Raw genomic sequence first — 72,089 nt, forward strand, 5'->3', positions numbered from 1 at the left:
GAGCAGTTTTTATCTCACTGTGTCCACCCAAGTTGAAAGAGTAGGTGATGAATACAAATCATAAATCAGCCATGGAGGACAGCAACATTGCAGATGCTTACATGGCTAACATAGAAAAAGAAAAGAGAAGGGGACAACACACTAAAAATTACAGACTTCCTATTTTAGCTCTAAGTCCATATAGCGAAAAATCACAGAGTCTAGCATCATGATAAATAACTGCCTTCACTGATATAGAATCAAGAAAATATCCCAAACATGCAATGTTTCAGGCCCACATGGCTTGTCATCAGGTTAATGTTCAACAAATGTAAAGCAAAGATTCTGGATTCAGCCAATAACTTGCACACTCTGAGTTAGCAAACAGTCTTAGAGGTGTAATCAAAAAAGGGTTTTTTACTTTGCTTCGGTTATGTTCTCAGTTACAGCTTGCACAGCATACAACAGGAAAACTCTCCAAAAACCCGGGGAAGTCCCAATCCGTCTAGTCTGATCCTGAGAGAGTGAGAGAATTCTTATCCAGGGCACCTGATGGTCCATGGAGAAACTGCCGGTACTATCCTCAGCCTTGGCTCTAATTTATAAAAAAAAGTGTTAGGCTTCCTCCAATCAGTGCTGTTGTGCAGTGAGTGTTATAGCAAATGCATACTTAAACTGAGTCACACTTCCTTTGTAGTAAACAACTCTATATATGGTAAACATGTGACAGAGAGAGAGAGCCCTGCTTACCCAAAGCACATGCCATGGCACACTTAAGCTGTTTAGTGGTACTTTCCCATTAATTAAAAGAAGCAGTGCAGGCACTCAGTAATAGGTTAGTGCGGGGTACTTAGCTGCCAGTGCTCTGTGTCCAGGGCGTTCCATTGTCCCAGAAGTAGCCAATATGCAAAAAGGAGACAGGCACATAGACTTAAGCAAAAGTTAATTTAATGGGCCATAAAACCGACGTTTCGGCAGTGAGATGCTGCCTTTTGATGCCTGTGGCGTCAAAGAACCTCGTACAAAACTACAAATCCCATGAACATTCTCTCCTTCAACCTGAAAGAGAGGCATAGTGACGTCAAGGCATAGTGAAAATATGCCGATGTCACCACCGCCATCCTTAAAGTATCAGAGAGCACTATAATCTCTAGGCAAATTAAATATAAAAATATTTATAATTGAAGTGATTAGTGACAATGTACAAATATACCAGAGAGTCAACCTAATCTGGTCAAGGTATCATCAAATGGACCATTATAAAAATTCCTAGGTCCTCTCATCTGGCCAGCAGATAAAAAGTAACAGAAAGCACACCGTCCATTTCTTTACAGATTTAAAAACATTTTGATAATTCAAATCTAGCACAAACTTCAATACAAATAATATATAGATTTGTGACAAACTGAAATACATGGTTATATTGATAGTACATATTGTAGAGTGTTTATGTTGTGTATCTCAGATATTTGTTACCCATCAGAATTAGACTTCACTTTAGCAAAAATGATACCTACTGTACGCCTTCTGCAAAATCATCCAAATGCAATGATGAGTGTAGCTTTAATCAGGTCAAGAGTTATAGGTTATTTTATATTCTCAGATTAATTTGAGTTTAAAATCATTCACTCTCCAAGCCATAAATATCACGAAAGACTGATGAGTAGCAGTAAGAGAAACCCAAAAAAAGGTTAGCATTTACTTGTCAGAGTCAATGTTTTAACCTGAAAATGAATGAGTTTGAGTTAAAAAAAAAAAAAAAAAATCAGGATCCATATAAGAGGGGTGTTATATCAATCAATAAAAAGGGAATTCTCATATTTCAATCTCACGACCTCTTGTGGAGGTAACATATGTGGTAACATATTAGTTATTCTGTTTTTATTATTTTATTTTACGAAACTGTCTGGAGATATATTTTGTATGTTTCTGTAAAATTCCTTTTCTGTAAAAAAGCACTGTACAATTTTGTATATTAATTCTAAAATGTACTAAGTACTATTTTTGGGCTCTAATTGAACCTAGTACCTGTACAAAGAGATTAACCACATTTTCTGACACATTTTTCTACATTGGCTTTGTGTGTTATTTTTTTTTAACTAGAAAACAGGGGACCAAAAACTACTGCAGGTAAGACCTTACATTATTATTGGTGGTGGCAGCATAATTGATGGGTAGTGTAATGGTTTGGGGGTGTTATTGCTCATTTTGTCACATGCACATAAATTATATTTAAAAAATGTTAACAAATGCATTCATTTTGTTGACACTATTACCATACATTGTTTCACCTGTCATACTACACTTTTAACACAATTGCCAGTGATTGTAATATTAAAGATATGCTTCGAACAAGAATGTCTTTGTGGATATGGCTTATGGGCTGGATACAATTTCAAAAGATTTAGCATTAATTATGTAGCCATGGCTGGTCTAGACAATACTTTCTGCCTCCTGTCACATAAGTTCCAGTAGTTATAGGTAGTGGCAGGCTGTCCTGTGGGGTTTAACCCCTTCGTGCTCCCTCCTTGAGTGACAGGGGTGGAGGTGAACTGAGTCTGTGTACAGCCAATCATGGTGCAGACTCTGTGCCCTCCCCCTCTGTGCCTTAGGGAGGAAGTATCCTAAATAATAATCAGTCTAGTTATGAGTCTGGTCTGAGGAGGAGTGGAGCTGATTCCCTCACGGCCGGGAGGAGACATGCTCTCAGCCCCTTTAAGGGGTTGAGGGTAGGAGATCTACTAGATTCAAAGGCCTCAAGATTGCAAGAAGGCAAGTACCATCCAGAGAGCAAAAAAACGAATATCAGCTCGAGAAGCAAAAAGGTAAGTGAAATCAAATAACAGACTTTTAAATTGATAATAGCAATGTCCGGTACATATAAGTATAGATGCAGGGAGAGGGGAGAAAAACCTTATGGAAGAGGCGACCCCTGTGGGGCACACTGCTAAAATATCTATTGAAAGTGTGAGTGTTTCACTTTATATATTTTAACCATCACATTCCTTCTTTTTTTGCATTGTTGCACTATGCATATGTAACGGGTATTCCCCCCCCCACCCAATCGCATATAGTGTGTGTGTGTGCGGGGAACCTAATGTTACCTGGTGTGGTGCGTTATACCTGTCAGGCTCACAGGAGGCCTGAGCCTCCGCTAGTGAGAGCCTGGGGTGAATCTCTGGAACGTTCTCGTCGGTCAGCGCCTCCACCTATGTAGGATTCTATAGGAATATAGAATGGGCCTAGCATAGGAACCCACCCAGAAACCACATACATCAGGGTTATGGCTGAAAGGTTTACTGAAAGAACAAATAACACAATAACATCACATCACAGCATATTGTATAGCAACACAACACAGAGTATCATACTTTCACAGTGCAACATCATCAGTATGCACAACGATATATATGCCACCCTCTGCCACTAGCTGGCAGCTATAACCTTGCCCCTAACTGGGCTATAACCTCCTTACACAGTATCCCCAAAGTCCTTGTACCCAAAGTCCAAGAGTCCCACAACCCCACCCACATGTGGAACAGCGCTGCCCACTAAGATGAAGTGTATAGGTGGTGCACTTGGTGACTTGGATAATACCTGCCCAGTGCTCCTGCTACCGGGTGCGCAGATGACCTTTGCTTTGAATCCCTTGGTCCAGGAGATGATCCAAGATGCCTCCGCCTCAACAGTGGGTGGCTCCAGCATGGAGTGATCCACCTTTATAATGTCTCTTATCTCTGCTAACGCAGAGGATGTATTACCTTCACAACAATTGCCAGGATAGTCACGGTTCATGGCTGGACCCTCACTTGTCTAGGTTCTACAGGGCACTGTCCCTAGTCTAAGGGGAGTCCCTGTAGTAACCACAAGCTGAGGTGAGTAGGGCCTAGCTGGGGGCTAAGGGGAGACTTCTGGCCTAGTGCAGGAGGCTACTTTCCTCCCTGCACAAACACACCCTCCCCTCTCTGTGTCCCAGCTACTAACTGACAATCCCTGTCTTCAAACAACATTGTTGCAACTTTGCAGCATGAGAATCTGTCAGCCTTATTGGCGGTCTGGCTGCCTGTGACCAGGGTGAAAGTGCAGTCCCCAGAGGCTGCTGGGAATTGTAGTCCTTGGTGGCTCTCTTTAACATTGGGGCCTCGTGCGCGCTGTGTAATGGCCGCCGCCGCTGCTAACTGCGCATGTGCGTACTGGGGGATGTCCCTGACTATGGAGCGCCTCTTCTCACTACCTGTAATGGCTGCCATATTGCATCTGGGGCTATACTGCGCGTGCGCGAGCTTCTGCCTGTGCGCAAACGCACACAAGATGGCGGCGCCCTGTAGCTGATGTCGCCGGAAGCCCCCGGTGACGCGATCACCCCTGCAACTGCCCTCACGCTGTCGCAGGTGAGAGAGAGAGAACCGAATGTCTGGGGAGCCAGAGGGGACCTGGCTAAATTCTCCCCCTGGTGGAATTACCAACATCCCCGCTTGGAGGGCATCACAACATAAAGTTACACAATCAAAATGCAGTGCATAATAGGTATAACTTAACATATGTACTCTAACATCACTGATACATGGCATATCACACACAGTAATACCCAAGGCCAGCTGAGTGAGTGAGACGAATTGTGGGGTGCCCCTAACTGATAATGTGGGGGTACCTCACTTTGACTTTTGTGAGCCTCCGCAAACTCATGGTCAGGTGCAACAGTCACTGGTTCCATACTGCTTCCTCCCCCTGGTGAAAGGGATAGCACAGTGTCTCTTGGCCAGACCTTTACCCGGCCATCTGCAGCATGGATGCAGTAGGCCAGGAGATCTTGACCTTTTCCACGGTCCACCACATGGTGAATGGAGCGCTCCTTTTTGTGCTTAAAGGAGGCAATTTTCACTTAATCACTCACAACACAGTCCTTGTCCCTAAGAACTTGGGAGGCTTCCACTGGGAAGCGAGCAATTAACAAAGTCTCTGTACTCAATGTCTTTACCACATCCTGCAGGGTGTAAAGGGTTGATACCTTACCACTGCGGTGATTCATGGTGGCCAGCAGGTCCTCGTGGACGCTGTCAGTTCCCACCTCGGCTGTCTTGGGACCTGATCCCGGCACCTCTGGGGCAGTCCACTCACTGTCTTGAAACTCGGGAGCTTTGGATCCCAGTCCTGGGACCATTTGGGATGGAGCGCACGGGCTCACACTCAGGTCATGAGCCTTAGTTGGGGCCTTTTCCACGGCCGCCTTCTTTGGAGCCTGTGGGTAGTAAGGAGGTTCCTCACCACTCCACCGGCTTGCGATGGGTTCCTCTTCCTCCAGTTCCATCTCCGGATGTCTCTCCGACACACTGGGAGTCGCCTCGGCTGTGGGACTCTTCCGCGGCTCCGGCCGTGCCAGCGCTTGCTGCCGAGGGATGTTGATGTGCAGCGGGCCCAAGTCACAGGTAAGCGCCTCTGCCGCACCGCTGTAGTGGCCCACCGGTAGGCGCATCACCACTGATGGTTGGCTGCTGTCATCAGTAGACAAGGAGGGGGGTAGGGACACCTCTGCAGGGGAACAGCGTCAGGGCGCCTCGCATTCACTGGCGGCAATCGGCATGAAGCGGTCCTGCTCCAGCGGTACCAGTGGTAGCGATCCCCATTCTCCCTGGGCAGTCACCTTACCCTTCGTTGATTCCGTCATCTGTGGTTCTGTCATCTGTGGTTCCATCATCTGGGATTCTGGTTGTGGAACCGAGTCTGGAACCGGATCTGGAACCGGATCTGGAGCCGTCTCTGTCATCACGGCTTGGTACTCCTCAAGCGTAGGCAGAAAAGGACTAGACACAAGATGGTTTGCTCCATTCACAAAGAAAATAGCTCCCCAAACAAGTTCTTTTCCCAGGAATACACAATCAGGGCCCAAACACCTCAAGCTGGTGATCCCGTCAGTGGATACTTCCCAGAACCCTCTAGGCAATGAATAATAGGCAAAGTCCATATCGCCCTTCCTCACTTTATGCAGACAGGGGCACAAAGGAAATGGTTGACTTACTTTTCTCGCTCGCCATGCCCCTGTGAGCTGAAGTTGTGGTTTGCTGCATCCTGTATCTTTCTTAGGGGGAACAGAAGTTGCTACTGGCAGTTCACTGTGCTCACTCCCCCTGGTGGAATTTAGAGGAGGGGCGGCACACTCTTTCAAGGGGTATTTCTGGCTCTGCGCTGAGTCACTCACATCACAGAGGAGGGGCTCTGATTTTCGCGCCAAACCCGGACAGATTTTTGCAACATTTTTCTGTGCAGGCTAGCAGTCAGCAGCACGTGCGCTCTCCTGATTTGGCGGGAGACGCCATTTTAGGTGTGATTCACTTTTGGCATTCCCTGATGAGAAAACCTCCATTTTGTGCACAGTCCCGTTAACTACGCTAGGGCTTTCTGCATATAGAAGGGGATAGCCTTCTGGTGGGGCACCTGGGGCTGATAAAGTCCAAGGGCCATTTTCCCTGCATAATTCCTGACCCGCCGCTATCCATAGGCTACTCCACTGGACAGTGATGTCAAACCTTTGCTCCATCTGCTTCCACTCTTGGTCTAGGCCCAGGAGTTTCTTTAGGGCCTCCCAAATTTCAATCCCATCCACATGACTGGGAACGTTCCCTACTACCACCACGTGACTAGGCAGTGCTTTACACCAGTAGGCCCAAGAATGAAACTCATGGATTGAGGGTATGAACATGGTGGACAATTTGACACAAAAATAAAATAGGGCACCCCAGGTCTGCTCTCAGCAGCGCCTCCAAATGTAACGGGTATTCCCCCCTCCACCCAATCGCATATAGTGTGTGTGTATGCGGGGAACCTAATGTTACCTGGTGTGGTGCGTTATACCTGTCAGGCTCACAGGAGGCCTGAGCCTCCGCTAGTGAGAGCCTGGGGTGAATCTCTGGAACGTTCTCGTTGGTCAGCGCCTCCACCTATGTAGGATTCTATAGGAATATAGAATGGACCTAGCATAGGAACCCACCCAGAAACCACATACACCAGGGTTATGGCTAAAAGGTTTACTGAACGAGCAAATAACACAATAACATCACATCACATCATATTGTATAGCAACACAACACAGAGTATCATACTTTCACAGTGCAACATAATCAGTATGCACAACGATATATATGCCACCTTCTGCCACTAGCTGGCAGCTATAACCTTGCCCCTAACTGGGCTATAACCTCCTTACACAGTATCCCCAAAGTCCTTGTACCCAAAGTCCCAAGAGTCCCACAACCCCACCCACGTGTGTAACAGTGCTGCCCACTAAGATGAAGTTTATAGGTGGTGCACTTGGTGACTTGGATAATACCTGCCCAGTGCTCCTGCTACTGGGTGCGCAGATGACCTTTGCTTGGAATCCCTTGCTCCAGGAGATGATCCAAGATGCCTCCGCTTCAATGGTGGGTGGCTCCAGCATGGAGTGATCCACCTTTATAATGTCTCTTATCTCTGCTAACGCAGAGGATGTATTACAGTACCTTCACAGCAATTGCCAGGATAGTCATGGTTCCTGGCTGGACCCTCACTTGTCTAGGTTCTTCAGGACCCTGTCCCTAGTCTAAGGGAAGTCCCTGCAGTAACCACAAGCTGAGGTGAGTAGGGCCTAGCTGGGGGCTAAGTGGATACTTCTGGCCTAGTGCAGGAGGCTACTTTCCTCCCTGCACAAACACACCCTCCCCTCTCTGTGTCCCAGCTACTAACTGACAATCCCTGTCTTCACACAACATTGTGGCGAATTTGCAGCATGAGAATCTGTCAGCTTTATTGGCGGTCTGGCTGCCTGTGACCAGGGTGAAAGTGCAGTCCCCAGAGGCTGCTGGGAATTGTAGTCCTTGGTGGCTCTCTTTAACATTGGGGCCTCGTGCGCACTGTGTAATAGCCGCCGCCGCTGCTAACTGCACATGTGCGAACTGGGGGATGTCCCTGACTATGGAGCACCTCTTCTCACTCCCTGTAATGGCTGCTGTATCGCATCTAGGGCTATACTGCGCGTGCGCGAGCTTCCGCCTATGCGCAAACACACACAAGATGGCGGTGCCCTGTAGCTGATGTCGCTATAAGTCCCCGGTGACATGATCATCCCAGCAACTGCCCTCACGCTGTCGAAGATGAGAGAGAGAGAGAACCGAATGTCTGGGGAACCAGAGGGGACCTGGCTACACATATAATACAGGCCTCGCACGGCCTTACTCCCACAAAGTGCCCCACTGTCCAACCACCTTGTCCACACCCTGGTGAGGTCTCCCCCAAAGTTCTTAGGTGCCCTGGGCACCTAACAACACAGTGTCCACAGGAGCCACAACCTACAACCAAGGTGTGCGGTAGCGCTACCAACAGAATGTTTGTTAATCGTTGGAGCACTTAGATGTTACCTGCCGGGTGCTCAAGCACCCGGATACTGCTGGCTGAGGATAGGATCAGTCTGGTCCCACGTTATCTTCGTCCGCGACGGCTTCCACATCTGCGTGGGATGGACTCCCGTTGGAGTGTCCCACCTGAAGAGAGTCTCTGTCTTGCAGTGGTGGTCTGGTGCCAGACCACAGGCCGCAAGTACTGTGGTGTCTTGACTGTGTTCCTGACACTAAAGATATAAAGGGCAATGTTCCTTTCTAAGGGCTTGTCCCTGAAGCACCCACAAGCTGATTGGGGACTCAGGGCCTACCTGGGGTCTAAAGGGGCAAATTAGGGGCAAACCTTGACAAAGCGCCATAGTGGGCGTGAAACATGTGGGAGGAGTTTTGTCATTTTATGTAGTTTTCATTAAAGATTTTTTTAACTTTCAATTCTGATGAGTTCCCCAACTTCTTTTCATAGCAAGCGGTAGTCCACTCGATCATTTTTTGTTCAAGTACCATCCAGAGGCCTGGGACTGATACTGAAAATCCATGCATACGCTGTAATGACAACTGCAGTGGCTGCCTCAATAAAGGATCCTGTTTTATATACCTCTGCCAAATTAACAGTCTATTGAGTAGAGGTATGCTTGAAAGAATGCTGTCATGGTAGGGACTGTCTCCAGTACACCCGGAGCTGTAGCAAAGCAAGATTATCCAGAGGGGAGGGGAGGGGGGGAAGTGGGGGGGAAGCAGTGCTACAATTATGTAGTATAAAAAAGGAACTATGTTATTGAGTACACTCATTTCTTAGTAACTCAAAAATATTCTCTTTTAAAAAGGGATTATTCTACTAATATTACTATACAAGTATTATATCACATTGGTTTTCATTGTTATTTTGTTGAAAATAATGAATAATATATTTATTTATTTATTTTCAAGGACATAAAGCAATATTTGTACATTCTGGTACTTGTTAAAAGCTAAGTTCCGATTCTTTAAAGGGGTTTATGATGCCTTTGTGTTGTAATTATGCTATTTAAAGGCTTTGCTTGTAATGACTTTTAAACCATTGATTTAATTGATTAACTATTTGTCTTAGTGGAATTTGTATCTAAATTGACGTTACATTTTATGGTTTGCTGCTGACTGCAAACCAGGATATTGGCATAGCACTATATCAATGTAAGGTACTAGTCAGAAGCCAGTTACAATTCATATAGATAATAAGGGACAGTACAAAATTGATAGTTTGCGTAGAAATCAAAGGGATTATCTAAGCAATACCCTCACATCATAGTGTGCTTTCAAATTACAAATATTGCTTATTAAGATGTACATTTGTAACACTTATTAACCAAAATAAACTCAGAGCATAACATTATTGATGGAGTACAGTATGCCATAAAATTAATCCTTGATAAATTGACATGTTTCCTTTTTTGTGACATCCTTGCTATATGTACAGAACATTTTTTTTAATATATATGTACTGCGTACAAGGAACTTTTCAAAATTGCAATACAGGGAGAAAAAACTATAAACAATGTATATCAGTTTGAATGGGACTGCAGGGATCCCCCACTGTGTTAATCCGATGGACCATTAGGAATCTCACAGAAATGTTGAGGTATTTACTGTGAGATTGCCCCAGATTATCCAAGGCAAGTGATCGGATACTGGTGGCTGCATCTGTACATATTTTTTTTAATTAAATTGTATTATATATTGATATGAATAAGATATGATTCAACCACTAGATGGAGTTTTTTTTTTTTTTTTAATTATCAGCCCTGTCCCTCCCCTCAAAGGAATGCAGTGAAGGCAAGGTTTGAGTGATTAAGGCCGCGGTAATAGTCCTTGCTATGGTGATGGTGACGCGACAGCACAACGTCATCTGTCGCCGATGTAGCAGCATTTTTGCTTATCGTGTTAGAAACAAGAGACAAGAGACGGCGACGGGGGCCATGGCAGGGGCGTGGCCATGAGCGATTCGCCCTCATTGGATGAACCGCTCACTTGGCTGCTGACGTCACGCTGCGGTCACTGAAAAATCCATTTTCATTGACTTCCAGTAGTCGCGACCAAGCTGTCGCTCCGTCGCGTCACTCCTACTATAGGCACACGTGACGGATTCAATACATTTGTTTTGACGCGACGTTGCATCGCCGTCGCCTGGAATATAAGCGCGGCCTAAAGCAGCAATACTAAATTCCACCCTTTGTCCTCTTTTTTGTATATGTAAAGCATGTGGCAATGTATAATTTTACATTCTTACCTAAGCTGGCAATCATAGGGTGCTCCTGTTATAAATCTGTAACAATCCTGACAATGTGTGTAAAGAAATGGTCACCTTCTGACTCTATGCCGCAGTCAGTGAAATGCTACACCTGATACAGTATGTAGCAAAGTAAAGTCCAAAAAATAGACAGATATGTTATTTTGATCTTTCATCCTTTCGCTAATTTCGCTTTCTATGCCGTAACCTGATACTGTTGGTCTCACTATGTTTATACACACTGATGTATGGCTACTAGCCTGTGGTTTAGGTATATTAACTTAGCCCCCGGCATACCTTCCCAAGTTAACCGATTAGCCGTCTCAGCTCTGGGGATTTTATTTATTATTTATTTATTGTTGTTTTCACTCTATATATCATCATGTTTTTCGGCGTTCGTGTTTAATATAATAACATTTTATTATTTTATTTTAATATGGTACCAGTGTTGATCAAAAGATTGATCAGAAAGAATCCCCTTATTCTTAGAATAAAGTTGGTCGCCACTGTACCTAATTTGACCCATACATATCAGCCACAATAGTATAGGGATTTTTAACAATGTATATGTGTTTTTAAATATCTATGTAGAATTAATAAAGTTTTATTATTTTTGATATCCTTGGTGATTCTGGGAACTTGTCAGACTTGCAGTACTTCACTGCAGGACCAATTGTGTCCACTTTAAATTATATGTATGACATTTGAGTGCTATATATAAGGGGATTCTTTCTGATCAATCTTTTGATCAACACTGGTACTATTGTATAAATACCCTTGTAGCACCTGTCATTTACTCCTGTGCATATATCAACAATGGTGATTGCGGTCTCATTCACGTATCTAATGTTTATTTTAATATGGTATGGAATGCCTTGTGCTACTTACCCTAGATTCAGTATATGGACTAGATGTTATGCTCTGTCCACTTTGGGGATGTTAGTACCCTAGCATCTCTATTATCCCTTTAATTTTGACTTTGGGTGCATTAAATAAGGATTACTGTGACCTTTTGGTCACTTTCAACGTGTTTCTATTTATAGCAGATATAACAAGAATCACAGATGATCACCTTTGGGAGACATTACTGTACTGTATATCCTCCTTTGCTATGTCTGTTGGATGAATAATTTTAACTGCAAATCATGTACAATATGTTGCAGACTTTATTTTTCTACAATCTCTAGTCACTCATGGACATTATCTACAGCTGCATAGGCTCGCCCTTCCCTTGCTAGCTAAATAGACCTATTTTATTTTAGCTCATTGTTTCGTAGAGACATTTATTAACCCTGTTGAATTTGCAACCTGGAATTTCACTCAAAATCTATTGATTTTTATACTAGGGAGAAGTATAATAATCTTTAGGCCATGATCGATTTATATCATTGACTTGACCTGAGTACGCAGCAATAGCCTTTTATTCAGTCAACGATTTGCAAGTGAGGATGTGTTTGAGACAGAAGTGAATCCAATATAAGGACATTTCATGTAAAGTAATAACAGCTATTATCTCACAATTAACTCACAATGTCCTGAAGTTAAATCATATAAACATCATAAAACAATACAATAAGCTTATATTTAAAATTTAGTTGTGGTCGATATCAGGGATTCTATATAGATTTGGAAGCAAACACTTAAAATAAATTTTTACGATGAACACTGTGGGCTAGATTCACTTAGCTCCATTAGCCTATTTAACATGACGTTGACTGTGCCTATTATATGTATGTTGTAATGTGGAGAATAAATCACTGAAGGTTAAACCCTAACACCTATTGTATTGTTTGGACTCATACTGACCCTATTGTGAGGATGTCCTGCCACACTATATACAATTCCTGGACAATATAAGCAGCTTTCAAAGGAACTATTCATCCCAAGGGCAGTACAAACGACCCGGGTAATCCCTTAAGGTTTGAAGAAAGTCAATTTCACCAGCAACAAAGGAAAGGGTTCTTTACAGTAAGGGCAGTTAAATGTGGAATTCATTACCATGGAGACTGTGATGGCAGATACAATAGATATATTCAAAAAAAGTTGGACATCTTTTTAGAAAGGAAGGGTATACAGGGATATACCAAATAAGTAAACATGGGAAGGATGTTGATCCAAGGAGTAATCTGATTGCCAATATTTGGAGTCAAGAAGAAATGTATTTAACCTCTCATGAGATAACATTAGATGATATTTCACTGGGGATTTTTGTTTGCCTTCCTTCAGATCAATATACAGCTGCAGCGGCTGTTATTCGAAGACTTCACGTGGAATATGCATCGGAATACCCATGTCATGGAGCGCAATTTTTTCCAAACGTTATTGTAAGCCAGTGCTGGTGCCGTGATGGGGCTTTTTCCGGCACATTGCTGGATTGGGATTGACGAATTTATATGGATTAAACCCGACCTTTCTTCTTTTGAAATTGCCATGATCAAACATACTGTGAAATTCTGTGGCCACACCCCAATACCTGCTTGTACACTACCGACACACTTTATTGAAGTGTGGTCGGTACCGCAAGCCGGGAAATCTCCCGGCTTGCTAGTGGCCGCCCCTCGGCGTGCCGCGCGTCATAGACGCGCGGTCACGCGTCATCGGGAGCGTGCGCCCGCTGCACGCGTGTCCAGGGGCTCCCCGAGGGAGCCCTGGTGTCCCGTAATCGCGGGACAGCGGCAGGGGGTTCCGGGGGACCCGGCGGACCCGGCAGCGGTAGGGAGAGCGCCCCGATCGGAGGGCGCTCTTCCGCTGCTTCGGCGTGCGCCCGTCACACTCGGGCGCGCGCCAGGCTACTGCTGCGGCACAGAACGGGCAAATGCTCGAATAAACTGTGCCGCAGCAGTATCTCCGGCAGGTGGGGCAAAGCAAAAAAAACACTGATCGCTACTTAAGGTTTTTCTTATCGCACGCTTCCACGCACGGACATCAGGTGAAAACTTATAAAAATCAAAGTTCGAAATGAAAAATTCATATATTTCTGCAACAGTCGCCATTTTATCTGCTGCAGCATTATTTACAGAACATGTTAAAAATGCATAACTACAGTCAGATTTTTTATACGTCTGTGGTGTGCACGTTATGTCCAGTCCAGTCAGCAATTGTGCAAGGATAGGAATTTAGAAAAAAAGCACAGAGCATTGACTTTTAGAGGGTTTTATTATGAAATGCCTCAATTTGATAACGTCTTCTGCGTATTCAAGTACCAAGGTCAATTCACAATGGACCACTGTACAGTACATACACTTGTTTTTTATCTATTTTTTAAGCACCTGCAAATAGATACAGTAGCGTAGTACTGTTACAATTACAATTCATTAATTTCTGCCACATGGCGGATATGCGAAAAATTGCACCCAAACAAATCCGAAACCATTAAATTAAACAGATCAACCGCGGGTGCCTGGCGGCGTGAACAGTGGCGTGAATACCGCGTGGAATACAGCAGAGCACACAAAATAGCTCCGTGATTCATTTGAATAACGGCTGCTGCAGCTGTACTGTAAGTATAAATATAGGATAAAGTATCTGTTGTTTAAATTTAGCACAGGTTGAACTTGACGGACATATTTCTTTTTTCAAACTCATCTACTATGTAACTTCGTTCTCATCAAGATTCATCCTCAATAAATTAGCACTATCCACTCTAAGAGCTTAGATAAAGATCTAGTGATGACTGATAATGGGTCCTTAGTTCCAAGAGCAAAGGAAAAGTAGAGTTTAGTGTAATCTATATAGCAGTGATATCCCAGGCCATGTCATCTGATTATGTCACCCAGTGGCAGCATGTTCACTGCGAACAACCTAAAAGATAAGATAGAATCTTTTGGCACTATACATGACAAGGCCCTTATGCAGACGTACATACACTCCTGATGATACTCTCTGTGACCTGCCCGTGAGAAAAGATCTCAAAGGGCTGAGAACTGTGCCACCCAGTCGACAGAAATCCTTGAGGCACTCCATTGAGATCCCATGGTCCACTGTATCCAATGCAGCAGAGAAATCAAGGCGTACTAAGATTGAACAGGCACCTTGGTCACCCGACACTAGGACATCAATAAACACACAAACCAGAGCTGTGTTGTCTTCTGAATCCTGACTGGAATGGGTCATAAATATCATGGGTTGATAGATGGGTTTTCAGTTATACTGCAAACATTTTCTCAATAGTCTTTCCTAGGAAAGGAAAGTGTGATAGAGGTCTGTAATCAACCATGCAGTCCGGGTATAATGAAGGCTTTTAAGAAGAGGTCTGATGACTGCTTCCATCAGCAGTTCTGGACAGATCCCAATCTACAAAGGGCACCGGACTATTTAGGCAAACACTGAGCCGATTACATCAACACATTTTAAGAGAAGGCATGTTGGGATTAGGTTCAAATCACAGATACAAGACCCAACCAAGAGTGTTTGCATAATGTCTTCTACATCCAGGTGTTCAAAGCCAGTCCAAAAAAACATAGAACCTGCATTTTCATGCCTGGAACTCTGACACTCATTAGACGCGTTTTGTAGCTCTACGGGCTACTTCTTCTACTTTTCCCTGAAGAAGTAGCCGTAGATCTATGAAACGCATTGGAAAGATACCATTCAACCATCTATTTTTACTTATTGTGAGTTCTGAGGTTACTGAATAACGTGTGCCTCTGAGTTGTATGCTTTAAGCTACAAGATCGAATTGCCTCCTTCAGCGCATGCGCCGTGACGTCATCAACCTTAGCAGACACGCAGTGAGGTGTGGAGACAGGACGGTGCACGTTGCTTCACAGGATTGAGCTGACTACTCTTTGGCTCCATCGGGCGCATTGACGCAACAAGTTTTAACTCTGGGACTTCTCCTCCGCTCCCCTGAGCGGCAAATTTTAAATTTGCCTGTCTCCTCAAAATATCTGAGCTTCCGGATGCATGCGGAAGCGTGCGGAAACGGCTGCTAAAGCCACGCTGATGACAGATGCAGGGGGTAAGTGCATCTGCTCAGCGTGGCTCAGCACGGCCTACTGTACTATGTCCCAGGCCTTAGAGCGAAGAGAAAAGACATTTCATTGCACTCAAAGATTACTTTAATTTAATGTAGCTAGGTACCCCCATAGGGCTCCCGTGCTCCGGTTCCCCCCCCCCCCCACCTTCAGAGTGCAGGCAGGGCGATAGAGTTGCAGGTGTCTCACGCTGAGTCGCACATGCACGGAAGCAGCGAGGAGCGGCAGAGTGCCTGAGAGGTCGCGCCTGCGCAGGGCAGACCCACAGTGGCCATTACAGGAGTTGCAATAGCGTGAGGTGCGGAGCGGCGGACATTAGAGGGAGAGCATGAGGCTGCAGGGGGGACTACAATCCCCATGATGCTCAGGGGCAGTGACACCACCTGATACCAGGGAGCCAGTAAGGCTGCAGGATTCTGCCGAAGGAGTGCTGAAACAGACGCTGATTTCTTAAAGAGACAGTCACTCAAGGATCATCCGGCTGGAGATCCTTCCCCCCGGGAGACAGACAAGGGATTCATCTCTGCCAGAGCAGCGCATTGCGGCGTGGGATCACTGTGCGGTGTTGCTGATTCACTAAGGATTTTCCTGGTTAGGACCATAACCAGGGAGGTAGTATATCAAAATGCACCAACTGGCCCTAACACAGGAAAGTGCTGTCCCTTACACACACACGCTAACGTCCTAGCTGGTGGACACTGAGAGGTTAAGTGCCCTGGCATATTGGTTCACTAAGGACAGAGGCTGGTGGGATGGTATGCAAATGTTATGCAATGTTATGCAATGTTATGTGATGCTGTGCTATTGATATGCCAAGGATAGTATGCTGATAAGTAAATACTGTTTCATACAGCCATGTGTGTATTTACTGTATGGTAGTCTGGTGGGGGCACACTCCCACCACGTTAGGATCCCTCATCAGTGGAGGCGATGTACCAAGTTTAGTACATCCCAGGCTCCCAGTGGCGGAGGCTCAGGCCTCTTGTTAGCCTCACAGGTGACAGCAGTATGAGTAGCTATAGTACCCTAGGGATACTATAGCTACTCGTACTGCTGTCACCTAGGGGTACACCCGCTACATATACAACATAGGTTGTGTAAACAGACATAATAAGAGCTTTACACTCTTCTGCCCCTTCTTACATCTCAGCCCTAATTTCTCGCTATGCACCACCCTGACTCTTGCGTTCTGCTCAAGGATGTCTTCTTTCTACCCCCTTTTTATCTAAAGCCCTCTCCCGCCTTAAAACTTTTTCACTGACTGCCCCACACCTCTGGAATGCCCTTCCCCTCAGTACCCGACTAGCACCCTCTCTATCCACCTTTAAGACCCACCTTAAGACACACTTGCTTAAAGAAGCATACGAATAGCACTGTGAACATTCTGAACACATGATACATAAAGCTTGGCCCCCTGCAGACGCACTTACCAGAACTCCCTCCTCCTGTCTCTGTACGTTCTCCCTACCTACCAATTAGATTGTAAGCTCCTCGGGGCAGGGACTCCTCTTCCTTAATGTTATGTTTGTCTAAAGCACTTATTCCCATGATCTGTTATTTATATTATCTGTTATTTATTCGATTACCACATGTATTACTACTGTGAAGCGCTATGTACATTAATGGCGCTATATAAATAAAGACATACAATACAATACAATACAATAATAAAAGAGATCCAAGTATTATATATATATATATATACTATAGTATGTCTTGATATTTTCAGAGCTCTTTGGTCACGCTCAAATATGCATATAATAATCTTTCTGCACCTCATGTAGACAAGGGGCCAGTTGGCCACAAACACAAGGGGACAGAATTTTGAATGTCCAGAAAGAGTGTGACGTATCGGCAAGTTTCCTCTATCATGCTTCAAGCACAATTTGAATATACATTTGTTGGGGCCATGCATTAATAACACATGTGGTGGGCTCAGTTTCAGTGGCTGCTGCAGGTGCTGTGGGCACTCTACTGTAGCTTCAGCCTTGATGCTGTGTTGTGTACCATTCTGAGCATGGTACAACATTTCTACACAGCTTTACACAGTGAGGAGGGGGATTTTATAATGGGATTAAAGGGAAATGTTATATTGTATACTGTACAGAATCACATGTTAAGTTCCCTTGAGGTTCAGGGTGGGCATAAAGAAAGATATTAAGTGTGCCATCTGGTGGACACATACTGAATTGCAATGATATAAATATCATACACAAATAATTCTGTACCGCAGTTGTACCGCAGCCAACAAAGTGTTCCCGTGGGTTGAATCTTGTGCCTTGTCATGGTAAAGAAAACGGTAAGTCTTGCTACATCTGTATCTTGCCTATGTATATAATGGCCAATATGTTGGAAATTACATACATACTGTATGCAATATAGGGCTAAAGACAGCCTGGAGCAGGCGATTAAACAAGACAGGTCTAAACTTTATGTCCTACATTCAATTCTATCCCATCTATGTGCCTCAATGACCCATGCTCCGCCTTGATTAAAACAGGTGCAGCTATAGTATTTCTAAACTTCTGCAGAATAGAAAACACATTAGGAAAATTCCCCATTGTTGGCATAAAAAGCTTTATTAAACATCAACAGAAGTGTGTCTGTTAGAATTGAACATTCAGTTTCACCACATACTGTACAATTTCGTATAAACCTGCATTTTGTGCCCTTAATATAATTTTTATATATTTTTATATGTTAATTAGAGATGAGTGAATCCATATTCTTGGAATCTGATATATCCAAACTTCTGGAATCTGAACAACATTTTGCCGAGAATAAAATCTCCATGCTAAAACAAAAATAGTGATAGACAGCACTCTAAATGACCGATAATTTAGAACTAGATGCAGGGTGCAAATGAGGAACACAAGAAGGCCCCAATTTCCCCCTAATCAATTACTAAAATATTAATAATAGTTCCAGCACTCACTGACCAATGAAACAAATCTCAAAAGCGGGATAAATGCCAAATCAAAAAATATATTTAATATATGCACAAGTTATATACATGAAGCAATGTGACATAAACAAACTGATACAGCACCAGAACACACACAAAAACAGCCCCTTGCAGCAGGAGAAGAGAGGGTCAGACACAACGTTTGTTGGGAGATACCTTGTGCTTTGATTTTGAACTTTTTTGGACATTAACATACGCTCATTTTCTAATGCTGTTTCATGTTCTGGTAGCACTTATTGCATAGAAGGTTCCCAATTATCCTATACATCAGGGGTACAGTTTTGTATCTGGGGGTAATGGGGTAAGGGAAGTACCTTTTGCCCCTATGGGGACAAGATGGAACGGGCCTGAGGAAGGGTTTTTTCCCCGAAACGTTGCCCCCCTGTTTATCCCCATTTTCTCCCCTGTTTTTCCTCCCACTTGTATCCCCACTCCATATCGCTAAGGTTTTGTCCCTATGTTACCTATTATTTTGTGTGTTCTGGTGCTATATCAGTTTCTTTATGTCACATTGCTCCATGTATATAACTTGTGCATATATTAAATATATTTTTTTATTTGGCAGTTATCCCACTTTTGAGATTTGTTCCATTTAGTCAGTGAGTGTTGGAACTATTAATAATATTTTACAATCTCCATGCTGTTCCTGACTCCAGTGGCCAAATAAAAAACTTAATTTTGCTTTCTCACTCATAATCTTGTGATACATCATCCCCAAACCAAATATAGCAGCCTCTCTCTCCCCTGCTGTCATGTAAAGAACGACATTGGCATGGGAAGGAAGGGAGGTGGGAGACTGCAGCAAGAGGCAGAGGCATGAAATAAATAAGAATTAGTTTTATATAATAATGTAATTAACTATAAGAATAATAATTAACTTGAGAGGTTAAATTACCAGATTTAGTATTAAGCAAAGACATGCCATACACATTCTGGCTTGCCTCAATAAATCAACTTAGTTCAAACTAGTTCCTTCATTTGGGGTTGGTTACCTGGGACTGGTAATATTCAGATTTTCTTTTTTTTATCGCCACTATCTGACTGTTATCCTGCTATTTGAAAGCAAGTCAGTCTCAGCTGGATAGAGCGAAAACTGAAATTGCAACTAATGTACCTTTATTAGTGGTTGTCATGGCTGTGCTTGCCACAAACCTGGGTCGGACCGCGTGGCTGAGGTGGGGTTGTATAAGCACCGACCTTAGACCGCGCAGGCTGATCCGGAATGCGCAGTTCGTAGTCGTACGTAGCAGGGTCGGGACTGGAGAAGGCAGCATCGTCAGTGGACAAGCCAGGGTCAGGATTGGAGACATCAGGGTAAACGTTGTTCAAGCAGGAGTTTGGCAACAGGTAGTCAGGATTTCCCTGCTTCAGCTTAGGAGTGTGAGCGCGGGAGTTTCCTCTGTGCGTGCGGTGACCATGGCCCATGGTACTGGTCTCAGGAAGGCATAGGCAGACCGGAGTGGGCACACCGCCTGGCAGCACTGGTAAACTAGTGCTTCAGCGCAAGAGTCCAGAGCGGGCCTGTGCAAGGAGAGAGTGGATAACAGACCTCAGGACTCATAGACCGGCCTCTGCCAAGGGAAGGGCAGCAGGCCTCAGGAAACAGGGAGCTGAAGTATACACTGGAGGTGCTCCGCTTCAGCACAGGAACCAGGACACGGCCTCTGCAATGGAGAGAGAGCAGCAGGCCCCAGGAACCGGTAGACACACTGGAGAGTCCTCCGCTTCAGCACAGGAGTCAGGAACAGACCTCTGCGTGAAACTAGCAGCAGGCCTCAGGAACCAGGAGATAGGCCTCTGCTATGGAAGCACAGCAGGCCTCAGGGAACAGGGAGCTGAAGTACACACTGGAGAGTCCTCCGCTTCAGCACAGGAGTCAGGAACAGGCCTCTGCATGAAACTAGCAGCAGGCCTCAGGAACCAGTAGATAGGCCTCTGCTATGGAAGCACAGCAGGCCTCAGGAAACAGGGAGCTGAAGTCAACACTGGTGAGTACTCCACTTCAGCACAGGAGACAGGAACTAGGGAACAGAACTAGAGAGGTTAGTACACAACGGAACCATGCCTAGGGCTTGTGGCAGAACACGTGTGACATCCAGGAAGGATTATGCTCGGCAGGGAAGCATTGTGGGAAGGCAGTATTTAAAGGTCAGTGAACCAAAAGCAGAAGGGGCGTGTGACAGTATTGCTTTAATGAGTGAATCCAGGCTGCAGTAAATATCAGGGGAAGTGTTCCAGGACTGCACAAGTCTGTAAGGCAAGGCAAACAGTAAACTAAGGTGCGGATCCGTTACAGTGGTCATGATTTAATAAAATTCTATACGTACAGTATGCTAAATTAATTACAGTCTACTATTCTAGGCATAGATTGAGGAATCACTATTTAACCTGTCACCTACTCTGTCTCTCAATCAAAAATTAGAAGAATATAGTTACTTGTCTGACAGCCCTAGTTAATTAGTTCCATTTAATAGTTATTACTTTACAACACGCACGCCTATCAATATAATAACATACATTACACCTATAGTACCACTGTCCACATCTGGCCTGTCTCTTTATTTTCTCCCAGTATAGACCAATATGTACAGTATACAGAAAATAGATATATAAATATAATTCAATATTATATCATTACTATTAGAGATGGGCGAATTCGCCCAAATCCGTTTCCCAGATTTTTGCTGATGTTACCCCTAAAATCTGTTTTGTGGTGTAAAATCCAAAAACGGATTTGGCCGATTTCACTCAACAAGGATTAATCAAAATCCATCATTGGCTACAACCTGTGGATGGATTTGTAGAGTCCAATCCGCTGATGCAGTAAGCCGTTGGCGGATTCTTAAAACTCCACCAACGCATTGCTGAATCCGTGGATTGGATTCTACTAATTTGTGCACAGGTTGTGAAATCCACGGAGTGTATTGGTAATAATAATAAAAAAAAACGCAAAACACAAATTGCCCTTTTTGTCATTGATCCACTGAAATCTGCGGACCAAGGGAACCGGCCAATCCACTGCGGATGAAATTCGCAAAATAAATGTGCCCATCTCTTATTATCATCAACCAGTTGCAGTTGGGTTAACTACAAGTACAAATATATCCTTCCTCAGTTTACCTTTTGGGTACTTATAGAGTACCGTAACTGTATAGGTAATTAGAGATATTCTGCCATCTGACCTGTCTGTAGTCCTACTCTCTCTATGAATATATAATACTAAACTGTACCAGTCAGTGCATCAGCTCCAGTTGCAATAAAATGTACACTACCATTTTCTGTGTGCATTCATAATAAATACAATCTTAAATAAATACATATATATATATATATATACATTTTTATTTTATTTACTGTATTCATAGCGAAAGAGAGCACCATCTGATACTGTATCTACTCTACTCTACACTACCAGTATACACCAATCTCTCATGTTCTAGTTGTTGTTTTTCCTTATCTGTTGGTTATACTTTATTTACATTTTTAATATGTAGTAGTGATACTATGGTACACCATCTGCCCTGCCTCTACTTTCTCTACCATTATACTCTCAGTATGTATAATTTATGTATATAGTATAATGATATTATTATGATTTTTTTTATATATATAACTTGTTTTCAAAATGAGATAAATACAAGAGGTGGGCGAAAAGTTAGACGGAATTTAAATCTACTGCAGATTGACTAGTTCCTTGCATCGGCGAATCAGTGTAGAAAAAATAGATTTTTTTTCAAATTACTTAAAATCCATCCAACTGATTCATTATCCGAACCTACAGTACAAACGGATTCCGAATCCATTAAACAGAAGTATTATGGGGAGCCTACTGTATATTAATGTAAAGACGTTGTGCGGATTCGGATTTAAGTTGAATTAATCCGCGGATTCTTTGCAATCCATGCGGCCGAGACCCAAAAATGGATTTTGAAGAATACGGGCAGCTTTTCAATTAAGTGTAACGGGTTTCCCCCCCCCCCAATCGCAGATACAGTGTGGGGGTGCAAGGGAACATACGATGTTACCATAGGTGTGGTGCATTACCTGCTGGCTCACAGGAGGGCTGAGCTTCCGCCACGGGGAACCTGGGGCATAACACAATACTAGGGGTGATCACTTACACGATGCAGCGCCTCCACCAGCGATGGCTCCCGCCAGAGGGGGAGTGGTTCCTCGCAGGACAAACACAATAATCACATACACAGACACTGGGATATATAATAACAGATTCTATTTACTTAGGAACATTAGGAACATAAGATAACATCATGACATCATAATACCAACTCAACCGGTGTCCCACTCTAGAGGAGACACTTACTGCGACGTCCCGCAGGACGCTTCCCCAACACTAGGTGCTCCCACTCAGTGTCCAAAGAACCCCACCCAAGGTCCTGCATTCTTGCAGAGGGAACGTGGGTGACTGCGCAGTCACAGTTACACTAAGGGCCCGTTGGTGCACTTAGAACTGTAGGTACCTGCCGAGCACTCCGGTGCTTGGGTCAGCAACGCTTCACAAAGGGTCAGACGTGTGATGAATCCGTCTGATCCTCCAACCGAACTCCTGGCACGCGCGGACCGCCAGGGGCGATCCTATTCTGAAGAAAGTCTCTGTGGACCCCAACGTGGGTCCGAACTCCGTCACTGGAACCGCAGCATCCGCTGAGTCCCTAACTACACTAGGCACTAACGTGACAGGTACCCTAACCTAGGGCCTGTCCCTGTAGTACCACAACTGGGGAGTGAGAGCCTATCTTTGACCTAAGGGGTTAATAGCCTGCCTACTCCCCTAACGGTTCCCAGTCCTGACTCCCACTAACAACTGACTAACCTGAGTGACAGGGTCCCTTACTCTAGGGCAGTCCCTGGCAACACTCACTATCATGGGGTAACTTATAGCTATCTTGGGCCAAGGGGGTGCTGGCCTAGTACAGGGGTCCCTCTCTCCTGTATCCTACTTCCTTCCCTTGTCTGCCCCTTGCTCTGACTGACTAGCATGCTCTCTGCCCGCGAAATGTATCCACTTCTGTCCAGGGCAGTCCTGCAGCCCTATTGGCTCCTATGAGGCACCTGGTGTGCTTGGCCCTAAGCCTCATGGGAGTTGTAGTCCCGTGGAGGCTGTACTTACATTGGGGCCGTGTGCACGCCTTCACTATGCCTGCACTAACCCCTAATGGCCGCCACAACATCTCCCTCTCTATCTCTACTCTCGCGCGACTCTCCTGGCCTATTCCTGCTTCCCCGCTAGCCCTGCACATGCGCGAGCTGTATGGGGCTTCCTTACTGTTTCCCTGCCTAGCCTTGCCCTCGCGTGACTTCGCCCTAACTCTGGGACAGTCCCTGCGCATGCGCGATCACTGCGCATGCGCGAGTATCCGGGCAATGGCAGCGCCCTCTTCGCCGGCCGCCGGGACCCTAGCGACGCGACCGCGGCCTTAGCAACAGCCCGATCGCGTCCCCGGCAACCATCCAGGGGAAAACGCGCTGCTCCCTCCTCGGCCCCCACCCTCCGGAATGGCCGTCGGATCTGCCGCTGGCCTCCGGCAGTACCCGACATCGGTTCTGGCCACGGAGGCTCCCTGGGAGGTTGCAGAGAGGCAAGGGTGACCTGGCTACACTCTCCCCCTGGTGAAACACCCAATGGCCTCGCTTGGGGAATGACATACTGTAGCATGGCACAATTTTACACACTGAAAATTTGCGTGGCATAACCCGTACACATAACATATCGACTGCAACATCCCTGAAACTTCGCACATCACACCCATTATTAACCGAGGCCAGCTGAGTATCAGCTGCTTGCTGAGACCATTTGTGGGGTGCCCCTAACTGATCAGATGGGGGTACCTCACTTTTGCGTCCGTGAGCCTCCCCGGGGTGAATCTCTCGGAGAGCACACTCTGGAGTAACAGTCACTGGTTCAGTGCTACTTCCTCCCCCTGGTCGAAGGAATAGCACATTGTCTTTCAAACCGGCCTTTACCTGGTCATCCATGGCCTGGAAGCAGCATTGCAAGCGGCTAGGACCTTTCCCGCGATCCACTACTTGACGAATGGGCCACTTCTTTTTGGGCGTAAAGGGGGAAACTCCTACTAGTACCTTTGCCACATAGTCCTTGTCCCTACGTATGTGCTCAGCTTCCACTGAGAAGCGAGAATTGACACTGTCTCTTTACCCAAAGTCTCTGCTTCACCTGGCAGGGGGTAAAGGGTAGATACCTTACCACTGCGGTGATTCACGGTGGCCAACAGGTCCTCGGGGACGCTGTCAGTTCCCACCTCGTCTGTATTGGGGCCTGTCCACGACACGTCTGGGACAGTCCACTCACTGTCCTGAAACTCGGGAGCGTTGGATCCCAGTCCTGGGACCACTTGGGTTGGAGTGCATGGGATCTCACGCAGTTCAGGAACCGTAACTCTGGCCTTTTCCACGGCCACCTCCATCGGAGCCTGTGGGGAGCAAGGGGGTTCCTTACCACTCTGCTGGCTGGCGATGGGTTTCTCTTCATCTGGAACGATAAGCGGTGGGTACTGGTCCACTCGCACTGCGGAACAGCTGTCTTCTAGGGGGGACACCTCCGCCAGGACGTGATGTCGAGTGGAGCCATTCGCCCTGGTGTCCAGACTTAAGAAGCTATCGTGTTCCGCGGTCACCTGGAGGATCACACCCGACACCCCTGGAGCAGTCAACTCACCCTTGTCGTCATCAACAGGTACGGATCCCAAGCCTGGTCGTGGTAGGGCACACGGGCTCATATCAGGATTCACTGAGATAGTTGGCTTGATGACTTCACTCGCGTGGTCCGCCGGCAGGCGCATCACCACGAGGGGTTGGTCACGGAAATCACTAAAAGAAGATGGGGGTAGAGACACCTTACCCTGTGATTCCTCTGTATCATCGCTGGGGTGGTTCGCCGGTAGGTGCATCGACACCGATGGGACTTCAACCTCTTTACTGGAGAATTCTGAAGATGGCAGCAGTACAGGCTTCATGAACTGTGCCCCGCAATCTTTACACCTGTCTCCCCAGGCCAAGGTACAAAGTGGGCAGTCAATTCTGTTACAGGCACACTGTAGACACCCGTCCTCGCTCTACCGTTCCACCTTGAGTGCTACCATTCGCTTGTATACATCATACGCACTGCCACCATACATTATAACGTCATCTTGTAAGCACTGACACAAAATAATGGATACCTTCCCGGCCTTTGTCCGCCAGACTCCAAACTGTAGAGGGGGTATATCACTGTACCCGGTATCTCCTTTATGGTGAACAGAAGTTACTGGTTGGGGCTCACTGAGCTTGCTCCTCCTGGTGGATGGTAAGGGAGGGGTGCTTTCTATCAAGGACTTGTTCTGGCTTGGTGCTAAGCCATTCGTGCTGCAGGGAGGGGCTTAGGATTTCCCGCCAATCCCGGACAATTTTCTGGAAAGTTATTCTGCACCTTGAGCGTGGTACCACGTGCAGGCTGCTCACTTGGGGGGAGTTGCCAGGGCGCGGGGTCCGCGTATACTAAAGGGTAACCCTCAGGGGGGCACCCGGGCATAACCAACTTGGAGGGGGACTCTGACAGGCAGATATTCCACTCAGAGGACACCTCAAAAAGCATCGACCGCCACTGGGAGGTGGGGTCTTGATCTTCATTTACTGGACAAGCGTACGACCACCCGGGGATTTCACGCATATGTCCCCAGACCTCCTGACATGCTATATGTGCGGGAAGGCCTCCGACGGCCACCACACGGCGGGGACTAAAATCTTGCCTCAAAGCCAAGGCAAGGACCTCGCTTCCGGACTTGACAAACATGGTGGACAAAAAGATAGGAACTGGACAATTTGGAAAAATGAAACAGGGCACCCCAGGTCTATCTCAGCAGCGCCTCCAAATGTAATGGGTTTTCCCTCCCCCCAATCGCAGATACAGTGTGGGGGTGCAAGGGAACATACGATGTTACCATAGGTGTGGTGAATTACCTGCTGGCTCACAGGAGGGCTGAGCTTCCGCCACGGGGAACCTGGGGCATAACACAATACTAGGGGTGATCACTTACATGATGCAGCGCCTCCACCTGCGATGGCTCCCGCCAGAGGGGGAGTGGTTCCTCGCAGGACAAACACAATAATCACATACACAGACACTGGGATATATAATAACGGATTCTATTTACTTAGGAACATTAGGAACATAAGATAACATCATGACATCATAATACCAACTCAACCGGTGTCCCACTCTAGAGGAGACACTTACTGCGACGTCCCGCAGGACGCTTCCCCAACACTAGGTGCTCCCACCCAGTGTCCAAAGAACCCCACCCAAGGTCCTGCATTCTTGCAGAGGGAACGTGGGTGACTGCGCAGTCACAGTTACACTAAGGGCCCGTTGGTGCACTTAGAACTGTAGGTACCTGCCGAGCACTCCGGTGCTTGGGTCAGCAACGCTTCACAAAGGGTCAGACGTGTGATGAATCCGTCTGATCCTCCAACCGAACTCCTGGCACGCGCGGACCGCCAGGGGCGATCCTATTCTGAAGAAAGTCTCTGTGGACCCCAACGTGGGTCCGAACTCCGTCACTGGAACCGCAGCATCCGCTGAGTCCCTAACTACACTAGGCACTAACGTGACAGGTACCCTAACCTAGGGCCTGTCCCTGTAGTACCACAACTGGGGAGTGAGAGCCTATCTTTGACCTAAGGGGTTAATAGCCTGCCTACTCCCCTAACGGTTCCCAGTCCTGACTCCCACTAACAACTGACTAACCTGAGTGACAGGGTCCCTTACTCTAGGGCAGTCCCTGGCAACACTCACTATCATGGGGTAACTTATAGCTATCTTGGGCCAAGGGGGTGCTGGCCTAGTACAGGGGTCCCTCTCTCCTGTATCCTACTTCCTTCCCTTGTCTGCCCCTTGCTCTGACTGACTAGCATGCTCTCTGCCCGCAAAATGTATCCACTTCTGTCCAGGGCAGTCCTGCAGCCCTATTGGCTCCTATGAGGCACCTGGTGTGCTTGGCCCTAAGCCTCATGGGAGTTGTAGTCCCGTGGAGGCTGTACTTACATTGGGGCCGTGTGCACGCCTTCACTATGCCTGCACTAACCCCTAATGGCCGCCACAACATCTCCCTCTCTATCTCTACTCTCGCGCGACTCTCCTGGCCTATTCCTGCTTCCCCGCTAGCCCTGCACATGCGCGAGCTGTATGGGGCTTCCTTACTGTTTCCCTGCCTAGCCTTGCCCTCGCGTGACTTCGCCCTAACTCTGGGACAGTCCCTGCGCATGCGCGATCACTGCGCATGCGCGAGTATCCGGGCAATGGCGGCGCCCTCTTCGCCGGCCACCGGGACCCTAGCGACGCGACCGCAGCCTTAGCAACGGCCCGATCGCGTCCCCGGCAACCGGCCGCATCCAGGGGAAAACGCGCTGCTCCCTCTTCGGCCCCCACCCTCCGGAATGGCCGTCGGATCTGCCGCTGGCCTCCGGCAGTACCCGACATCGGTTCTGGCCACGGGGGCTCCCTGGGAGGTCGCAGAGAGGCAAGGGTGACCTGGCTACATAAGTAATCCGACAGTGTACAGTATTTCATTCAGCGGATCCGATTTGACCAATCCACGGAACAGATTGTGACAGGTTCATCCATCTCTATTAGATACTTCCATACTGTTGGAAGCAAAACAAAAAAACAGATCCATATTACATGACATTTTGATTTTTTGCATCAAATTCACATTTATTCCATAATCAAAAAAACTAAACATTTTGATGAGTTTTGGGGGGAAAAAAACACAAAACAAACACCCATTTTTTTTTAAACAACGGAATCGAACACATAAAAAAATGCGTCAAACATACATCTCTAATGTCAGAATGATAGCCTTTAATGTGAAATGCAATATGCCACTGTTCTACATTTCAATATTTTATACTAAAAGACTCATAGTGAATCATGTCTCATTATTCTGTATAAATACAGTGTATTGCACCAATAACTTTCTTTACTTTAATGCAAATATACTATGTAATGTTGTATCCCAAATATACAGAGTTCCTGATCTCTACCAACAGTCCAGACACCTCACACTTTCATTGTAACTCCTGACCCATTTCCATATCCTTCATTGCATTGCTATACTACACTAATCATTTGCATCAAACACATGAACATTTGTATATCTTGTTCTACTATGATGTGAGCCTTGTATAAATAAGCCATGACGAGTTTGTTTTGTAAAAAAAAAAAAAAAAAAACATGCCTGAATAACAGACTTGAGTGGTCCTAAAAACTTACTCTGAATTAGCCATTAAAACAATGCTTACTGTTGTCCTTTTTATTACAAAATAATGTTTTTCTGTACATGACTTACAAAGCGAAACTATGCAGCCTAACGTACAATAGATATTTGATTAATTTAAAAAACATGTTTGTGCTATTTAACACAAACAATAATATTTCTTAAATAAAATGCTTTTGCTGTGTTCTTAATGCCTATATTAAACTGTTAATTATTTAAACAAAACTTAATTTCTCCATCGCTTGGCCCTTCCCTGTCAAAAAAATGTCTCTGTAGTTACCAGAAGAGTTATTACTATTCCATGATAACTATTGATTTCAAACAATTGAATTAAGTGACTAACAGTGAATACATTTCCAACAAACTTACCTTGGTGGCTAACGAAACCACTTAGTAAAGTGAAAACAATTTGGCATACAAAAATCACAACGTTTTCAGACGCCAAGGCTTTAACATTACAATTCGAAGGCTATTAATATTTAAATAAGTTGTTTTTTTTATCTAGAAATATGTGTATGTTACAATTCTTCTGCATACAGTAAGGCTACTGTATGTAATATGTCAAATTTCTGAGAACTTTTTGTAACCATAGCCTACTTTAGTATTATACAGTATATAATAGAATAGAATAGAATAGAATAGGACTCTCTCTCTCTCTCTCATGAGTTAGGTGAGATTTCTGCACGTGGCTTTCGGGGCAATATGGAATCTAGCAGCTTTATGAATAGCCCCTGAATACTGTATGTAATGATAGTGACAAATAAACAATATATAAATATATACTATGATATGTTCATCAAGTAATAATTTCCCCAGTTCCTATGATTATTCCATATACTGTATTCTGTAGTTATCTGATGCAAGGGGGGTAAGATTGATGCAATTTACAGTATTTTAATACAGTATATTGTTGTTAAGAGAGTTGTAGCCCTTATACCCCCACCCTAAGTGATATTGGGGGGTCTGCTTCTTATTTGACTACTTCCTAGGTGTTGTGCTGTACCTGTTGGTAAACAGGAGAGCTGAGTGCTCCGCGATGTTGTGGGGAGAAACAGGACAGCTTCACAGGTTACCTTAGTTCTTGATTGGTGAAGTGCCTCCAGTCAGCTTGGGTCCTTGATGTGGAAGGAGAATCCATACTGACACCTTGTTCTTTTAACAGCAAGACAGTGAAGCACACTGAATCTGATATAACTGTGTCTTTATTCTTTCCATTAGCAGACAGCCAAACAATGTATCCCTCCTTCAGAGATAAGGCCTTGCAGGCCCCATCCAGTGTATTGTCCCTGATAGTCTCTAGATATAATTCCACACTTCCACTCCTCAGGGGGAGGAAACAGAACGGAAATGCTCTCTTCTGACTTCTGCTAACTTCTGGGAAAGTGCCAGATCAACCCACAGGGGATGTTTGTAACCCTGCCCCTTAACAGAGCAGGTTGAATACTGATTGGTTCATCTGTAGTATGTGTTGACCTATCAGTATCCTTCCCTCAGGCTGACACTTTCTGTTGTTGCTAGACCCGCCCTTGGATACAGCTATGCTTCCAAAGCTGGAAAAGCACACAAGGCCTATGTGAAAGAATGATCCCAATCACTGCCTGCACAGTAACAGGACTTACACTGATAGGGCCCGGGAAAAAGACATAGCTGCCGGGAGGCTATGCTATAGAGTTAATAAACAATTTGATAAACAATTGGTCTTAAGACAAGCTACTGTACATAACACGTGTAGCAATATCTAAAGAAGGGGCAGTGTCCCTGAAACATGACATCTTGTCTGCTACAAGCATGGAGTAAAACCTTCAGCAATCTTTTTGCAACTTAAACTATGTGCCTCTTCTTTTGTGTGTTGAACTATATCTATGCCCTCAGTTGGAACATTGGAGCTTTGATGGATTAGCTGCACCTGGACTTAAACTCTAATTACATTTTGGGCACTTGGTTTGTCTCTGTCTACCTGCATATTGATAACCCCAACAAGGGTTATATTGTGTTACATTATGCCTTCCATACATTTTTAATGTTGTTATAGATTTATAGATTTAGCATAATGTGTGTTGTGTTGGTGATTGAGTTATGGAGTGATTACAGGGAGGAGGTAGAAGAAACGGGAAAGAAGTATTACTGTATAATACTGTATATAATTCATCTGTGTACTGAGATTAAGCTAGTCTATCTAAGAAATATGTGTAAAATCTAGGTGACTTTAGAAACAAAATGACTTACTATCTCCATAACAACAAAGGAAAATAACATTATTTATATTATTTGTATGAGGTCCCCACTTGTATTTCCACAGTCATGTAAAAAAAGACTAGGGTTTGGATTATGTTTTTAATAAATGCCCTTCATGTGACTTTACAATATTATTCACTATGATGTTTTGTCAAGGTAGCCACATTTGAATATTACTCAAAGAATAGAACTTGAATCATGCCACATTCTATGACTGTATATATACGTTTAGTGCTGTTTCTGACTTTTATGTTTCACCTATTCCATAGCTGTAATTTAACGTACTGAATTTCTAATCATTATTTATTGCAGAAAAGGCAATGGTGCCTGTGTGTCTGGTATTTTCCCAATAGAGTATAGGAGTCACTCACTTTCCTGAAATCAATATTTCTGTATGTCTTTTTTGCCATCAGGAATCATTCATTTCAAATATGTAAAAGATTCTCCGGTTTTTATATCTTTGCATGTAACTCTAAACGTAGGTTCTACTGCCGAGACTGTTTAAAATAAAAAAATAAGGAAAGAGAGGGAAAGCGAAAAAATGATGACATTATCAATGTTGAAAGTCAGAACTGAACTACAGTATAAAAAGGATTTGATTGTTGCAAGGATGTCTGATGCAGTTTGTGGAAATTGTAAACCATGTACTGTATTAATGATGCACATGTATATAGATATTATGTAAATTATTTCCTTGTTTACACATCTTGCATTTGGCATGCAATATGAATGTTCTGGATTAACAGAAAGATTTTAGCAACCTGTTGAGTTAAGATAAGAAATATCAGGAAGGATTTTTCATGCAATTGGAAGAATTAATAATTTTACATTTTGTTGAATGAGGAGGTTGCTTGCAAGGGAAACATTTTGAAGACTGTGGCATATAGTTGAAGAGACATGCCAGCACAAGATAAAGCAATACTAGTGTAGCCCTTTTTCTGAACCCTCCCAAAGGAACTACTGGTCACTGTATAACACCTGCGGCTCCAGGAGATCTGAGTCTCCGCTAGCTGGGAGCCTGGGGTAACACTCATACACTTACTTAGCGCAGCGCCTCCACTTACCCAGGATCCCCGTGATGTGAGATTCCCCTGGGCAAGAAATACATACACACACATGTAATGCAACCAACTTTACTGTATGAACAATAATGCAGAGTAACCTTATCACTCTATAATGCAACAGGTAACCTTAGTGGCCCAGCCACTCTCATCAGGAGTAACGTGTCCGTCCCCTCACCGCGTGCCCCACACACCGTGTCCATGTATGATACTATATGGTATAGGCTCAGTCTTGTAACCACTCGCTCAGTGTTCCTACAAAGAGTTTAGCCTAAGGCGGGATCAGCGCCTGATGACCGGTGTTGGTACACTTGATGATATAGTACCTGCCGGTCACAGCGGTGAACGGTACCTCTTCGCAAAGGGTCAGATGAATCAGCGGTCTGCCCCCTGGGTGTCAATGTCCAGCCGTCTGGTCCCCGACGACTCGACAGCAGCCGCTCCGCACGCTTGTCCCTTTGTCCCTAGCTGTCCACACAGTAAGGGGTGATGCTCGCTCTCACTATAGGCTGTCCCTGCAGCACAGCAACCTTTGGTGTCTTCAGGGAACACTCCTAGGGGCCTACGGGGTAGCCTGTCCTATGCAGGTGGGTAACTGACCCCCTGCACCCACACTACCTCTCTCTTCACCACCCGTGTCCCCTCTGACTAACCTCTCCTTAACCTCTGCAGCAAACGCACTGCATTCACACTGAACCTGCAGCAACCCACTGCACTCACTCGGTGCCTGCAGCCACCCACTGCACTCACACGGAACCTGCAGCACCCACTGCACTCATTCGGAACCTGCAGCCACCCACTGTACTCACACGGATACCTGCAGCTACACTGCACACACACGCTGTGCCTACTTGTCAGCGCTCACAGCACTACCAGCCGTGACACTGACAAGACTGCACACTCACACCTAAGGGCAGAGTCCCTAACCTAGGGGCCCTCCCTCAGTACCTACCCACTACTCTGGTGGGGATTGGGGCCTGCCTGGGATCTGGGGAACTACCTTACCTGGTGTAGGAGCCACTTGCTCCCTACACCCTTCCTCCCCCTTCCTGCTCCCAGTTTCAACTGCCAAACGTGGTCCCCGCAACATTGTAGCCTTCCTCCACAGGAGAAGCTGCAAAACCCTATTTGCTGGCTGGCTGCACGTGATGTGGGTGAAAGGGCAATACCCAGAGGCTGCTGGGAATTGTAGTCCACTCAGGATCTCTTTAGCATTGGGACCCTTACTGCGCCTGCGCGACCAACGCGCACACTCGCGCAACCTGTCATGGCGGCCCCCGCTAGCCGGGTGTGCCGCAGAACCTCGGAGCGCTACATGGGGTGTCTCTGGGGCTGAAAAGAGACTGGGGTTACACTAGTAACACAGCGGGTTTATTCAGTAAACTGGGATAGTACAGAACAGGGTCAATGGAAGTTAAAGCCGGAACGGGTGCGATGCCCCATACCAGCACTTGATAAATGTGCATGGGATCATGCTGGGCTTTTCTTTATAGTTTCTAGAAGGCCTCAATGGTTATTACATTAAATGTTCAATGATACTTTTGTAGCCATGTGTAAAAATGGTGTACAGCTCCTTCTCATGCTGGCAGTAAACCTGGTAAGTATGCAGGATTGCCAGCAACAATCATGGAGGTTTGCCCTCACAACCTGGTGAGGTGTCATATGTAACAAGGGAAGTTACAACATGCTCTGCGTCCACTGTTAGTGAAACAGAGGTGGGTCTGTTTCTGAACCTATATAAGACACAGCACTGCCTAAAGTTAGGAGTTCAAGAGTGTTAACAAGGAGGGGCTGCAGCAGTTCAAGGCTGTCAGGTTCTAGTGCTAGCTGACTACACACTGTGTTCAGGGACCTGACACAGATGGTGATCTCCCGTAGGGGAGAGGTGAACCCACTCTATTGAAAGAGGAGGAACCTTCGGAAGGGGTACCTCAATAAGATGAGCGGCTGAGCACAACCGCGGTGAGGGGCAGTCTGCCTAATCAGATGACAATAAAGAATGCCCATGTTCACTACATTCCTTCTGTATGAGTGTGGAGAAGAAGGAGGTACCACAGAGAAGTTCTCCATCAGATACATCACCCTGCGGCCACAGAGATCCTGATGGGGTGGAGGCGCTGCATCGTATGTGAGTAGGACTCAAAGACACTACCTCAGACACCTGTCATGCTGATATTCCCCATACCAACCAAGCGGGAGACTCAGGAGTCCTGTAAGCCAGCAGGTGCACCACAACATACACAGACATGTAATGGGGCCAGTAGACCACAGGGGCCAATGTGAGATTGGGGGGGTGTCTCACCGTTACATTTTTGGAGGCGCTGCTGAGATACCTATCAACAGGACAGGTTTTTGCTAGGCACACTAGGAAACAGGGAGAGTGTATGCTGCCAGTCAGTGCTGTGTATGGGGACGGAGCCTAGGGGTAGTCAGGAGTGTGATGGAATTGTCAGCTCGCAAAGCACAACCTAGGATTCTGAGAGGAGTACAGTGGGTCTGGAGCCAGGGCTATTGCTGTCCTAGTCACCTTGAGGCAGCTAGTGGTAGGATGCCTGAAGGGATAGCCTGGTTAACATGGGTCAGGAATTCTGGAGAGGGTCTGCGCTAGAGGTTGCCAACAGTAGGTATACACCCTAGTACTGCATGAGAGGCGCCAGAGTACTCTAGCCAGGAGCCAGGACACTTACCGAAGAGTACAGACTGGAGGAAGGTGGACATGGCATACACTGAGAGAGTGAGCCTAGCCTGAGTTAGTGCAACATGAGTCAAACGTACATTACATACATGTAGGTGGTGCATTGTGGCATTCTTTATTGCATCGAAATGCCAGCTGCCCCGCAGAGAGGAGCACCAGGTGTGATAATAGAAATTACAGAATAAAGATGGCGACCGCAAGTAGAGAAGCTCCGCGCGGTGCGGAAAGTCCAAGATGGCGGACCGCGGCTGATGGAGCGAGCACACGTGGTGTGTATGCCATGGAGGAGAGACCTGCAGAAGGGACTTTTGCAAGTATGCTGTGGAGTGGCGCCAAGGCTGTGGCCGCGCCATTTTTGTCCTGTCTAGGATCCCGGGGGGCTACCCTGGAGGACAGTGTAGAGGACATTGTTGTAATGTGCGGTGTGGATGGAGCACCTGATTACCAGAAGATGATCCCAAGACAAAAATCTACCTCAGTTGCTATAGTGGATGGCCGTGTAAACCAAGATGGCGGTTCCCGCTTCCCTGGGAGACCGCGTGGGCTGAGTGCAGAGAATGCTGCAAATGCTAAACTTGCAGAAAGTTGGCCAGGATTGGCGCCAAAAAGAGAACCGCACCCTGCTGGGGGGTATGGCGCAAAAGCTGTGGCCGTGCCCTCCTGGACTGTGACAGGCTCAGAGCCAGTGCTGGGTCACCCAGTGAATCTGTGGGACCCTCCCCTAATATCTACCAGGGGGAGGGTCTCTATCTTTGCCAAATGAGAATGGAGCTAGCAGAGGGAGGAGCTAAAGGGGAGATCCCTGCTCTTCAGTTGTGAGGAGCTGGTGAACGGGCAAGACCAATGTCTAAAGTGTCCCCTGTAACCAGTATGGCCAGTGAGAAAGAGATGGACATTTCAACTTACCCTTACTCGTTGCCAGGAGGCTTCCTGGTAATTAAGGCGGGTGATACGGAAACGATACGCTGCCTGTGTATGCAGTGCCGATTGCCGGGCGGAGTAGCCAGTTCAACGGCGAGGTGTCATCAATGTGGCATCCATTATCTGTGGGCCGTGCAGCCCTTTGTGACTGAGCAGATTGCGGAGGAAGGCGAAGAGACAGCCAAGCTGACGGCTGAAGCCTCGCCCAAAGTCAAGAAAGAGCCAGCGGATCCTGGAGAATGGTGATCACTGTTAATAATAGCCACGGAGCAGAAGGATACTGGGGCCTGCAACCGCAGCGAGAACCCAGAACCTCGCTGTCGGTCCCCTACGGGACTGCCACTACCTGAGTCGGAGTCTGCATCTTCGGACGAAGAACAAGCCAGCCTGACATTGGTGGGGATGCGCCTACTGGCAGACCCCTACAGCGGTGCTGTAGCAGAACCAGGCCTTACCTGTCAAGTAGCGGAGCTGACTCTCGAGGTGCCGACATCACTTGTACGGAGACAACCGGAGCGGAGGAGTCCCACGGCCGTGATGACTTCCAGCGCGGAAGGCGGAGAAGACACCATCCCGAGCCGACGGAGTGGTGAGACACATCCTTACCCTCCACAGGTGCCGGTAGTGGGGACGGCGAAGGGAGGCCTAGCCCAGGCCCAAGCGGAACGGAGGGAAGAACCTTCACTTCCGGCGGCTGATGTCGTTGTGGAGGAAGAGGTTCCGGTGGGGAGCCCAACCCAAGATGGCGGCGGTGAGTTCTGCGAGATCGATTACCTCACTTCCGGTGGACACTGCGGAACAGGGTGGAAGATGGCCACGCCCTCGCGATCACTGTGCTGTAGTCAATGGGCAGGAGAAGCTAAGAGCAAGAGCTAGCAGGCCCTGCGGAAGTCTGAGAACACAGAGACGGGTGAGCCTGAATCCCAACCTGCTGGTACTGGCCGCGGTATCGAGAAGCTGTGGGTCATAGTCCCGCATCGGCCTCTAGCTTTTCCCTATGCCCAGCCCCCGGCCCTAGTTAAAACCCCTGCCCCTGTCACCTTCTCATCTGGGTCCCAGTCATGCCAAGGGGTTGTTTGGGGAGTCACGGGACACATCCGTTGAACGGATTGGTTCGAATTTGGACTGGGGGGACTGTTTCACCTCTGATGAGGGATCGGGGAGGGAAATGTCGTTGCGGAAAATGTCCTCATGTACTAGCGATGGTAGTAGTGCTGTAAATGTCAGGGGTAGGCCTAAGCACCTTGGATCCACTTCTAGGTCCACAGGGACATCTGGGATTTCTTCAAGGGGAGAACCGGAGGAAAGTGAGCCTAAGGTAGTAGTCACGGAACGGGTACCAGAGAAGGAGACCAGGTGGTGGGCACCCATGTTTGAGGGGTATGAGGCCTGGATGGACCGTACACGGTTCATATTAAGGAGGGATGGAATAGTGGACTACTGGTGGGACATAGGAGAGTTCTCTGAGGAGGAGCGCTTAGAAGAGCTCCGGATACGTTGGCATGATATTCAAACGGGGGTAGTTACTCCCCGAGGGTCATCTATATTTCGCGATCTGGTCGACCCTGATGAGCCCTTATCATGGGTACTGCCCGGCAGGGCAGGCAACAAGACGTTGTTACGCACTAGCAGGGCTGAAAGAGCCATTGTAACCAAGTACAAAAAATCCCATGGCCTAGAGTACCCCTACGTGCCTGAACCCTTAATACATGAGATTGAGGATAATAGGGACATGTGGTTGAGGGAGACTGTGGAAGAATACATCATGAGCAAATCAGGTGGCTATTCAGGGTTAAAAACTGAAGAGCGAATCTTCCATCTTATGAGTGTGGAGTGTTGGGCGCAACATTTTCATGAATAGGATGGAGTACCGGCCAGAAAATGGGCCGCCTAGAGTATACAGTGTGACTTTAAAAGACGCCAATGGTAGGGAGGTGCAGAAGCCAGACCCTAGGCACTATTATTAATGTGGATTCTCCTTAGGAGCAGTGTAGTCTGAAGGTCAGAATTTACTGTGTGCAATTATGCTATTAAAACAATAATGTATTTCTATAATATGTTGTTCTGTTGTGTGTTGCAGTGCTACCTGGAAGAAGGTCCCACAAATTTAGATCCCAGCCGGGGCGTTGGGTTTCACAGGGGGAGATTGTAGCCTGGTGTAAAAATGGTGTACAGCTCCTTCTCATGCTGGCAGTAAACCTGGTAAGTATGCAGGATTGCCAGCAACAATCATGGAGGTTTGCCCTCACAACCTGGTGAGGTGTCATATGTAACAAGGGAAGTGACAACATGCTTTGTGTCCACTGTTATTGACACAGAGGTGGGTCTGTTTCTGAACCTATCTGACACAGCACTGCCTAAAGTTAGGAGTTCAAGAGTGTTAACAAGGAGGGTCTGCAGCAGACCGGCAGACTTTGCAGCAATCAGCAGTTCTCTCCCATGAACTTTGTTTATGCTAAAATGTGAGTGAAGCAGCTATATCTATTATTTGTGCAAAATATTCATTTTCTACAATACAACACCATTGCAAATTCTTTCTGTCTTTTGGGAGGAAAAACTGTGGATTGGAAGTGGTTCTACAAACATACACTACAGAGGGCTTATCCTAGTGCTCCCATCAGAGAGAGCTGGATCTCTGATACGCCATATTTTCTAGAAGCAACCTGTGAGTGTGACCAATACACAATTGTTTAGATAGATACACATTCTATATTGACTACACCATTATTTTTCTATTTTTTATTTTATATTTCATCACCTGATCAACAAGCGCTCCCCTTACTTGGAAGACAACAGGGCAGACAAGTAGCCAGGGCTGGCATGGCTATATAAACATAAAGTATGTTTATCAATTAATTATTTTCACTGTCCTTATTATTCCATGTAATTCAGAATGGGGTGCACAACTATTTAGCAATACTACACAGACCACTTTAAAAGTATGATAATTCCTTGAATTTAATTTGCTTTTGAGCTGATTTTTCAAAGCAGGCAGCAAAGATGTGAGGTCAGGATAACAGGCTGGGAGTCAAGGCAGACGGCACAGGAGTAAGGTCGGGGTCACAGGCTGGTGTAGGCAACAGGGAATTTACAGGAACAGGGAATACACAAGAACAGGAAATGCACAGGAACAGGACTACTATACAGGAAGAGGGAATGCACAGGAACAGGTCTACTATACAGGAAGAGGGAATGCACAGGAACAGAGAATGGACAGGAATAGGGCTAGTATACAGGTACAAGAACTCACAGGGTCCAGGTGCACATTTGCATTAGAATACCATGCTCAGGTAACTGACTGCTATTTAAAGTTCTGGAACAAGTGCAGACATTTACCAAGTTCAGGAAGAGGTTTAGCAGGAACCAAGGTGGTCACAATGGCCATATAAGGACAAGTTACAGCAAAACCCAGAACTGGTACCCTTACACTTTGGCCCCTATTCAAAACACAGTGAAGCCCCTTCCCAGTGCTTGAGAAACTCTATTTGAAACAATACATTTTCCATAATTGAAGCAGGTTCACAGCATACACTAAAGGAAAAAAGTGAATTGCGCTCTAAAAAATGTGTTAATGTGCTCTTAGTGATATTAATAATAAAAATAAGATAACCTGTTTACAATAAGAGAGGTTTATGCTGCTGCGCTCGTGGTACCGCTCCACAACCAAACTAGTGCAAAAACAAAGAAAGAGACAGCGCAAAAAACCTCATTGTGCAATATTTTAGACAAAATTGTATTGGTAAACTGGTAAGTATCACACGTACATCAATAAAGTTAGATTTAAGCAGAACATGTTATGGACATGTTACCAATCTGTGCTCGGGGTGAAGGACTTCTAGGTCAGCTGGCTTCCCACAGGTCTCGTAGAACAGCATGCAGGATACAGCAGTCGTCACCGCAGGGGAACTGCCACTCCAGATGAAGGGAACACTCCGATTCCGAGTGTCACAATGGAAAGTCCTGTCACCTGTATCCAGCCCTTTAAACACCAGTTGTGAACACCACACGGGGCGGAGAATGATTCGGCTCTGTATGCCGCAGCAGGGAGCCTCACCGTCAGCCGCTTACTCGGGGAACGCTAGACGCACATCCGTGACGTCATCGGGCGACGTCGGCGTCGTGCGCGAGTGAATCACTGCTTGAGGAAGCTGGAAGTCCCAAGAATGTCCCGTATAGTGCCCGCTTGGGGTCACAAGCAAATGGACAATGTATAGTAATAAAACATCCAGTATAAAGGAATAAATGAATGCGCCCTCAGTCCAACGCGTTTCGTGTTTACAACACTTCGTCAGGGAATGGAGGATTAATTCATAGGGGCGCTTCATATACCCACAGATCTCTTATGATTGGCTGCTTATCACAAAGTTCAGCCTCTCTTGTGGGAGGTACAATAAAACACAAGTGCTTCTAAGCAAACAGATATTTTACATAAAATACACAATATATTTATTTAATCAAACAAAAAACTTTTTGGCGATGTTGCTAGAAATATAAAAAAACATATATTAGTACATAAAATCAAACACTTGATATAATTGTTATTTAAAATGATCTATATAGATATATACGTAAGAGGAAAAAGAAAGAAAAATATATAGGAGAGGTATAACACCAGTTATGTGACCTACATAGAGAATTCACCTATACTCTAAAAATGGCAGATTTAAAATATTATTAAATATTTTAAAACAGTAATTTAAAAAATATTTAAATAAAAATAATTAGTAAAGAGACCAAACGTTGAGTTCTTCATTTAGTCCTAGAGGGGACAAAGTTTGCATTTTATAAATCCACAGACTTTCCTGTTTTGAAAGCATCTTATCTCTATCTCCCCCACGTCTTCCAATGTTAACAATCTGGATACCAATATACTTCAAGAGACTAGAGTCACAGTTATGTTTATTTTTAAAATGTCTAGAAACACTATGATGTTCTAAACCTAATTTGATGTTTCTAGCATGCTCTAGTATCCGAATCCTCAAATATCTTTTAGTGCGTCCAATATATTGGTACCCACATGGGCATTGAAGCAAGTAGACTACTTGTATAGATTTGCAAGAAATGCAGTCTTTCACCGTAAAACATTCCTTTGTTGTATTTGAAATGAATTTTTTACGGTCAGTATGGAGCATTTTACAAGCTTTACATCTACCGCAACTAAAGTTGCCATTAGGTCTTACAGGTAACCAGGTTGTCCCCAATTGTGAATCAATTGGGGGACCAATATCACTGGGTGCCAGATAGTGTTTTAATTTTTTTGCTCTGCGGTAGATGAAGCTTGGTGTGGACAGTAGAGATGGGCCAAGGATAGGGTCATTACATAGAATATTCCAGCTATTACTAATAATTTTCTGGATATTTCTACTGACTGAGTTATACTCAGTGACAAAAGGGACTTTAATTATATTGTCAATATTTCTATCCTCTGTCACAATTTTAGTCTTATTTTGTATCAGAAGCGACTCTCTGTCCATGTCATAAACCTTTGCTAGTGATTTAGTGAGGAGAGCCCTGTCATATCCACGTTCAATGAATTTATCAAATAAGAGTGCCGATTGACTCTCAAAGTCAGACAATAGACTGCAGTTACGTCTTATACGCATAAACTGGCTCTGTGGGATGTTATCTATCCAGGACCGTTTATGGTTGCTTGATGATAATATGAAGCTATTTGAGTCCACTTTCTTGAAGAAAGTTTTTGTATTAATTTTCATATCTATTCTAGACTCTAGATGAAGATCTAGAAAGTGAATCTCTCTATCGTTAGATTCAGCTGTAAACCTCAAGTTGAAAGTGTTTTTATTAAGATATATCTTAAAAAGTTCCAAAGTGTTCTCATCACCCTCCCAAATGCACAAAATATCGTCAATATACAGTATCTTTTCCAAACAATTACATGTTTTGAGAAGGGATTATTTTGCCAGATGTGTTGGTCCTCCCATGATCCCATGTAAATGTTGGCGTAGCTAGGGGCAAAACGTGTCCCCATAGCCGTACCACAATTCTGGATATAATGTTGATTCAGAAAAAGAAAATAATTGTGGGACAATATAAATTTAATTGCATTGACGATAAACTCACAATTCAAAGGGTGTAAATCAGGATCCTTCATTAGGATCTCACTGACGGCTTGTATACCTTTATCATGGGGAATGCAGGTGTATAACGACTGAATGATATTTTAAATCTGCCATTTTTAGAGTATAGGTGAATTCTCTATGTAGGTCACATAACTGGTGTTATACCTCTCCTATATATTTTTCTTTCTTTTTCCTCTTTCATATATATCTATATAGATCTTTTTAAATAACAATTATATCAAGTGTTTGATTTTATGTACTAATATATATATTTCTAGCAACATCGCCAAAAAGTTTTTTGTTTGATTAAATAAATATATTGTGTGTATTTTATGTAAAATATCTATGTTTGCTTAGAAGCACTTGTGTTTTATTGTACCTCCCACAAGAGAGGCTGAACTTTGTGATAAGCAGCCAATCATAAGAGATCTGTGGGTATATGAAGCGCCCCTATGAATTAATCCTCCATTCCCTGACAAAGTGTTGTAAACACGAAACGCGTTGGACTGAGGGCGCATTCATTTATTTCTTTATACTGGATGTTTTATTAGTATACATTGTCCATTTGCTCGTGACCCCAAGCGGGCACTATACGGGACATTCTTGGGACTTCCAGCTTCCTCAAGCAGTGATTCACTCGCGCACGATGCCGACCGATGACGTCACGGATGTGCGTCTAGCGTTCCCCGAGTAAGCGGCTGACGGTGAGGCTCCCTGCTGCGGCATACAGAGCCGAATCATTCTCCACCCCGTGTGGCGTTCACAACTGGTGTTTAGAGGGCTGGATACAGGTGACAGGACTTTCCATTGTGACACTCGGAATCGGAGTGTTCCCTTCATCTGGAGTGGCAGTTCCCCTGCGGTGACGACTGCTGTATCCTGCATGCTGTTCTATGAGACCTGTGGGAAGCCAGCTGACCTAGAAGTCCTTCACCCCGAGCACAGATTGGTAACATGTCCATAACATGTTCTGCTTAAATCTAACTTTATTGATGTACGTGTGATACTTACCAGTTTACCGATACAATTTTGTCTAAAATATTTCACAGCATACACTGTATTGAATATTTTTGCTTTTTCTTAACAGGGTGAAGTGCCCCAGCTTAAACAGATGTGTTGTTGTATGTCTTCTCCATCTAATTTCTGTGCTTCACTGTTCATGGCAAGAAGCAATACCAATAAGAAAGTCAGTCAATTCCAAAAAGATAGGTTCAAGAATCCATAATTTTACATATATAGCCTTAGCCCAATTATACATGAATAACGATATTGAAAAAGCAAACAAATTATAATGAGGTTACTAGCTTTTCTATTACTGTGCCAGTAATCTGAATATAACTTTTGCTGCTGTACAATATTTTCTGGGAAAAGCTTTTTGATATTAATTGGATTTTACAAATGCCCAAATGAATTGACCCTTGCCAATACAGAGAGCCAGCAAAGTTATCAATGATAAATATGATTATTGCAGTTAAACTCACTGACAAACATATGTTAAAGTCACAAAACATTAAAATACCATTCCAGTTGGCAGAATAAAGGCCAATATTAGGTGAAATAACCGTACAGTCATTGTACAAAATCTGTTTCATTACAGAACCTACAGTAGCTTTTTAATTCAGATACAATATGGAAATAAAGTAAAAGAAAGGGTTGACAAATTTATTTGGCCAAATTTACAAAACTTTTATACTGTACGTTGTTACATTAAAAATGGTCAACAGCAATGGGAATATGTAGACAGCGCATAACCAAGTGCAATTACCTAGCACTTCAATGCATGTTACATGTTGCCTGTTCTCATGACTGTGGCTGCCAAATTGTGTTTTGTGGCTGCTGTAGTACTCTGCAGTAGCTATAGGTGGTGCTAGTGTGTATTGAACCTAAATTCAATGTGTACCAAGGCTAATGAATGTTTTGTACTGCTCTGTGCAATGTACCTCATGGCTTAATCCCATACACTCTTTAACTCAAAAAAAAATCTATCGACCTGTCTCCCTCCTGCCCTTTGCCTCTAAACTCCTTGAACATCTTGTATTTTCTCGCTTGCTCCATTTTCTCAACACCTATTCTCTCCTAGACCCTCTACAATCTAGGTTCCGCACTGCTCACTCCACTGAAACTGCCCTCACTAAAATAACTAATGACCTCCATGCTGCCAAAGACAGAGGTCATTACATTCTGCTCATATTTTTAGACCTCTCTGCAGCATTTGACACCGTGGACCACTTTCTTCTCCTTCACATTCTCCATACTCTTGGTATACGGAATAAAGCTCTATACTGGATCTCCTCTAACCTCTCCCATCATACTTTCAGTGTCTATTCTGCTAACACCTCCTCCCCTATCGATCTCTCTGTGGGGGTACCCGAGGGCTCTGTCCTGGGACCTCTTCTCTATTCTCTGTACACACTCTCTAGGTCTTACCTAATCACATCTCTTGGGTTTAAATATCACCTCTATGCTGACGACACACAAATTTACTTATCAACCCCGACCTTACACCTGGAGTACAAACCAATGTTTCTGAATGTCTCTCTGCGATATCATCCTGGATGGCCCTCCTCCGCATTAAACTTAACATGGCAAAAACAGAGCACCTCATACTTCCTCCCAAACCTGGCCCTACTAACTCCTTCCACATTACTGTTGGAAGTACGATCATTCACCCAGTAGCCCAAGCTCGCTGCCTAGGGGTCACACTCGACTCCTCTCTCACATTCTCCTCTCACATTCAAAACGTTTAAAAAACCTGTCGCTTATAACTCCGCAATATCACAAAGATACGCCCTTTGCTCTGTTACTCGAATGCTAAAACTCTGACTCAAGCCCTCATTATCTCCCGTCTTGATTATTGTAACCTCCTGCTGTCTGGCCTTTCTGCCTCTCACCTGTCTCCCCTACAATATATCCTAAACGCTGCTGCCAGAATCACTCTACTCTTTCCTAGATTTGTCTCTGCGTCTCCCCTCCTGAAATCCCTTTCCTGGCTTCCGATAAAATCCCGCATCTCGCACTCAATTCTCCTCCTCACTTTTAAAGCTTTATACTCTTCTGCCCCTCTTACATCTCAGCCCTAATTTCTCACTATGCACCATCCTGACTCTTGCATTCTTCTCAAGGATGTCTTCTTTCTACCCCCTTGTATCTAAAGCCCCCTCCTGCATTAAAACTTTCTCCTTGACTGCCCTGCACCTATAGAATGCCCTTCCCCTCAATATCCGATTAGCACCCTCTCTATCCACCTTTAAGACCCACCTTAAGACACAAAACTGGCTTAAAGAAGCATATGAATAGCACTGTAGATAATACTGGACACGATACATAAAGCTTGGCCCCCTGCAGACGCACTTACCAGAATTCCCTTCTACTGTCTCTGTACATTCTCCCTACCTACCAATTAGATTGTAAGCTCCTTGGAGCAGGGATTCCTCTTCTTTAATCTTACTTGTATGTCCCATGACCTGTTATTTATATTATTTTTTTATTTATATGATTACCACGTGTATTAATACTGTGAAGCACTATGTACATTAATGGCGCTATATAAACAAAGACTTACATACATAAAACTGATAGTAAACTTCAGATAACAGACACAGACAGTCTTTATAAATACTGACATATTTGTTAAAGTAACATGTATTTTACTATATATCGTGTAAGATTTATGACAATATTTATTGCTTTATACAATGACAGAAATAAAAAAAGACTTGGGAAAAATAATACAATCTTCCTCCACCAAAATCCCCTGCTGTCTCTTGTGCAGTTTCACCAGTAGGATAATTGAGAAAGAAATACATTACTTAGACACTGTGCTGTTTTGTCAGAACAGTGCTGCGCATGCACACTCTACAGCTACTGGAAGGAATGCGTACTAAGGGGCCTACATTATGCACAAAGTGTTCATAAGCCACTAATAGAGCGCTTATCACCCAAAATGCCTTCTCCAGTTCTGTGTTTATAAGTGGGCGATAAAATAATGAATCTCCAAAAATTTCAGCATTCAAAAAAAAAAAAAAACGCTGGGTGAGCGGCGATAAGCCACTTATTGGCAGGTTCTGAAACTCGTGCAATTCTAGTAGCTGCTATTAGGTTTTCGAGACCTATTGCGGCTGTAGAATGGCGAGTTTCTCCATAAATCCTTAAGTTATCCTATAAAGTGACGTCACATCCTTTTGAACTAATGTAACCTATCACATGGTACAGCAACCAATGGGATTGTCTTCAATCCTATTGGTTCTAATACTATGTGATATAGCCATGTGGTTTGAAGGATGTGACGTACCTCCCTTGGAGATGACGTCAAATACTTCACCAAAGAAAGGAGGCGGGCACATGGTACAGCGTCCAACCAGATTGGAGCTGTACATCTGACCAGAAAATGTGACATCACAGGCCATATATAAGGCCTTTACAGCTCATTTTCCCTCAAGAAGCCGATGAGACATCGGTTGGGATCTAACATGTGGTTTTTGTGTTAGATGAAGATAGATTACAGAAAATAAATAAATAATGACAGATGAAGAAAGAAGACGGTCATTGAAGATAAAAAAAAGTCACATTTTGTTACCTGTTCCAGATCTTCAAGGTGTATGGCGTCGGATTGACTTTGATGCTCTCGCGGTACGAGAGATTTCAAATTCACCGGGATTAAAAGGCAAATGCTTCTAAAGGTAAGAAAAATATTGAATGAATGTAACTGTATTTTTAAAATGTTTCCATTTTATTTTTGTATTTTCATGTTTTCTATTGCCCATTGACTGCTAATGTCCTAATCTGTGCCCGTTTAGGGTGTAGATCAATAAATGCAAAAAATGCCAATCCATTGTTTGGAAAATTCTTTTTTTCTATTGATTGTTTTATTTTAGTTTTCTGTTTATTGTTTGGCTTCATTGCTTGTAATTTGGATGGCTTGCTTTTATTTAATTTTTCAATGGTTTAGCGTTTTTAATAATTATTTATTTTGTTGGCTGGTTTTAATTTATGTGTTGGCAAGTGGTTTAATTAATTAATTGATTTGATGGTTAGTGCTTTAAATGATTTAATTGGTTGTCTAGTGCTTGTATTTATTTAATTGGTTGTCTAATGGTTTTATTTCTTGAATTGTTGTGTTTAGGTGCTTGTGTATACACTGTATGTTTTAATATTGTGTATTTTTGGCCTTGAGGCTTTTTATTAGGGTGACTATTGAGTGCTATAGTGGCTTATCATGCCCATATTATGTGGCCTGGCTGATATAAGCAACTGCACAGGCCGGAACTAAATGTGTTTTAATCTTCCTGACTGTGCAGCTACTTATACTGTGTGTGTATGTGTGTGTCTGTCTGTGTGTGTGTGTGTGTGTGTGTGTGTATGTCTGTGTGTGTCTGTGTGAGTCTGTCTGTATCTATTTTGTGTGTCTGTCAGTGTGTCTGTGTCTCTGTACCAAACCTACTTGCCATAGGCATCCCATCCAAGCCCCCCCCACTGGCTGTCTGAAGGCTCCTCCGTGGCCCATCAGAAGACCCTCCAAGGCCCCCTATGTGCCATGTGCCCCAGACATACATTTTCCCCCCAGGCCCTTACCTCCCCCCCCCAGACTCATACCTCCCACAAGGCCCATATGTTTCCCCACACCCACCCAGGCCCATATATTTTCCCCCCTAAGCACGTACCTTCCCCCCTCCCCCACCAGGCCCATACCTTCGCCCTGCTCAGGCCCATACATCCCCGCCCCAGACCCATACATATCCCCCCAGGCCCATACCTTTGCTCTGTCCAGGCCAATACATTTCCCCCCAGGTCCATACCTTGCCCCCTCCCAGACCCATACATTCGCCCTGCCCCGAGCCCATACATTTCCCCCCCAAGGTCCATACCTTTTCCCCTCCCAGACCCATACCTCCCTCCCCAGGTCCATACCTTCCCCCTCCCCCAAGGTCCATGCCTTCTCCCCCAGAGGACTTTTTTTTATATGTGTAACAGGTGGGTATTCCCCCACCCAATCGCATATAGAGTGTATGTGAGGGGGAACCTATATGTTACCAGATGTGGTGCAGTATACCTGTCAGGCTCACAGGAGGTCTGAGCCTCCGCTATTGAGTGCCTGGGGTGAATCTTCTGGAACGTTTCTTGTCAGCGCCTCCACTTATGTGAGCTTCTAGGAGTGTAGAGTGGCCCTCACATAGGAACATCCATAAAGTAACCAGCCCACACAAAAGTTATGACTAAAAGGGTTTACTATATGGCGAATAACACAACACAACATACTTCAACAATATGACATTGACAGTGTCCCTCTATAACACTAATAGGCACAACTACCCGGTCACCATGCAGGGCTTTGTACCCCACACGTTATATCAATAGTTCCAAATGTCCCACAATACCCCAAGTGAGTGACTGTTGGTAAAGTTGGTTCACTTGATGACTGACTGTATCTGCCCAGTTCTCCAGCACCTGAGGCTGCAGATTCTTCACAAAGGATCCGCCGCTCTGCGATCTCCTCTGTGACGTCCTGCAACTCTGCCTGGCGGTGGGTGACTCCCACATGGAGTGATCCACCTTTGGAAAGTCTCTTGCTGCAGAGCCTGTCTGAGCCCAGATGCAGGCTGCGATCACTGAGTGCAACTGGCACTGGTGATATCACATAGAACTGGGTACTATGGAAAGCAACCCCCCTTTCACTGAAAGGGGCCTTCCCTGAAACTGCCAAACTAACTGCTGTGGCTGCACTGCAAGCCACACTGTCTCTTCTTGTCAGAGCCCACAGCACTGCAGCTGTGTCACTGACAATACTCAGATGAGGGCAGGGTCCCTACCTAAGGGGCCTTCCCTATGAACTTACCCACTAACCTTGGGGGAACAAAATATACTGTGCGCAACTAATTAACCTCTAATACTATCAGTGATAAGGTGTATTTAACATTCCCGTCTAATTAATTACCCAACTGGTAAAAACACAAAAAACCACAATGTGAACAATAAAGAAATATACGTAACCGTGTAGTGCGGTGTAGAAAAGCGTCTGCTGCTATAAAACAGGGGGTGGCTCAGCACCCCCAAACACTGAAGAAATGGAGACAAAAAAACAGCGCATAACGCAAAATAGTGAAGTATGAACGTGACAAGTGTATATTATAATAAGGGATAATAATCTGTGTACATCAAGATATTAGGACATAAACATTGAGTGTGTTAAACACACAAGTTACCACTCGGCGGCTGCTGGTACAGGAGTCAGGAGTTTGCTTCCCTCGGCAGGCGTCTGAAACAACAGCTGCGATGTTATCCTTTGCTGGGAAAACCTCTTCAAACGATCACCGTCTTTGTGGGGGATTCCCCTCTGGTCAGCTGGACTCCAGGTAAGTATAGCAGTCTGTAGCCTACAAACGCACTCAGTGGTCGCACACAGATAAAGAAAAAAGGAGCTATACGTGCTAAATATGAAACGGGGCTAAGATAATCAGTAAAGTGCCCAGATGTCAACATTCTCATTTAACCCATTCGGGGACATCGTATCTAATTTATGTATCCAGTACGTTTCTTTTGAAGATAGTGTTTTAACTCTATCTCCACCCCTCCTATTAATAGGAATTTGTTGAATCCCCTTGAAGGTCAGACTTAAGGGATCTTTGTTATGGTGAGTCAGGAAATGCCTAGACACACTATGCTTATCAAAGCCATTTTTAATATTTCTTACATGCTCTTGTATTCGAACCTTAAGGCTGCGTTTAGTCCTACCGACATATTGGTAACCGCACGCACATTCCAATAGGTATACAATATACGTAGACGTACATAAAATAAAGTCATCAATGGGAAAGATCTCATTATTGATCTTAGAATAAAAACTGGTCTTATCTGGGTGTAGATATTTGCAAATTGAGCACTTGCCACAAATATAATTTCCTTTAGGTTTAGAACCCAACCAACCTCTCTGGAATGATGTATCCATGATTTGATATATGTCACTAGGTGCTAATAGATTTTTTAGGTTTTTTGCCCTTCTATAGATAAATCGTGGTTTCGTGCTCAAGTGTGACCCCAGAACTGGATCGTTGCACAGGATGCCCCAGTGTTTTAAAAAGACTTTTTCTATATCTCTATGCACAGAATTAAAGTCCGTAATAAAAGCCACATTTAAAGTATCATTGTTTATAGTCTGTTCTTTATTTCTCCTATTTCTGGATCCACTTTGGATTAACAAATCATTACGATCCATTCTGCGTACCCTCTCAATCTCTTTTTCAAGCAGTTCTCTGGGATAGCCTCTCTCTCTAAACCTATGAAACAGTTTACTAGCCTGATCATTATATACAGTACCTCTATATTGCTGCAGTTGCGACTGAGTCTAACAAATTGTCCTCCTGGTATGGTGTTTTTCCATGAGTTTTTATGATTACTGTTCGCCATCAGCAGATTGCTGGTATCAACCTCCTTAAAGAAGGTCTCAGTCTCTACAGTTCCATCCACTAGGGCTGTAAGTCTCAGATCTAGGAAATCTACCTGAGCAGCGGCAACCTTGTGTGTAAACTCAAGATTGTAATCATTCACATTAAGATGGGCTATAAATGCGTTGGCTGACTCGTGGTCGCCATACCACACACACAGGATGTCATCTATATAGCGTCTCCATATTACGACATTCCTGTGGAAGGGTTGATCTGGCGTGAAGACATGCGACTCCCACTCCCCCACGTACAGGTTTGCGAAACTGGGGGCAAATCTTGTCCCCATGGCAGTTCCGCAAACCTGCAGGTAGAATTTGGATAGAAACATAAAATCATTGTGCTTCAATATGAAACTTATTGATTGAATTATGAATTCCCTATTCAATGGGTGCAACTGGAGATCCGATTCCAAAAAGGAACTCACTGCATTCAACCCCTTTTGATGGGGTATGTGCGTATAGAGGGCTTTGATATCACACGTAATCCATAAATAGGAACTTTTCCATTTAAACCCATTGAATAAATTTAAAACTGCAGTTGAGTCTTTCAGGTAGGATGCTAGTTTGCCCACGTATGACTGGAGAATGAAATCCACATATTGGCTAAGGTTAGCTGTCATTGGCTAAGGTTAGCTGTCATAGACTGTATACCCGATATTATTGGGTGCCCGGGTAGATCAACCAAGGCCTTGTGCATCTTAGGCAGATGATAGAATATAGGGATCCTAGGAAATTCGCTAAATAGGAACGCAAACTCTGTTGCAGTAATAATAGACAAAGACACTGCATTGTCTACCAATGCTTTAAGTTCTTTCAAATATTCAACTGTGGGATCCTTGGACAATTTTACATAAAAAGATGTATCATTTAGGAGTCTTAGTGCTTCTTTCTCGTAGTCACATCTGTTTTGTACTACTACGCCCCCACCTTTATCTGCCTGTCTAATAATAAGGCTTTTGTTATCTTTTAAGATCTTAAGTGCTAGGGACTCACTCGCACAGAGATTATGTCTTATATATCCTGACTTAAAGTTACGTGACAAAATATTGAAATCATTGATGACCATATTAAAAAAAGGTGTCTATATGATGACCCTTGGAATGTGCGGGATAGAACTTCGACTGCGGTTTGAATATTGTGTGCTGTATACCTAGCTCCGTCTCAGAATTAATGATAGGACCTGTTGCAGCCTCGTCAGAAACATGATCCCTCTCTTGTTTAGGAAAGTGTATTTTTAGGGTGATATTGCGGGTAAACTTATGAAGATCTTTGAACAACTGGAAGGAGTTTGGTCCGCAAGATCTAGAGAAACTCAAACCCCTTCCGAGTATGTTCAACTGATCTTTTGCCAAAATATTAGAGGAGAGATTAAAAACCCCTTTACTTGCTAGGGAGTTCTTTCCCGAGAGTACTCTTTTTTTTTGTGCTCTGGCCCCTCCTCTTGTTCCTCGTCTGAGGTTACCCTTTTTTTCTTTTTCTCCTGTGGGGTATTCTGTATATCTTTCACTGTTTTCCCCTTTTTCTCTAACCTTGTTCTCACCAATTCTAAAAAAGAAGGTGATGCTGGTCTAGATTTGGGTCTGACTGGGCGTTTAGGTGAGTAGCTGGAAGATTGCCTGGGAGAGTGTCTAGATAGTTGAGAATGGGATTCTTTATTATCATAAACATAAGACTTATAAGGGACCTGTGGTCTTGAACCATATCTAAAACCTTCAATATAGTTCTTCCCTTTATAGTTGGGGTTACGATATCCATTCCCATAGTTAGAGCGAGATTGATCCCTTTCAAAACGCTCGTTCTTACGAGTTTTACTCCCTCTCCTTTGTTCGTACATATGATAATCTTGCTGCCTATTCTTTGAATAAGCAGATTCCCCTCTGTCTTTTTTATGGGGGATGTATTCATTTCCTACTACCCTACCTCGATCCTTTTTTGCCCAGTCTCTTTGTCTACCATGTTGATAATCTAGTTTGTCTCTTAAAAACTTGCTGTGTTTCGTTTTTAAAAGTTCGTCTTCTTCATACTCTAATTTAACTTTAAGATCATGCTCAATTTCTGAGCAATCAGTGTCAATTACTAATGGTTCTAATGTCTTTATTGCTTTAAGGATCTCTTTCTCTAGATCTTTAATATCACGGTTCCTCTCATAGATTATTAACCTCATGAGGTCAATGGAGCACTCATCTTGTATTCTATTCCACTCTTGCATACATTTTTTGTTATCTTTACCGAAGGTAGGGCTTTTTGAGAACCTAAGTCCTCTTCGTATCCTTCTTACATCTATATAGCTCTGTAGGGTTTTTGTCTCAAGCCAATGTTTACATTCGGTAAGTAATAACTTCTCTAATACTTTGAATTGATCTTTAACAGATAGTTCAGTCACTTCATTAAGCTGACCATGTAACACCTCATCTGAAAACAGGAGGTTAAAATGCTCCTCCCTTTTCTCCCTACAATTAACCAAGCTCCACACCATGGTAATGAAGAGTTAATGTGATGTTGCAGATAAATTAAACAGGGGTTAACTGTGCAGCAACAATAGTGAGCAGGAACAATGGTGAACAAAATATACTGTGCGCAACTAATTAACCTCTAATACTATCAGTGATAATGTGTATTTAACATTTCCTTCTAATTAATTACCCAACTGGTAAAACCACAAAAAACCACAATATGAACAATAAAGAAATATACGTAACCGTGTAGTGCGGTGTAGAAAAGCGTCTGCTTGTTTAAAACAGGGGGCGGCTCAGCACCCCCAAACACTAAAGAAATGGAGACAAAAAACCAGCGCACAACGCAAAATAGTGAAGTATGAACGTGACAAGTGTATATTATAATAAGGGATAATAATCCGCGTACATCAAGAGGACATCATTAGGACATAAACATTGAGTGTGTTAAACACACAAGTTACCACCCGGCGGCTGCTGGTACAGGAGTCAGGAGTTTGCTTCCCTCGGCAGGTGTCTGAAACAACAGCTGCGATGTTATCCTTTGCTGGGAACACCTCTTCAAACGATCACCGTCCTTGTGGGGGATTCCCCTCTGGTCAGCTGGACTCCAGGTAAGTATAGCAGTCTGTAGCCTACAGACGCACTCAGTGGTCGCACTCAGAGGGTCCCTGGATCAGTCAGTGAGGGCTAGAGTGGTTCGTAAAGCTCTCCGGCTAGTGCAGTCACACACGGAGGTGAATCAGCTGGCTGTGAGTGAAACTCCAGTATGCCACGCTGTCGCTCCGTAACGGGACGCTTTGTAGTGACGTCACCGTAGCAATTTCACGGAGTAGACAGCAAGAGTGAAGAAAAGTCTCTAAGGTGCCCGGAAATGCACACAACGATAAAAATAGCAATAACAATAAACATAGCAATAAACACATAGGCCAAATATCATCCTACGCGTTTCGTAGTGACAACTACTTCTTCAGGGAATAAAATTAACATTTCCCAGAGGTGCTATATACCTCTAAAACACACCCCATTGGTCAGCCAATTTGCAAGTGGCTAATCAATCATCTGGGTAGTGTGGTAGTCAGAGAGACTAGGGAAATGTAGACACCAATTGAAACAACAACTTTATTAACAATGAAATTAAAATACATCCTAACATAAAACGCTTTATAAAAGAGTTAAAAAATTCCTCTGTAATAAAAGAAACACATAATTAGCATAATAAAATTGACAAAGCATCATCAGTACAGATAAAGAAAAAAGGAGCTATACGTACTAAATATGAAACGGGGCTAAGATAATCAGTAAAGTGCCCAGATGTCAACATCCTCATTTAACCCATTCGGGGACATCGTATCTAATTTATGTATCCAGTACGTTTCTTTTGAAGATAGTGTTTTAACTCTATCTCCACCCCTCCTATTAATAGGAATTTATTGAATCCCCGTGAAGGTCAGACTTAAGGGATCTTTGTTATGGTGAGTCAGGAAATGCCTAGACACACTATGCTTATCAAAGCCATTTTTAATATTTCTGACATGCTCTTGTATTCGAACCTTAAGGCTGCGTTTAGTCCTACCGACATATTGGTAACCGCACGCACATTCCAATAGGTATAAAATATACGTAGACGTACATAAAATAAAGTCATCAATGGGAAAGATCTCATTATTGATCTTAGAATAAAAACTGGTCTTATCTGGGTGTAGATATTTGCAAATTGAGCACTTGCCACAAATATAATTTCCTTTAGGTTTAGAACCCAACCAACCTCTCTGGAATGATGTATCCGTGATTTGATATATGTCACTAGGTGCTAATAGATTTTTTAGGTTTTTTGCCCTTCTATAGATAAATCGTGGTTTCGTGCTCAAGTGTGACCCCAGAACTGGATCGTTGCACAGGATGCTCCAGTGTTTTAAAAAGACTTTTTCTATATCTCTATGCACAGAATTAAAGTCCGTAATAAAAGCCACATTTAAAGTATCATTGTTTATAGTCTGTTCTTTATTTCTCCTATTTCTGGATCCACTTTGGATTAACAAATCATTACGATCCATTCTGCGTACCCTCTCAATCTCTTTTTCAAGCAGTTCTCTGGGATAGCCTCTCTCTCTAAACCTATGAAACAGTTTACTAGCCTGATCATTATATACAGTACCTCTATATTGCTGCAGTTGCGTCTGAGTCTAACAAATTGTCCTGTATTTGGCAGTAGATGTGGTGGGTAGATTCAGCAATGTGCAGGGGGGTCTTGCTTGTACACACTCCCAGATGATAGCAGGACGAACCCTCAATGGAAATGGAAATAAAGACAATTCTAGTGCAACACTGTATGTTCACTATGGATATATTGAAAAGGCAATAAGTCCGATCTGAGGACTCCTGACGAAGCTGCCACGCCAGCGAAACGCGTTGAGTGAACCTGCAGCAGTTCATAAGTGTGCCAGACTAGCCCCAGAACCCGTGAGGATCCATTCTGTGTTCGCCGACGAAACCGGAAGTGACACGACGGGCCGAACCGGAAGTGACGCGACGCGACCTCGGGAGGGGGGTTGATGGAGTACACCTATGCTGCGCATCAATTGTTATGTGTCTAAGCACATGTTGATCATGTAAGTGCAATACTTATTGCCTTTTCAATATATCCATAGTGAACATACAGTGTTGCACTAGAATTGTCTTTATTTCCATTTCCATTGAGGGTTCGTCCTGCTATCATCTGGGAGTGTGTACAAGCAAGACCCCCCTGCACATTGCTGAATCTACCCACCACATCTACTGCCAAATACAGGCTGTAATACCACTGGGATAATGTGAGTTCCCATTCATGATTCCTGCTCAGATTGCTGTATTCATTTAGACATATTGCACTATTTTGATATTCTTTCCCTTACATGTTTATGGTGATACCTGCGCTCCCCACAAGTTTCTCCACAACATTCTGAATACATGCCTTAAACTTTCCTTAAACTAGCCCCAGCATTTCTGCATTGATTAATAGCCTATCAGATTAACAGCGGGGGTCCCTGGCAGTCCCATTCAAACTGAATTGGACTGCCAAGGATCCCTGCTGTGTTAATCCTATGGGTCGTTAGTCAATGCAGAAATGCCTTAAACGTGCCTCAAACTAGCCCAGAACATACCCAGCACATACCCAGCATATACCCAGAATGTAACCCGGCTAGTTTACGGCAAATGTTAGAATAAACGTTGCCTCTACTGTAGATATACTAAAAAAGCTCTGGGCCGGCATCTACAGTAGCGAACCCTAGTTCCAAGCTTAAGTGCAAGCTGTCTGACCATGCTGTCCATGCCAGGAAGATCAGAAGGGGGACCATCTGCTCCCCTTAATCTCACAACTATGGAACAGCGCCTGAAAGAGGTTATTGCAACCTCCCAGGTAGAGGGACTTCCTGGATTGGTGTACACCAGGGGTGCGCAAACGTTTGCTCCCGCAACCCCTGTCTCTTGTCCCCTGGTGCTTGCGCCCCCCACCCTTTGCTCAATGTGGCGCCAAATGACACACAGGGTCATGTGACATCATGTAACGTGACCCGCAGCATAATTTGATGTTGTATTGCTGTGGCAACGCGCGTGGGATGTCACACCGCATGACCCCGCTGCATCATTTGATGCCATGTTGCCATGGAGACACTTCCAGACGCCTGCTGAAGCAAGGTAAATTGAGGTTCCAGAGGCCTAACAAGATCCCTCTGCATTTAATTTTAATGTCTTGGGGAATAGCGCGAGGCCTCTGCAACCGCACACATACTCCCAGAAAAATCTTGTGCCCCCAGTTTGCGCACCCCTGGTGTACACTAATGACCTGGTGAGGCCTGTCAAGTGAAAAAGACAAACAATTACATATATTATACACTATATATCAATCTCATGTGTACATCACTTTATACACAGCCTTGATGATCAGAACCAAGATAACTGTATTATTTGCAGCGCAGTCACACCTACAGGTATTGAGTTGTTTGCTAAATATCATATGTGTCATATTTAGATGTCTGCCCACATAAGATTAGAAAACACTATACAGGCATACCCCGCTTTAAGGACACTCACTTTAAGTACACTCGCGAGTATGTACATGTCGCCCAATAGGCAAACAGCAGCTCACGCATGCGCCTGTCAGCACGTCCTGAACAACAATACCGGCTCCCTACCTGTACCGAAGCTGTGTGCAAGCGGGGAGACTATAGAACCTGTTACAAATGTGTTATTTACATCAGTTATGCACGTATGGGAAAAAAGAGTATACCGGCGCCACAAATAATAAAGTGAAAAGTCCAAACCAAATAGTGTATAGTCCAAATGGAGTCCTAATACAACTGGTGATGAAGGATTCTCACATCAACGAAGTGCAATATGTGGAAAAAAAGAAAAACAAAATTATGGTGCAGTATGTCAGTCACTGAGGCTAAAAATATGGACAGACTAACAACACAAGACAAACAAGACAAACAGACGAAAACACACTAGCAAGGCTTAATAATAATGAAACAAAGCTAATTTATTACTGGGTGTGGAGGGTAAAAGAACATCCCTTGAAGAAGTGCGCGTTTGCGCACGAAACGCGTCGGGAAGATTCGAGTGTTTTTAGAGCCTTGTCCTGGCTTGTGGAGTAGATTGCAGTTCAGCAAGTGGAGCCGTGGTGTAGTTGCGGAGGATCAGTGAAGGAGGAACGTCTGCGGTGGGACTATCGTGTGGCGTGACGTCACATCCGCCCGGAAATCCCATCATTCGTGTGACTCACCCTCCACCCCTGTCATGTGAGGATGCCAGGGAGAGTGCTCCGGTCGCCATCTTGGAAGCCCACCAGTATGATTCCAGCTTGTTGCCTGTATTTGTCTAGCGTCTTGTGAGTAGGGTTTCACTTTTACCCCTCCGGATGCGTGTTATTTTTACCCTCCACACCCAGTAATAAATTAGCTTTGTTTCATTATCATTAAGCCTTGCTAGTGTGTTTTCGTCTGTTTGTCTTGTTTGTCTTGTGTTGTTAGTCTGTCCATATTTTTAGCCTCAGTGACTGACATACTGCACCATAATTTTGTTTTTCTTTTTTTCCACATATTGCACTTCGTTGATGTGAGAATCCTTCATCACCAGTTGTATTAGGACTCCATTTGGACTATACACTATTTGGTTTGGACTTTTCACTTTATTATTTGTGGCGCCGGTATACTCTTTTTTTCCATGTTCTCTGACTGACTGTACTGTCAGTTTTTACCTGTCTGCCTGTGTTGTTTTCATATTTTCACTATTTCAAGTGTATTATTTAGTACTTATAGCGCTGTTTCACACCGTCGTTTTTTGTATTTGAGTTATGCACGTATATGACGATTGCAGTACAGTACATGCATCAATAAGTGGAAAAATGGTAGTGCTTCACTTTAAGTACATTTTCGCTTTACATACATGCTCCGGTCCCATTGCGTACGTTAATGCGGGGTATGCCTGTAGTCCATGCCTTGCACATTGCAGTAAGGTAGCAATCAGCAGTGTTCGACAAACCTATACATTTGCTCGCCCCGGGCGAGTGGATTTAACATCGTGGCGAGCTCCTATTGGCCCAAGCAGCACACGTTTGGTACTAGGTGGCGAGTAGATTTTTTGTGTGGCGAGTAGATTTTTTGGTGATTTGTCAACCACTGGCAATCAGTATAAAATTATCCCTTGCATACTGTATTTGAAGAAAATATAACTGCTCACTAATCACAATACCACTAATGTAATCCACAGTTAAAGTCTCAGTGTCTCAAATAGTTCATTTAAAACCTGCTTAATTATCTTATTAAAGTTATCTAAACAGCCACTGTACCCAGCACTTATCTACTAAGATTCACCATCAGCAACTTGCTTATTTTCTTAAGGTTCACTGAAGAATCCTGTTGCTCTTCCTTGCTAATGATCACCCCACTCTTTTAGCTATTACCAGTGTCCCTCAAATCATCTTTTAATCTAAATGCATTCCAGACTTCTGATGTTTCCCATTGCATGTTAGAAATAGTGATGATTATCCAAGGATGGCAGTGGAGCACAGCTGAAGGATGGGGTCAACACCAGCAATGAAGGGGTTAAAAAATACTTCTTTAATGAAACGTGGTGCAAAACGGGGGGAGACAGCAACAACTCTAACGCGTTTCAGGCTATGCAGCCCTTTTTCAAAGAGTGAAATCGTGTCTCCACTACCCGCAGTTATGAAGGGGAAACCCCGCCCACCTTTCCCAGAGATGCCGCGCGGTTTTCGCGCGGATGCTAGCCAGCTCTCTCATTGGTCAAGATAGACCTCCAACCAGAAACTGATTCTGAGGGACGTCTCTGGTAGCTGTAAATATCGCGCGATGGAATAAAAACATAATGTACATAAAAGAAAACAAATCGTTATAATAGATATAAACCTTATGGGTATATTATACATAAACCATAAACAAATCAAGTTAGAAAGTGTTTTAATTCCCAGTCCTGGTTCATGCCCCTGGGTGCCATTGTCCCAAGGGCATAAATCCAGAACATCTCCCTACGGTTGAGCAAAGCTTCTCTATTGCCTCCCCTGACATGAGTCTGAATGTGCTCAAGAGCACTGTATGTAAAAGATCTTAATGTTCCTAGAGGGCAGTGATTGAAGTGGCGTGCGACCGGGTATCTGTCATCACGTTTCTTTATGCTCCTGATGTGCTCATTAATTCGGACTTTTAGCGGTCTTATAGTACGGCCCACATAATTACTCCCACAGGGACAGTTAAGTAGATATATTACAAAGTTGGTGTTACATGTAAGAAATTTCTCAATACGATAAATCTGATTAGTATGTATATTTTTGATAGATTTATGTTCTTTAGCGTATCTGCATGTGTTACAGTTCCCACACTTGAAAAATCCCCTAGGTGTTGTGGGGGTGGGTTTCTTGGTAGAGCAGAACAAACTCGGTGATATATGGTTCCCAATAGTTTTAGCCTTTTTAAAGACTATTTTGGGGTTAGATTTAACTAGACTCTCTAGATCTCTAAACAAAATAGGGGCTTGATTCAATTATATTCTTCTGATCAAACTATACACTGTGTACTATTAATAAGCCGTAGGCTATTTCATGTCCTGAGTCTATCCATATGAGGAAACTGATTGCGTATTCATTGATTTTTATCATATTATATGTTTGTTTCCTTTTATAATTGTATGTTATACCCTTTGTTTTCTTTCCCACTCCCGCGGCTGAACGGGTAACCCTGACTACCAGAGACGCATCTCCAAATCAGTATTCTGATTGGAAACCAATTCTGACCAATCAGAACGCTAGCTGGTACTCGCGCGAAAATCGCGCGATATTTACAGCTACCAGAGACGTCCCTCAGAATCAGTTTCTGGTTGGAGGTCTATCTTGACCAATGAGAGAGCTGGCTAGCATCCGCGCGAAAACCGCGCGGCATCTCTGGGAAAGGTGGGCGGGGTTTCCCCTTCATAACTGCGGGTAGTGGAGACGCGATTTCACTCTTTGAAAAAGGGCTGCATAGCCTGAAACGCGTTAGAGTTGTTGCTGTCTCCCCCCGTTTTGCACCATGTTTCATTAAAGAAGTATTTTTTAACCCCTTCATTGCTGGTGTTGACCCCATCCTTCAGCTGTGCTCCGCTGCCATCCTTGGATAATCATCACTATGCTTACTCACCCAGCGTGATGCACGCAAAAAATGGACTAAGGTTCTAAAGAAGAGTTTTGATTCTCCCCACTTATGGATTCAGGGGGAGTTGCTGACCAGTAACAGTGCCGCAGGTAAGAGAGTTCTTTTTAGTCCAGTGAGGTGCTTTTCTAGCATTACAAATGTACCCTCACTAAAGACAGAATACTCTATTATACCACTTCCTGCTTTATGATGCACTGGGTCCAATACTCTCAATTATTTATTTAGACCTTGTCCTAACCTGTTTATATTTATATTTTTAAGCAACAATTGCCATTGTACCCCATTTTGCTGTAGCACTGTTTATAGGGAACCCTTCCCTTACCTTCTACTGTGGCATGTTAGAAATAGAACTTTTAAAGTACTTAACCTTAACTTAATGCCCAGGACATACTTGGAAATGGGAAGTAACTCTAAATGTAATTGCTCCACAAAATGGTAACAAAATGTAGCATACCTCAGCTCTCTTTCATGTTCATTGAAGTAACGGTCTTCTAAAGTTTTGAAATTGTTTGTGGATCAAGGCCTCTGCTTTTTTTGTCTTGCTAAAATGTTCTCAAAGTCAATACATGTGAAAAAATGGCTGTTTATGCAAACCTAACCTATCAACATTTTCTTATATATACCCATGTTCTTTATGACAGTATTCAATAATATGTAATTTTTTAGGACCATCAAGCCCTTTCCAGGGGCTGCTGAGCCACAGGAAGACGATGAGGAGGAGACCATCATCCTCATCCTCACAGAGGTTCTTGCGGTGGAGTTGTAATTTCCTCCTCCGGCTGCCCCAGCCATAGCTCCAGCTTTCCAAGTCACAGCTCCAGCTTCCCCACTTTCTGTATTCATTCTGCTCCTACTGCTTTTCAAGCTGCACCTCCTGCTACCCATGCTGCTGCTCCTGCTGCCAATGGTGCTGATCCTACTGCCGATGCTGCTGCTGTTCCACCTGCTGCTGCCACTGCTCCTGCTCCTCTGGCTGCTGCTGTTCCTGCTACACCCAGGTGGCCGACTGCAGCATCCACAGTCGATGCCCTGGCTTAAGGAACTATTATAGCACATCAGCAGCAGCTGCTGCTGCCTTGGCGGCATAACAGTGCAACTGACCCGGATGAAGCACATATCACGGCACCAACACCAACACAAAGGGGCCTATGCAGAGAGCAGCGAATTTTAAAATTGGCGAATTTATTAAAAAGTAGCTTTTTTGGAGAGTTTTAATCTCCATATGCAGAAAAGTGCGAATTCTGCTATGTTTAACATGGATGCGTGTGGCGAGTTTAAATTGGCGAGATGCGCGCTTCAGAAATGTGTTAAAACAAATTCGCGCCTTTTTTTTTCCCTTTGCAATGGCCGCGAGCGGCAGTTTTTTTTGGCGAGGCAAAACGGAGACAATCGCGCCATTTTATTGGCGCGAACAGCCGCTAGATGCCGTTCGCGCCTCTCTGCATACGGATATTTTTAAAACTGGCGAGATTGAGGTTCTCGCCAGCCGCGAGGCGAGTTTTACAAATAGAAAAGAAAAATTGGCGCGTTTTTCGGAACTCGCCATTTTCTGCTGCTTTCTGCGCGATTTTCTCCAAAAAATGGCGAATTTCGAAATAGCGCTGCTCTCTGCATAGGCCCCATAGTTTGGTAAATGCTCTGTGTGAGAATTACTTTGTGAAGTAAATTCTCGGTGTTAGAAATATTGTGTGAAGTAAAATCTTTGTGTGAGAAATACTGTGTGAAGTAAATTATCTGTGTTAGAAATACTGTGTGAGGGGAAAAAAAAAGGAAAAAAAATCTATGTGGTCCTGTGTGGAAAAGTAGAAATCCTGTGTGGAAAAGAAGACATCCTGTGTGAAAAAGTAGAAATCCTGTGTGGAAAAGTAGAAATCCTGTGTGGAAAGTTTAAATGGATCAAAATAATTCTGATGTGGAAAAGGAGGGTGCTAAAAAATTAACTCCAAATGATATAAATTGCAAGGAAAATGAGGGACTGAAGCTAAAAATCAATACAGCTCTCATGTCTGTAGCCCACAGCTGCAGCACTAGCCCTAGATAGGAGTTAATCATACATCTAGATAGAAATTTGCTAGGATTCTAAAGTTGTTTTCAATTAGTTTTAAAGTAATTAATTTATATTATGAAAATTTTCAGTTTAGTTACAAGAATAAGAATAGAAATGTATATTCTTATTAAATTAGTTTTTTGTAGGAATAAGAATCAAATGGTATTTATTTTTTTCTCAGAAAGAATATAGGTAAACACTGCACTACTGTTTAGTGTGAATTTTTGGTATCATGCAAAGTTTTAAAAAGAAAAAGTACATTTTTTAGAGTAATAAAATTAGACAAAAGAAAGTCTGATCCAATAATGGTAGGAAAGAGTTTTAAGCAGAGAGAGGTTGTGTAAAAGAGAGATAAGGAATTAGAAATAAATAATAATTAAAACAATAAGATTTTGTTTTATAGAAAATGTTGCAGAGATGGTTTTGTTTTTGTTTTTAAGTTATCAAGGTTTCTCTGTTCAAACTTATAATAGCAAGCTAACTGTACTGTTGCAGAACACATGCAGCACTGTAAGGAAGCAACGAGAAAAAAAATCAGAAAGACAAAGTGGAAAAAAAGTGCAGACAGAGTTTTATAAACAAGATAAAACTGAGGCTCAGAATAGTTCACAGGATACGGATCAAGGAAGGAAAGGAAAGTGTTATAAGTGTAAGTGTTAGAAAGTCAGGATATTTTGTCAGAAATTGCAAAGTCCCTAAAAGAGATGCAGGCATTGGCTGGAAAAAGGCATAGAGTAAATAAATAGATATTACAATTTTCCCAATCTAAAGTTAAGATATGCAACCCAAATTCCTAATGCCAGATTAACCAAGTATGAGTGCATACTGACGGGCACTAATAAATTTAACAGTCCATCGGTGCCCTCATTTCTCAACTTTGGGGCTTATGCAGAGAGGATAGAGATTAACAGGGAAAACGGCAATGAAATATCCACAAATTTGGGATAAATTATGGCCGTATGCAGAAAGCGCCTTTACCTTCTTTTAGCAGAAGGTAGTAAAATAGCCAAGTTTTCCTGGCTACCTGGAACACGCCATAGTAAAGGGCAGAATGGCGCGTTCCAGCGCTTCGGTCCTTCTGGCATTGCACGCTAAAATAGCATGGCGAGTTCCAGGTTCTCGCCACGAGTGTTGCAAATTTTATACTTTACAAAACTGTTCTGGCGGATTTTAAAAATCGCGCAATTTTCTCCTGACTAAAAGGTTTTCTGGCAAGTTTTTTGGCCAGAAGATGGCGCAATTCCCTTTCCGATCCTCTCTGCATAAGCCCCAGAGTGTTTTTTGCCTAAAAGAATCTGGGATAGTCCAAAATGTGGATTCTCAAGAGGGGTCTTCCCTACCCGGATTGAGAAACTCAGGGAGTCTCATGTATTGCAAATCTGAGAGGGGTACACGCCTAGGTACTGTACAGGTTCAAGGATGGGAATATTAGTTTTTTCCCTAAAACGTTTTATTAGATTTTCAAGTATAAATATGGTAAAAGGGTTGATTGTTTGAGTAATCCCTGTGTGCCTGTGGTAGTATCCTTCCCTCTTCCCCAGAGCAATAAGTGGCTGATTCAGATTTTGATACAGAAGCAGTCTAAGTGCTGGCAACCTATTGTTGTGCCCTTAAAAAGAGCTGTAAAAACAGATCTGAATATGCTAACGAATTGTACCTGGGTGAAACCTATCTGTGTGTTAATTTTGTGTGAGAGTAAAATAATAGGAATGTCGGCTTATTATATATATATATAAAATTGCTATCCAGGAACTTGCAAGTGTTTACACAAATAAGAATATTATTAATTGCTCGAGATGAAGTTTATATTTTTTAAAAAGGTGTATACTCATAACAATACGAAGTGATCAACACTGGACAAAAGAGAGTTCGAGTGTCTGTGGAAAGAGAATGGGCATAAGTGGGAAAGATCATTTGATCTTTACTATTTTTATATTCAGCCCGGTTACTGATAAAATTTAAAAAGTTAATTTGTTCTAGCCAGACGGGTGAGTTTTTAAAACCAGGAGATATTCTTTTTCCCTCTGCACAAGCCCTGCTAGCCACCCTTCTCCAGCTTAAAGAATGTGCAGATACATTCCAGAAGAATAATAAAAGAGAAGGGAATTTTTATTAATTTAGTTTAAAGCATCAAACTATTGTGTTTTTTATTATTAGGATAAGTGAGAAATATATGTTTTTTGTTATTTTTGTAAAGTTGGTTGGCTGTGTTTTTGCCATGGATATTGAAGCTTGCATCGGAATGTCAGAGAAGCTGCATTTTTTTTTTAAACTCTGAGCTGCTCAGTAAAGTAGGTCAAATGTTTTTTTTTTCTGTTCTGAGCCGATTATTTATAGAGGCATTTTATGTTATGTTATGGAGAATAATGTATGATATATTGCTTTATATGTTGCTTTATAGTTGCAACGCTTGCGCTCACCACGAACAAGGCGGGACCCCGGTACTGAGGTGGAAAAGTACAAGACTGCACACCCACAGCTGCGGGAGAACGCCTGGAGGGTAGAAAGTCAGCGTAACCGGGTCTGGGTTGGAGAGAGTGGGTTAGTGTGAGTACTTGACAGAGTCCAGGGGCAGAGCCAGAGAGGATGGTTAGTGTCTGTTGTGCTGTGGTTTAGGGTTGGAGCCAGGAGAGTGGTAGATTGTCCGAAAGCCGAGGTCTGGGATGGAGTGGTGCGGGTGGTCAGGTACAAGCCGGGGTCTTTATCCAAAGGTGGTCCAATAGTCAAAGCTGGGGCCTTTATCCAGAGGGGATCCTATAATCAAGCCAGGTCGGTACACAGGAAAGCAACAGAGAACACAGCAAGGAACCAGCAAAGCAAGGCAAGCAAAAACAATTGCAGGAACACAAGGTCACAAGAGTTATACTAAGCAAAGCAGGAAGGAAAGTGGAAGTCCTTTATAGCAAACAGGAACCAATGAGGCTGGGGGCAGAACGAAGGTGCAGCCTCCGCGGAGGTCAGGATAGGCTGCAGGAGACAAGGGGCATTTAGGACAGTTGCCACGTAGCTGAGGGGCGGTGCATGATGTCACATGTGCGCGCTGCGCACTAGAAAAGCGCGGCACATCCAAGGGTCGGAGCCAGGCTCCGTGGCATGGCTAGAAGAGCTGCGCATGCGCGCGCTGTAAACACAGCGAGGTTCCGCGCATGATCAGCAACCAGCGCAGAGGTCTGCGAAGAAGCAGGTAAGGAGGGAACACGTGGTATAGGACGTGTTCCCCGATTCCACACAATAGTATAGAATGTTTATAGTGTATAATGTTTAGGATTAATATGTAGTATAATTTAATATACCTATGTGCACATAGGTTTCTTTTGGTTGCTCTGTTAACCTCTTCTCTTCTGCATTATTGTTACTCCCGTATGCACCCTATACAGTACATGTACATTGTTTATACACATTAGGAGAGCGGCAGTTTCTCTATGGGAGTCCATTGTATCTTTATGAAGCAATGGACTCCCATAGAAAAACTGCCTCTGCATATGTCTTAGGATATATTCACCGCTTGCATAAATTCAAAAAAGAAGAACAGACATAATGTAGACTGCACCCATAAAATTTATATGCAGTAGAAATGGTAAGAAATACACTCACATGGTTTCCAAATAGTAATAGCGATTGGATCATAAGATCGTAAAAACTGCGCCCAGAGTGGAGGTCCCTGTGCCGTCTCTCAGCTCGATACACGAAGCGGTCGCGTCCCCCCTCTCCGCACTTCCGGGCTGGTTTCTCGAGCGGGAAACTCTTGCGGTATCTCAGGGCTGAAAGCTGTTTCAGGAGACTCCTGATGAAACCTCGGATGAGGAGAAACGCGTAGAGTGTTTGCAGCAGACTGAACACTCAGCCGGATCGAAGAGGGAGGCTCCACACACGAGATAGTCCTGATCGGCCATTAGTCTCCTTACTGGCACTCCGCAAGCACAAAGGATTAAAAAACATGCCCACAGCGGATTTCGTGAGGGCAGCGCGACCAACCATGTGACTTCATCTGTGTGCAGATAATGAATGTGGTAGAGGAATTCTCAGGGTCATGTCTTGATTCTCATATTCTGCAGCAGTCTTCTGTGTTTGCAGATTTTTAAGCTGCTACTATTATGGGTGAATGAGTAGTAGGTAAATCTATCTAATATACTTCAAAATCCACTGGGACAAGCAACACATTTAGTTAAAAAGACTGTCTGTCCCTTCTTGAATGTGTGTTTAAGAACAATGATTATTTAAATAGATATTTTATGTTTGCCTATTTTATATTAGGTGATGCTGGATATGGACTAAGGCCTTGACTTCTCCCTCATTTTGCAAATCTTTTTACTGAAGCACAGTGTAGATAAAATTATGCACCCGCACTGTAATTGAGTGGACATTTGGAGTGTTAAAAAGTCGTTTCAGTTGTTTGGATAAATCAAGTGGTGTGATACAGTATTAACCTTTGTAAAGTTGTTGACATTTTGTTTGCTTGTTGTGTTTTAACCAATAAATCCCTTTGCAATAACCTTCCAGTTAACATAGGCAGAATTAAGGGATAGTGTCCCTATAGACGGGTCTCAGCTGACTCAGGGCAAAGTGCATGCAGACTAATAATAATAACCTCTATGATCAAGGTATAGGAGCTAATATAAGTGCTGGGGAAAAGCAGATAAACCATGTGTAATGGTACATGAAGTGGTATATGTGTACTGATGGCGTTATGTGGCTAGCTCAGGTCTCCATATATGCCATAAAGTCCCCAAACAAGCCCCAACAGAACCAAAAAGTACATACCAAAGATGATCTTCGTTTCAGTGAGATTCCCCTTTTGCAGCACAGCTCTTTCCTTGTAGTGGGTGCTTCACGTCCATGAAGTACAGAGAAAAGTAGTCCCAAGGAGGGCACAGGCGGAGCACTGCCAAATCAATGAGGAAGAAAGGGGGCTGCATCCAGTAGTATTAAAAATATATTTATTAAGTGGTCAAAGCAAGAACATAATCACTTTTACGCGTTTCGGGAATTGCGTCCCTTTCTCAAAAAAACGCAATTCCCGAAACGCGTAAAAGTGATTATGTTCTTGCTTTGACCACTTAATAAATATATTTTTAATACTACTGGATGCAGCCCCCTTTCTTCCTCATTGAATTGGCAGTGCTCCGCCTGTGCCTTCCAGTTAACATGAATGATTATGTAGAGGATGACCTTTCAATTCCACCCGCTCCCGTTTAGGACGTCACAGTGAGTGGGAGTCAAGTGCGTGATAGATTTATCCAAACTATTTTTGCTTTTAAGTATGTTTTATATTAACTTATTTTAAAAATACTTTTTAAAAATATTCTACACACTAAATCCTGCAACATACTTCTAAAAACAGTAAGTTGATCAGTAAATGTGGCAATAAAACCATTAACTATAAATGTTAATGCTTGCTAATTAATTATCAACATCATTTTTTACTAAGAACCATGCAGTGTGCTCAATTAGTTTTCTTTATTGGACTTGAACATGCTGCTGTTTTATCACATGTACTGTTGTGGCACAATTTATTCTAACAAATCACCGGTTTGTCCCTGGCTTGTTCCTGGAATGCGACGCTGTTCACCCGGAGCATGCCGCGTTCCCAGCCAGGGGTCATGCTCGGCTGACGCGCGGTTGATGTGTTAATTGATAATGGTTCAGGATTTACAAGGCTGCAATGCTTCGCGTGTCCGCCAGATGGCATAAATTCATGAATTGTAATGCAGTATATATATATATATATACTATATAACAACAACCCCTATAACCCCTAACAAACAGTACTGTACACATACAGTACTGTATATGCACATCAATGATACTATAGGCCGGTGGGGGCGAGATGTGTTTGCAGCAGAGAGAGAACCGCTGCTCTCTCTGCGCAAACATCGGCACATTAAAAATTATTTAAAATACATTTTTATTCATAGTGTAGATGTGCAGGGGGTCTCCGGAGCTGAACCGCGTTGGTTTCAGGTCCGGGGACCTCCTGCTTCCCGAGATACAGCCCCCTTTATGAGGTGCCAGTATCCCTCTGCATTTAAAGGTTCCGATCACGTGACCGCGGCATGTAAACAAAGCAGAGGGATACCGGCACCCCCTAAAGGGGCCTGTATCTCGGGAAGCAGGGGGTCCCCGGACCTAAAACCACAGCGGTTCAGCTCCGGAGACCCTCTGCACATCTACAGTATGAATAAAACACATATATAAATAAACACTCATTCCTTACCTTTGCGGCTATGTGCTACGGTAACGAAGCAGCATGACTATATTTTTAATAATATTGTACAGTGAGCAGGGGGTTCCCTGAGCCACAAATCAAAGCTCAGGGGACCCCCTGCTCCTGCATAATATTATTAAAAATACAGAAATGCTGCTTCATTACCGTCGCTAAGGCAATGAAGGGGTTAACCCACCGTGCCTGCTTTATTGTGGGTAGCGGGGGTGGGTGAAGGGGGTATTTGGCCCTTGGTGTGAGTTTAGGACTTGCAGGGGGTTGCGGGTGCACTTAACCCCTCCACGGCCGTAGCAGTTAATAACGCTATAGTCATGAAGGGGTTAACCCCTCCCACTACCCCCCCGCAAGCCCTAAACAACCATCGTTGGGGCTAATACCCCCTTCACCCACCCCCGCTACCCACAATAAAAAAAATTCACACACAGCAGCCGTCCAAAAAATAAATAAATAAATCTAAATAAATAAATACATGAATATAAATAAATAAATTTAAAATACATTTTTATTCATAGTGTAGATGTGCAGGGGGTCTCCGGAGCTGAACCGCGTTGGTTTCAGGTCTGGGACCCCCTGCTCCCCGATATACAGGCCCCTTTATGAGGTGCCGGTATCCCTCTGCATTTAAAGGTTCTGATCACGTGACCGCGGCATGTAAACAAAGCAGAGGGATACCGGCACCCCATAAAGGGGCCTGTATCTCGGGAAGCAGGGGGTCCCCAGACCTAAAACCAAAGCGGTTCAGCTCCGGAGACCCCCTGCACATCTACACTATGAATAAAAATGTATTTTAAATGTATTTATTTATATTCATGTATTTATTTATTTATTTAGATTTATTTATTAATTGTGCTGCTGCTGTGTGTGAATTTTTTTTATTGTGGGTAGCGGGGGTGGGTGAAGGGGGTATTAGCCCCAACGGTGGTTGTTTAAGCTTTCGCGGGGGGTAGCGGGTGCACTTAACCCCTTCACGACTGTAGCGGTTTTAACTGCTACGGTTGTGAAGGGGTTAAGTGCACCCGCAAGTCCTAAACTCACACCAAGGGCCAAATACCCCCTTCACCCACCCCCGCTACCCACAATAAAAAAAATTCACGCACAGCAGCCCCATAATTAATAAATAAATCTAAATAAATAAATACATGAATATAAATATATATATGTATATATATAAAATATATATATATATATATATATATATATATATATATACAGTATATACACACACATGATGAACCAATATACAAATAAATGTAGAAGGGTTATCAAAATCATACTGTACTACAAATAACACTTCTCCATACAGACACACTACATTACAATGAATTTCCTTTAATAATCCTAACTGATCTTACAATCTAAATCATCAATTGCCAATGAAAAATCTCACATTCCAATCAATACATTGCATTTACATTGTATTTATGATGCATAAAATCTATGCACCATATACATTCTGCAAATGAATGTGAACAATATCATTGCAAGCTAAATACAAATACTGTACCTCCAAACAAGTAAACTATTTTAACCAATCAAGTAAACAAAAATCAATATACTGTATAAGTACCAACCAGAAAACAAAATTTAAAACCAAGGCTAACCCTTACAATACCAAGGATTACATCTATCTAATTGTAAAAAACATTATACTGTACACACATTGAAGCATTGCAATAAACAACATACAGTACAGTACATCCCCTGTATCTCCCTGCCTTGAGTGTAATCTGTGTAAAGCCCCCTCCCCCCTTGTGTTTCTGTTAAATCTCCCTTTTTATTATGGGTAGCGGGGGTGGGTGAAGGGGGTGTTTGGCCCTTGGTGTGAATTTAGGACTTGCGGGGGGGGTTGCGGGTGCACTTAACCCCTTCACGACCGTAGCAGTTAATACCGCTACGGTCATGAAGGGGTTAAGTGCACCCGCTACCCCCCCGCAAGCCCTAAACAACCACCGTTGGGGCTAATACCCCCTTCACCCACCCCCGCTACCCACAATAAAAAAAATTAACACACAGCAGCCGCCCAAAAAATAAATAAATCTAAATAAATAAATAAATCTAAATAAATAAATAAATACATGAATATAAATAAATACATTTAAAATACATTTTTATTCATAGTGTAGATGTGCAGGGGGTCTCCGGAGCTGAACCGCTTTGGTTTTAGGTCTGGGGACCCCCTGATTCCCGAGATACAGGCCCCTTTATGGAGTGCCGGTATCCCTCTGCTTTGTTTACGTGGTTCAGCTCCGGAGCCCCCCTGCACATCTACACTATGAATAAAAATGTATTTTAAATTTATTTATTTATATTCATGTATTTATTTATTTATTTAGATTTTTTTATTTATTTTTTGGGCGGCTGCTGTGTGTTAATTTTTTTTATTGTGGGTAGCGGGGGTGGGTGAAGGGGGTATTAGCCCCAACGATGGTTGTTTGGGGCTTGCGGGTGGGGGTAGCGGGAGGGGTTAACCCCTTCATGACCGTAGCGGTATTAACTGCTACGGCCGTGAAGGGGTTAAGTGCACCCGCAACCCCCCCGCAAGTCCTAAACTCACACCAAGGGCCAAATACCCCCTTCACCCACCCCCGCTACCCACAATAAAGCAGGCACGGTGGGTTAACCCCTTCATTGCCTTAGCGGCTATCAGCTATGGTAATGAAGCAGCATTTCTGTATTTTTAATAATATTGTGCAGGAGCAGGGGGTCCCCTGAGCTTTGATTTGTGGCTCAGGGAACCCCCTGCTCACTGTACAATATTATTAAAAATACAGTCATGCTGCTTCGTTACCATAGCACATAGCCGCAAAGGTAAGGAATGAGTGTTTATTTATATATGTGTTTTATTCATACTGTAGATGTGCAGAGGGTCTCCAGAGCTGAACCGCTGTGGTTTTAGGTCCGGGGACCCCCTGCTTCCCGAGATACAGGCCCCTTTAAGGGGTGCCGGTATCCCTCTGCTTTGTTTACATGCCGCGGTCACGTGATCGGGACCTTTAAATGCAGAGGGATACCGGCACCTCATAAAGGGGGCTGTATCTCGGGAAGCAGGGGGTACCCGGACCTGAAACCAACGCGGTTCAGCTCCAGAGACCCCCTGCACATCTACACTATGAATAAAAATGTATTTTAAATAATTTTTAATGTGCCGATGTTTGCGCAGAGAAAGCAGCGGATCTCTCTCTGCTGCAAACACATCTCGCCAGGGGACGGCCTATAGTATCATTGATGTGCATATACAGTACTGTATGTGTATGTTAGGGGTTATAGGGGTTGTTGTTATACAGTATATATTGTATATATACAGTATATACTGCATTACAATTCATGAATTTCTCGGCTTCAAAGACAACAGCTCGCAAACGCCCCCATGCGTTTTTACACGGCATTGCAGTATTGCAGCCAGCGGGAATA

This window comes from Ascaphus truei, chromosome 4 (genome assembly GCF_040206685.1).
Source record: "Ascaphus truei isolate aAscTru1 chromosome 4, aAscTru1.hap1, whole genome shotgun sequence".
Taxonomy (NCBI): domain Eukaryota; kingdom Metazoa; phylum Chordata; class Amphibia; order Anura; family Ascaphidae; genus Ascaphus; species Ascaphus truei.